This window comes from Narcine bancroftii, chromosome 1 (genome assembly GCF_036971445.1).
Source record: "Narcine bancroftii isolate sNarBan1 chromosome 1, sNarBan1.hap1, whole genome shotgun sequence".
Lineage (NCBI taxonomy): Eukaryota > Metazoa > Chordata > Chondrichthyes > Torpediniformes > Narcinidae > Narcine > Narcine bancroftii.
In genome coordinates, this window is record NC_091469.1 from 140690653 (window position 1) to 140762741 (window position 72089).

The following is a 72089-nucleotide window of genomic DNA, read 5'->3' on the forward strand; positions in this document are numbered from 1 at the left end:
GGACCCTGATGGGTGAGGGGAAGAAACTACCTTTAATCCTGTTGCAGCACACTATCACACTCTTCAGCCTCCTCCCTGATGTGAGATGGGGGAAGAGAGTGTTTTTGGGTCAGATAGGTCCTTCAGTACATTGGCTGCCGTTCTGAGGCAGTGGCCGATGTCTATGAAGTTCACGGAAGTTTACCTAATGTTCTGAGCAACAGTCTCACTTTGGTGGCACACCACCGGCCTACTGCAGGGGGAAACCTCTGTACCTGCAGGAGTGTACCGCTGGCCTACTGCAGGGGCAACCTCTGTACCTATAGGAGAATAAGGAGGACAGGACTACACCTGGTCGGCTGTCAGTCAGTCGATCTGAATGGATCAAGCCACACCTGGTCGAGTGTCAATCACCCTCCAGGATATAAGCCTCTCAAGTCTCTCTCAGAGTTACTGCAGCTACAGCCAGCCTGGCTCTGTGGAAGTCTTTGTGGATTAAAGCCTGTTGTACAATCTTTACCTTGTGTGTGTCTGATTCTGTCTAACAGTGCACTACACTCACCTTTTGCAGTTCCTTCCAATCTTGAGCAGATCAGGACCCATACATGTGAGAAAAGTGTGATGCATTCAGCAGGGAATGGTTTCAATGGGGCACCTGTGAAAGTTGTAAAGGGATATGGGGAACATGCTGAATTTCCTTGGTCTTCTAAGGAATTAGAGGCATTGGTGTAATCTTTTGCCCATCGCGTCAACATGTTTGGTTCAGGTATGGTCACTGGTGTCAGAAATAAAACTTCTCACACATGAGTCTCTTTAAAACTGATGACACGACAAGCTTTATTTACAAGTCTGCAGAGTTGGACTCAACTGGTTTCTCACCAGTTAAGCCCCGATACATACAGTGCATTGATTTTTATACCCTTATTGTTTGCCCTTCCCCTTCTTATTAATACTATTTTAATTGGTTAGTATTACAAAAGCATTCTAAGTATAACTGCATTTTTAATTATCACGTTCGTTACGTACGCTGTGAACTCTACATACACTAAATTCTGTTTCTCACCCTTCTTATCAATCCTTTGTCTCCTGCATGTCTCTCACTATGACCATGAAAAGATAGGTTTAAAAAAACATATTCAGCAGATCCTTTTGTCCTTGACTGCTAGTAAACTCCCTGTCCGTTCTGGCTTCCCTGTTTATGATTAATCATCACATTTTAACTTAAGTCATTTTAACCTAAATTCTCTATATAACAATCCACCCCTTTCTCTCTTTAAAATGTGTTGAATATATATATAGATATGAATGGGGATTTTAACCTAGGGAAGAGAAACGTTTTATGATACATTAATCTCACGCTGAAATAAAAGTCTTACAGGGTCTCCCATTCCCCCTGGTTGCATAGCTTGTTGGACCATGGAAATCACCAGGCTGCGTAGACAGGGAATAATACAGGGCAAAATAAGTAGGAGGAATAAAATACCTCCGATGACCCACAAGAAGGTACGCCACCAGGTTCCTCCAAACCATTTGTCCATCCAATTTAATTGTGGGAAAGGATGCCAGGTTTGAACCGGTACATGGGACAATGTACGAATATTATCAGCGATTTTTCGAATGGCTTTGCCATTATCATCAATCTGTAAGCAGCAGTTTGTCAAATTAAGCTTTCCACATACACCTCCTTCCGTGGCTAGGAGATAGTCTAGGGCCAGACGGTTCTGATATATAGCAGAGCGCATTTGACCTTGCTGGGATGCAAGTAATTGCAGGGCTAGAGCTGTTTGATTTGTAACAATTTCAAGGACTGCTTGTAAGCGAATTATGCGATTTAACATATATATAGGAGTACGATAATCCCAGGATCCATCTTGAGCCCATGTAGCGGGACCATAATATTGAATTATGCGTTCTGGAGGCCAATCATCTCCCCATTGTCCCAAATGTATCGTGGTAGAGCGGGGTTGACGGTGTAATGTATCAAAAACCTTCACGCCTAATTTATGACCGTGATCGTGGGGTAGGAGGAAAAATTCTGGGCGGATTATTCCTAGGAAACAAGTTCCACTCCACTGTGAGGGAAGATGAGTATAAGCTTTATTACCACATACCCAGAATAATCCATTTGGGGAAACTCCATACCCCCTTTCCCAAACTCTTTTAAGAACGGGATTTGATTGGTATGGTCCTGTGATGGTGGAAGTGGTACAATTCCAAAACTGAATACTGCTATTAGACAGGGGTAGGCAATTAGTTTTAAAAACAGTGGATAAGAACCAAGTCTGGGGTTTAGGAAACCAAGTGAAAATACCAGGCGAAATGCGAATCCATACAGCCTTGCAGGGACTTTCTCCTACTGGGTATTTGCCGGCTCGTGAGAGACAATAAAAACCAGAGGGGACGTTAGAGAGAGACCAAGTTTCTCTTGATCTCGTTCGGTTAGTTGTCCAAATTCGGGAAATCATGGTCAATGAATTGAGGGGCTCCCCCCACCAAGGCCATTGCTCTGACATCCATGGACCCCCGCAGACCCAACAATTGGTTACATTAAAAGTTCCTGCAATTTTAGTTGCCAGATCTACAAAAAGGTTATCTCCCCCAACTGCATTACCGAAACTTACATGATTATTTGGATGGACTCGAACTAAGTCCGGCTGTCTTAAAGGGACAGGCATTTTCGAGTGTGGAGTGTAACTTTTCATTGGAACAGTACGCTGGTGTATGCAAAACCAGAGTCCATCAGGGCATGGTGGGCTTGAGTCACCCTTCCAACCGTTAAGAGGGAAAGGAGTGGTATTAGGAATCTGTATATAATGACCCATATTATTTCCTTCTTTTTCCACACAAGGGGTATATGGATGTTGGGTGGTATTTTCTGCCCAGCATTTCTCAGGAACTGAGGTATGGGAAATGAAATTACCTTCCTTTCTTCCCCAAATGTGGTCCTGAAACAGGACCACTGTGTCTCTGCATTTCTTACATTTCACACCTGATAAAGACATAGGCAAACTAAGAAAAATCAAAGAACATAACAATAACATTGTGAATTAAGTCTTTTTTCGAAATCGTAAGGTAAGAGGTTTTTCTCCAGGAACACAAGTCCAATCTGAGTTCGTATCAGGGTCCTGAGGCGCCTCTACAGGTCCCTTAAATCTGAATGCGTGTGTCCACCCCTTCTCTCTTGTTCGTGCTGCAGCCTCTGTAGTTAAGAGAACTTGGTATGGACCTTCCCACTGGGGCTGGAGTTTTTCAGTCTTCCAGGTCTTGATGAGAATCCAGTCTCCTGGTTCCACTTTGTGTAAAGAAAAGTATAAAGGTGGTGTTTGTGCTAATAGTCCTCTCTTTCGTAAATCTGCAAGAGAGCGTGACAGTGCCTGTAAATAGTTCCTAACAAATATATCCCCTTCCCCCAAGGTGGGACACCCTTCAACTGTACTCCAGAAGGGAAGCCCAAACATCATTTCATAAGGGGACAGCCCTACATCTTTTCGTGGGGCAGTACGAATTCTCAATAAAGCCAGGACACTTTATCCAAGGCATTTTAGTTTCCACCATTAACTTTGTCAATTGCATTTTTAGTGTTCCATTCATACGTTCAACCCTCCCTGAGCTTTGTGGATGCCAAGGGGTATGTAATTTCCAAGAGACCTGTAATGCATTACAAATCAATTGCTGGATTTTTTGAAGAAAAATGTGGACCCCTGTCTGAGTCTATAGAATCCATTATACCATATCTGGGGATTATCTGCTCTAGGAGGAGGCGAGCTACTGTAGAGGCTGTAGTATTTATTGTTGGGAAGGCTTCCACCCATCGGGTAAAGTGATCTATTATCACCAACAGATATTTCCATCTTTGGACTTGAGGTAACTCTGTGAAGTCGATCTGGATATGTTGAAAAGGGCGTATGGCTAATGGTTGACCTCCCATGGTCCCTGTCCTCATTACCTTCTTATTAATTTTTGTGCATAGGTAACAATTTTGCACCTCCTGTTGGGCCAAGGTGTAGATTCCCTTACACACATATTCTCGAAGCACTGTGTCACATAAGGCTTGGGTGCCCCAGTGGCTCTGATGATGCAGGTGTTTTAAAATATTGCGAGTTATTTCTTTATTTAGAACCATTCTTCCATCTGGTGTCTTCCATGTTCCATCAGGCAACTGGCTTGCGCCCAGCTGATCCATGTCCTTTTCTTCCTTAGCAGTGAAAATGGGAGCTTTCTTTATGCCTTGCCTTATTGGGATTAAGGTCAGCAAACGGACTTCTTGTTGCATGGCTGCTCTTTTGGCTTCTTCATCAGCCAGTCTGTTTCCAATTGCTGTCGGGTTATCTCCCCTCTGATGGCTTGGTATGTAGACCACTGCTATTTCCTGGGGTAATGTCAAGGCTTCTAAAGTCAGAGTAATCATCTGTTCGTGTGCCAATTCCTTTCCTCTTGATGTAATTAGACCACGCTCCTTCCAGATCTTACCAAAGGTATGCACTACCCCGTATGCGTATTTGGAATCTGTGTAAATCGTTCCAATTTTCTTTGCCAGTATTCTGAGGGCTCTCTGCAAGGCATATAGTTCACAGGATTGTGCTGACCAGCTTCCGGGTAGTCTCGTGGATTCTACTACTTTCCAAGTATTTCCTTCTATTATAGCATACCCATTTTTTCTCATTCCGTCAACACATCTGGCAGAGCCGTCAATGTAGAATTCATATCCTTCTCCCAGCGGAGTATCGCAAAGGTCTTCTCGGGTCTTGGTCTGAAGATCTGTCAAGTCGACACAGTCGTGCTCCACCTCTCTCTCTGTTTCACTGCCGTATAAAAACTGAGCTGGGTTGCAGCTATTAATCTTTGCAAACTGTAAATCTTCTCCAACCATTAAAATGGTTTCATACTTTAATATGCGAGAATCAGTCAGCCATCGATGGGCAGTTTGTGTTAATAAAACACTCACAGAATGGGAGGTGTACACAGTCATCTTTCCTCCAAAAGTAAGTTTACGTGCTTCCTCTACCAACAGAGCAGCAGCCGCTACTCCCTGGATACACGTCGGCCATCCGCGAGACACTGGGTCCATCATTTTGGAAAGGAAAGCCACTGGGTGTCGCTGACCGCCTTTTTCCTGTGTTAAAACTCCCACAGCTGTTCCTTGGTTATGAGTGACAAATAGCTGGAAGGGCTGTTTTAAAGAGGGCAGAGTGAGTACTGGGGCTCGTGTCAGGCGATGCTTCAAGTCCTCGAACCATCCCTCCTCCTCCTGGGTCCATTTCAATGGATATTCATTTTCATTTGTCAGTTTTTCATACATAAACTTCACCAAAGCTGAGTAGTCCTCTATCCATAACCTACAGTAACCTAAGAGTCCCAGGAATTGTCTTATTTCTTTCTTATTACGGGGTAACGGCATTCTAGTGATTCCCGCAATCCGTTCAGGGGTAATCCGTTTCTGTCCTTTACTTATCTGGTGTCCCAGATATATCACAGTTCTCTCAACAAACTGTAACTTGTTCCTGGACACCCGTAGACCCTTTTTCCCCAGATAATTCAAGAGTCTAATGGTATCTCCCCTCATTTCTTGTTCCTTGGGTCCTGATAATAGTAAATCGTCCACATACTGCATTAGTTGGGAATCATCAGATTGTGGATAGTCCACCAGGATTTGTTCTAGCATTTGTCCAAACAGGTTTGGAGATTCAGTGAACCCTTGGGGCAATACAGTCCACCGAAACTGTCTCCGTCTACCTGTCCATGGATTTTCCCATTCAAACGCAAACATATCTCTACTTTCCTCTTCTAATGGACACGTCCAGAAGGCATCCTTCAAGTCGATAACACTAAACCACTCATGGTCTGGGGGAATCCGACTCATAATAGTATAGGGATTAGGCACCACTGGGTGGCGGGTCTGAACAATAGCATTCAAACTTCTTAGATCCTGAACTAGGCGATAGGATCCATCTGACTTTTTCACTGGGAGTATAGGGGTGTTATAAGGTGACATGCATTCTTCTAATAGTCCGTCTCGTATTAAAGTCTCAATTACCGGCTGTAGCCCTTTTCTCCCTTCCAAAGAAATAGGATACTGACGTTTCCTTACCAGCTGATGACCTGGTATTAATGTGACATGTAAAGGTGGGATGTCCAGACCTCCTCGATTTCCCTCCTTATACCAGACTCTCTCGTCAATCTGCCGTTCATCCTCTTCCTTTAAAGCGCAGAGGTGGACTCGCACTTCTCCGTCCACAGGGAGAGCACCCAAACCTAGGAGAGCCTGTAAGTCCCTTCCTAGGAGGTTAAATCCAGCCGATGGTAATAACAAGAGGTCTTGTACCCCTTCTCTTTCTTCCAGTTTCACTGTTACTTGGGGAATTATTGATACCATTCTGGGAGCCCCTTCTATCCTAGAAATTGTCAAATTACTTTTTACAGGCTCAGTTCCAATTGGCACAGTTATTACACTACTTCGTTCCGCTCCTGTGTCCACCATAAACACCACCTCTTCTCCCTTGGGACCAATTTTTAGTTTTACCAGGGGTTCCCTCTTATATTTGGTCCCTAACATTTGGAACCCCTGACACCCCTAATCTTCTTCCATAAGTTCGAGGGCACGCAATTCCCTCTTGTATCGGGGGCATTCCCTCTTAAAGTGTCCTTCCTCATTGCAGTAATAACACTTAACGAACCTCCGGGGTCTTCCCTCTCTTGGATATCTTGGATTGTTTAGAGGAAGGTTTTGTTTTCTTTCCCCTCTGGATTCAGCATTCATCTGTCGGATAGTCTGTACCATAACCTTTGTCGCCCTCTTTTGATCTTCTTCTTCTCTCTGCACATATACTTTTTGTGCCTTTTTTAACAGGTCACTTAGGGGTTTTTCGCTCCAGTCCTCCTCCTTTTCTAGTTTCTTTCTAATGTCCTGCCATGATTTGGAAACAAATTCAATTCGAATAAGCTGTTCACCCATTGGTGTACTAGGGTCCACGCCAGCATACTGTTGGACATTCTTTCTCACCCTCTCCAAAAAATCAGTAGGGGACTCGTCTTTTCCCTGGTGGTTCCCAAATGCCTTGGTAAAATTGTGACCCTTTGGCACAGCCTCCCGTATCCCTTTAATTGTCCACTCTCTATATTGTCTCATACTTGCCAATCCCTCGGGTGTTCGTTTGTCCCACCTGGGTTCATTTAAGGGATATTTTTGTTCATGGGGTCTAGGGTCCCCAGGTTGTTCATATTCCCACATGAGGAGGGCAGCCCGTCGAATCATCTGCCTCTCCTGGGGTGAGAATAATGTTCCCATTATTGCCTGCATCTCTTCCCACGTGTTTGGTCCCAGGAATTGGTCAAGCTGTTCAGCCAGTCCTATAGGATCTTCTAATAACTTTTTTATTTCTTTCTTAAATCCCCGCACCTCTGTACTAGTTAGGGGAACATTCACATATCCCGTTCCCCCTCCCGGTCCTCCCATAGGAACTTCTCTTAGGGGATTTAGGCTTATTGAAAACTTTGATGGTCCTGGACCAGTCTGGGATCTTGTCCAGGGTCGGTTTACCGGTGGAAGTTTAGGGTCCGACTCCCTTAATTCATCCTTTTTTTCCCGGCCCCCTTCGGGGCAATCAGTTTCATCACCTTTCCCCTCCGGTAATAAGCTTTCCTCGGGCGCAGTAGGCACCGGGGGAATATAAGGAGGGGGAAGGTTGTCCAGAGGTTCCCATTTCTTTTCTCCCGCTACCCTCAATTTAAAACATTCTGTTAAGGATCCTGGCCAGGGAACCCAACAAAATGCATATGCTGACTCTTCTTGATTCACCTTTTGTCTCGAATTTACATATATGTTTAATGCTTGTCTAACCCAATCCTCATCAGATCCAAATTTCGGCCACCAGACCGAGGAACCTTTAATAGGTTGTTTTGACCAAAGTAGACAATATTGGACCATCTTTTTCTTGTTTTTGTCCCGATATCTTTTACTATCCCAATTTTCAAACATTCTCCCCAAAGGGCTGTCAAGGGGTACTCCCAGGAATTGTCCTGAATTTTCAGACGAGCCCTTAGATTTTGATCCTCCCATTTTCCCACCTAGATCTGTTTATCGTTGCTGAGGACCCTCTCGTTCTGGACCCTACTCCCTTCTTCTCAGACGCCTCGTCGGAGGTACTGTCCCTCCTTCGGTTACCGCTGAGGTTTTCCTGGGGTTGACCCCTCTCTTCTCGGCACTTCGTCGGAGGTGCTGTCCCTCCTTCGGTTACCGCCGAGGTTTCCCTGGGGTCTATCCTAGAGTCCCGCGACAGGGTCCTCACGCTACGACAAAAGATCTATACCTGATCTATTACGTTAGGTTTTTATCCAAACAGGTGTATCCCGTTACACCTGTTACCCAATCCCCACACCACAATCGTAAGTCGTCACTTACCGGTGTCTTCCCGGGGATTGAACCGTCACCCTTCTCCTCTCCGTCTTGTCGTGTCACCTTGTCCGGATACCACTCGCTCAAGCCACCCGAAGCGACGAGCAAGGGACTAGGAGCCGCTGAACTCAGCGGGGTGCACCGCCTCCGATGTCCCTCTTCTCGCCTCCCCTCACGGCCGGAGTGTAGATCCCGGACGAGCCCCCATTTGTCAGAAATAAAACTTCTCACACATGAGTCTCTTTAAAACTGATGACACGACAAGCTTTATTTACAAGTCTGCAGAGTTGGACTCAACTGGTTTCTCACCAGTTAAGCCCCGATACATACAGTGCATTGATTTTTATACCCTTATTGTTTGCCCTTCCCCTTCTTATTAATACTATTTTAATTGGTTAGTATTACAAAAGCATTCTAAGTATAACTGCATTTTTAATTATCACGTTCGTTACGTACGCTGCGAACTCTACATACACTAAATTCTGTTTCTCACCCTTCTTATCAATCCTTTGTCTCCTGCATGTCTCTCACTATGACCATGAAAAGATAGGTTTAAAAAAACATATTCAGCAGATCCTTTTGTCCTTGACTGCTAGTAAACTCCCTGTCCGTTCTGGCTTCCCTGTTTATGATTAATCATCACATTTTAACTTAAGTCATTTTAACCTAAATTCTCTATATAACAACTGGTGATTGTTACAGAGTTCTGTGTTGTGTATTGGCCTATGCGTTGTGTGATTTTATGTTAAAAAGAGACAGTTTGCCTTAGAGAGCCAAGGTGAAGGTGGACTGCTGAGAGAGTGGGAGACGGACTGGGCATGTGCAGAAAATGATCTAAAAATTTCTGGACTTGGACGATAAAACACCACTGGGGGGTGCTGTGGAGTGGCAAGAGTCCCAGAGCATGAGTCATGGTCTGGAGGACAGTTTAGAATGTTGGGATTTCAAGAAGGATGAACATTCTGAAGGCAACCAGAAGGATCCAGACCAAGCCAGTGGTTCCTCTCTCTGTAAGCAACACAAGACAACTTCGAATTTTGTGCTCTCTCTCTCTCTCTCTCTCTCTCTCTCTCTCTCTCTCTCTCTCTCTCTCTCTCTCTCAAAGATCTTTTGGCTTCAGTTTACCAAACAAAGTGAATTTTGTTTCTGATATTTGCTTTGGTTGAGATTGAAGTTTTGTGAGTCTTGTGTGATTTGTGTTTGTTTTGTGTCTAAGTTTTTCTGTGGGCTGGTTGGAAGTGTAGCTTAGACTTTAATTACATATGTTCTATTTAGGCTGGGGAATTTATTAGTTTTACACTGTTATAGAAATTTGCATAGCAACCAGTGGACATTGTTATATAAGGGGGGATTTTGAATTAAAGTTTGAAGGTGAATTTTTTTGTTAATAAGGTAATTGTTTAACTTTACCCCTGTGTGATATGCCTTCTTTGTGGTTGTTTAGTCCTTAGAAATTGAAGCAATCTACCCTTTCCACTTCAGTACTATTGATATGGACATGGCTGTGCACTCTACCCCACTTGTGTACTCAGTGATCATACCCTTTGTGCTATTGACATTGAGAGAGAGGTTATTAAGTTATATATTAAAAAAAAAATAGATGTACGGCACAGTAATAGACCCTTCCGGCTCATCAGCCTGTGCCCCACAAATACATCTATTAACCTAAATTTTTGAAGGCACCTGGAGGAAACTCAGGCAGACATGGATAGAATGTACAAACTCCTTACATACAGTGCTGGATTCAAACCCTGGTAGCTGGTTAGAGCAATGTGCAAACCGCTATGTTAACCATGCTGCCCACGCCTCTAGACCTTCAATCACTTTCCAGTAATCTGTTTCATCATTTTTTGATACACTGCCCACTTCTGTGGCGTCATCAGCAAATTTGAAGATGGAGATGGAATAGTATTTAGCCATACAGTGGCAGATGTAGTGGGAGTAAAGTGATTGTGTGCACATCCTAGAGGAGCGCTAGTGTTGAGTATGAGCACAGGAGAGATGCTGTTAGCCATCTTCAATGACTGCAGCGTGTTAGACAGTAAATCAAGGGTTCAGGTGCAAAGCAGGTTGAAGAGGCCTAGATCTCAGAAATTAGGCCTGAGTTTGCTTGGGAGTGTTTCATTTTGGCTTTGAATGGTGGGAAAGGATAGGGTAAAATGACTGCTGTTCAGTTCCCTGCAGTGGCGAGGAAAAGTGAACGAGAAGAGGGATGGTTGGAGGAGATGAAAGAATGGATCAAAAAGTCACAAAGAGTGGTCCTTTTGAAATGCTTTGGATGGAGGGGAAGATGATGAGAGCCATTAAAGAAGTCATTGTTTTTACACAAAATGTAGCAAGGATAAAGTGGAAATGTAGACTAGGAAATAAAGTGAGTCAGTACTTTGCCAAGAGAAATCAGGGATACGCATGCATATTATTAAGTACAAATCTTAGCTCGTGATGTGAACCGTGACTTGATAAAAAAATGGATAAACTGAACCTATGTATGTCTGAAGGAAAACACAGAAATACTCGAGGTACTCAGCCAATCTCACAGAACCATAGGAGATAAAGATATATAACCGATGGTTCGGCTCTGAGCCCTTCTCAAGGTATGAGTGAAAAAGCAGGGATGGACCTGAATTAAAAGGCTAGAGAGAGTTGGAAAGTAAGGTTAGGGGTAGGAGCACAGACCAACAGACAAAAGGTGATCATTGGACATAAGAGAATAGGAGAGGGAAGGTGAGAATATATTGGGGAAGTGGGTGGCTTCTGTGAATGCAGAGATAGAGAAAAGGAAAGAGAGAGAGAGAGAGAGAGAGAGAGAGAGAGAGAGGGAGAGACAGAGCTAGAGGAAAGGAAAAATAAAGATAGGAAAATGGACTGGAGAAGACCAAGTTAATGGTATTTGGTTGGAGGGAGCTCAGTCAGACTGTGAGGTGTTGTTCCTCCAATTTGCAGGTGGACTCAGTCTGGCAGTGCATGAAACCATGGACAATCATGTCAGCATGGGAATGGAATAGGGAATTGAAATGGGTAGCCACTGGGAGATTCACGTTATAGCGGCAGACAGAGCCGAGGTGCTCAAGAAAGCGATCTCTCCGTCTGCGCCCAGTCTCTCGATGTAGAGGAGACCACATCGGGAGCACAGGATGTGGTAAATGATCCCTGCAGATTCAAAGCAAAATGCTGCTTTACTTGGAAGGACTGTAGAGGGCCCCCAAATTGCGGTGAGGGAGGGGATGTGGATGCAAGTGCAGCATTTCTTGTGATCACAGGGGGCGGTTTGAGTGAAGGGAGAATCGGACAAGGGAGTCACGGATAGAGCAGTCCCTGCACAAAAGGGGAGGAGTAGGGAAGATGTGACTGCTAGTGGGATCAGGTAGTACATTTTAAATTTTATTTACAGCACTGTAGAAGCTGATTCCAGTTATTTAAACCCATGCTGCCCAACTTCACCCAAATTAACCTATAACCCCATATGTTTTGGAGGGAGGGGGGAAACTGGAGTACCCAAGGAAAACCAATGCTGACATGGGGAGCATGTCCAGACTCTTTTCAGACAGCACCAGATTGAAACCCGGGTTGTTGGTGCTATAATAGCATTGAGCTAACCATGCCGTGCTCGAAATGACAAAGGATGAAATGTTGGATGAGAAAGCTATTGGGGTAGCAGGTGAGGCAATGGGAGTCCTGTCTTCGATGTGCCTGTGGGTGTAGGTGTGACTGAGTTTCAATCTGAATTGTGTAATTAGAGTTGGAAGCTGGTCATCTTGGCAAAAAGATCAATTAGAGTGAGTGATTAATGAAAATAAAACTTTTTGCTTAGATCTTAAGTAGAGTTGCATTAGTTTCCTGATATGCAGAGGGTTCCTATTTAAGATGATTCTACATGTGTGCACTATCCAAGACAAATCAAAATCCAGATGTAACTTTTGGCCATTCCATTAGTCAGATGGGTTTTATTTATTAGACTCTTAATGATTGGAAATGTTTATTTAAATATTTTCCTGCAACTCAACACTTGTATTTGTTTTGGTCAAAACAAATTCAGCGATTAAGACTTGATAAGATCATTTATGCATCCTTCTTGCCAGTTTTAATTAATACTCTTGTTTTCCAAAATTGTTTCTGGCATTGGGATGCAGCTGGCAAACACGAGTGACCCTTTAGCAACAAGGGCAAGTATCTCTATTCATGTACAAATCTCAGCAGCGAATGCTGACTGAAGCCGAAATCTTCCAAGATCACCAACTGTAGAGATTAACTACATCTCCGTTCTTCTCCCTCGGGCTCCATAATTTAATCGATAATGTCCTTGCGCACACAGGTCAATCCAAAAAGCCTGATTTATAAGTCTCAGAATAAAACTCCATGAAAAGTTGCGCAACCTCCAATCAACTCCCACTCATGCCCACACCAAAAGAAAATCTCGAAACAAATTAAAGCCAGGCAGGAGTACTTTCCCAGAATCCCAATATTTACTGTAAGGGAGATTGCCAACTCATTGCATGCTGACTTTGCCAATGTTGCTAAGCAATTTATTGAATTGTTATGCACAAGACAGCTAACTTACAGACAGACATGAGATATAGTTCAAGGTTTAAGATATTTTGACCTCAACCAACAATGCACCAAATCCAATTCCTTCAGTATCCCCTGACATGAAACTTTATTCCTCAACTTGCCTATTACTTTAATTATCTGATTATAATATCACAGGGTTATAATGTCATATTAGGAAATGCACCAAACTGAAGAGTAAAAGACTCACATGGGAAAGCTTCATGTGACATTGGTAATCAACCATGGTCATAAAATCATAGGTTAGCCCAGGTCATGATGGTGGCAAATGACCGGTCATTAACTGTTGTCATAGAGAGATTTAACATCTTGAAAATTTTCATTTGATCAGTAAAAGACATGCCTGATGAAACTGATTGAAATGTCTGCAATAACGGTTGCAGTAGTAGAGAGAGAAATGTTTTTACACAATGGTGTCCTCAGTGATACACATCATTTCTTTCTTGCCATATTCTAATCATATGTCTTTTTTTTGTTCTTAGCTTAACATTCCACTTGTAAATAAAGTCCTTTGCTATCTCCTCTTTTATTCAATTCAATCCCATTCGGATCCAAGAAGGGGATTGCCTTCTTCAGTGTATCTTCTATTATTATTGGTAAATTTTTATTCATTAAGATCACTAATCCTCTTGCTTTTGAACCAAATGAAGACGTTATTACTTGCTCCACCATTTAGCATGTTCTGATTTAGTAAGATGTGTTTCTTGTAGAAAGATTATATCTGCCTTTAAATTTTTAGGTGAGCCAAGACCCATTTCTTTTTCACCAGCCCATTTATCCCATTAATAAGTTTTAGCATTCTATCCATATTGATATTTAAACAAATATTGTTTAAAAATAAAACCTTACCTTTTGATTGCTTAAATAATACGGTGATCTTTTCCCCTTAAATAAACACATACAAAGTCCCTGCCCTGACCATGATGTAAACAGGAAACCCTGAAAACCCACTAAAAAGGCCCATGGAATCCTTCAAGGAAGAAGAACCCCCCTCCCTTTAGCACTCCTGGTACTCCTTTCTGGGCACCATTCTCCCCCTTAGACCAGAGTCTCCACCTTGCTACTACTTTCCCAAGTTTTCGCTCTTTTCTGAGCTCTCCGTGAACATTCCAATAAAATTGACTTTTCAACAATAAATTCCAGCTGGTTTAAAAAATAAACAACTTTTACTTAGTCCCATTGTAAACATTCTCCACAGTTTCCTTCTTTTGCAATCTTATTCTTTTTATAAACCTCACAGAAAGTCTTCCACCTTGTTCTTAGTCTTGAAAAATTCACCAATTCCCTTCTGCCATTTTGTCCCTCAGAGTCATGGGGTATATCATGGAATAGTTCATGTTTTTGGAACGCAGATGTCTTTTTCATCATCAAACTCCTTCCTTTGCTTAATAAAAGTAGGACCTAAATCGTGAAAAAATTTCATGGTCAATCTTAGGTGGGCCATTATTTTGCTGAGAGTATTCATATGCCACTCCCAGAATAGTCTCCTGTTCCTGGTAACTCAGAAGTCTTACCATGACAGGTCGTGGTTGCTGATCACTGACTCTTCTGGGTCCAAGGGTGCAGTGACTCCTTTCCATATGTAATTTTTCTCTGAATTTGTCTTCTCCCAGCATTCATGAGATCCATGTTTCAAAGGAACTCACTGGATCTCTTCCCTTGATTCATTCTTTCAGTCTGATAATTTGAACATTATTTTGTCTACTAAAATTCTCCATGTGGTTGATCTTTTCCAGCAGACCTTGTCTGTCTAACTCCCATTTCTTCACATCTTTTTCCAAAGCTTTTAGCTTATGTTGTGTTTTTACTAAGTCTACTTCTGCTTGGTTCATTTTTTCTATTAGGTCTTCAATTATTTCTTTAATTTCAGTCATGTCTCTCATTATATTTTTAATGCCTACAAATTGATTGTTCAAGATTTCCATTCTTTCCATGATAAGATTTAGTTTTTGTCCCGACTCCTCAGCTCTGCCAGGGTCCGCTAGTCCTGAGGGCACTCTTACACCACTCCCTTTCGGGCTTTCGCATGATGTTCCTGGCTGAGTAGAAACTTCCTTGGCTTTTGTTCTTGGCTGCCTTGGTTTCTTAATACCTATCTATTTTTTAGTGAAAATATTCTTAATTTTAAGATTTTAATGTCTTTTTGATACTCTTCATGGACAGCTTGATCAAAACACCTGTCTAAGTCTTTCACATGGGCCACGCTCCCATCTCTACCTCCCTGCCTTTGTCCCCTACTATGCAAAAATATATCCAGCCTTATCTGAAATATATTTAGTGAGGAAGCCTTCACTGTCTCAATGAGCAGCAAATTCCATTGATTCACCACCCTCTGGGAAAAGCAGTTCCACCTCATCTCTGTCTTGGATCTACTACCCTAGTTCTAGTCTCCCCCTCCAATGGGAAACAATTTATCTAACTCTATCTTATCTATGCATTTCATAATGTTATACATTTTTATAAGATCCCCTCTCATTCTTCTAAATCCCAACAAGTACAGACAAAGGTGACTCCATCCATCCTCATAGACTAACCCCCTCATCTCTAGAATCAACCTGGTGAACCTCCTCTGGACTGCCTCCAAAGCCAGTACACCCTTCCTCAAGTAAGGAGCCCAGAGCTGATCAAACTACTCCAGATGCAGCCTCACCAGTACCATGTACAGATGCAGCATAACTTCCCTGTTCCTAAATTTAATCCCTCTAGCAATGAATGCCACATTTGATTTGCCTTTCTTAATATCCTGCTACACCTGCAAACCAACCTTTTGCTATTCATGCACAAGCACTCCCAAGTTCTTCTGCCCATCAGCATGCTGCAATCACTTTCTATTTAAATAATAATCTGATCTTTCAGTTTTTCCTTCCAAAGTAGATAACCTCAGCAACTTCCACTGGCAGCTCATTCCACATGTCTATTACCCTCTGTGTGGAGAAGGTTCCCCTTCAGGTCCCCTCTCACCTTCAGTCATTCCCCTCCAGTTTTAGAGTATCTTACCCTGGGTGGAAAAATGACTAACCATTCATATCACCTTCTTCATTGTTCATTATACCACCAATTTTGGTGTTGTCTGCAAATTTACAAGCCATGCTATCTACATTGTCACCCAAGTCATTGATATAAATGCAAAGTGAAACACAAAAGTCTGCAGATGCTGTGGTTGCAGTAAAAAAAAACAATGAAATGCTGGAGGAACTCAGCTGGTCTTTTCAGTGCCCATAAGAGACAATGATATTTTGCTGACATTTCGGGCCTAAGCCCTTCTTCAAGGAATAAGTTGGAAACACCAGAAGCAGTAAGTCTCAAAATTTAGACAATGCTGGCTGAAGGAGGAATCCAGACCAACAAAAGGTGTTAATTGGATATGAAAAGCAATGAGGTAAGAATTTATCATGTTTGTGTGATAGGAGATGGAAGGGAGAGACAGAGCTAGGGGAAGGTGACGGGAAAAGAAGTGGGGGGGGGGGGGTGGTTAACGAAAGCCAGAGAAGTCGATATTAATACTTTCCTTATCATATCCAACTCATACTTTTTGTTGTTCTGTCTTCCTCCCACAGCCAGCATGGTGTAAATTTTGTGATTTCCTGCTTCTGGCTTATTCTACTTATTCCTTGAACAAGGGCTCAGGCCTGAAATGTCGACAATATATCTTTGTTTCCTCTGGACACTAAAAAGTCCAGCTGAGTTCCTCCAGCATTTTGGTGTGTTTGTAATATAAATGCATCAGTAGATCAAACCTGGATGCATGTGACTCTCTCTGGCTCCTTTGCAATCTGACCTTCCAGGGTGAGTCTACTATGTGGGACTTCTTGTGGTTTTTTGATGTCCAAAAATGAGTCAGGCAATGTGGAGAATCCTTCAGAAAAGTTTAAACTTTTATTTGCTCCAATTAAAATATTTTCATTAGCTTGATTCAAAGTCAAAGTCAAAAATGTTTCAGATACAAATCATTTGTCGTCTACATTAGGTGCGTAAACATTCAACAGTATCCACATTTCCACAAACATTTTACAATTCACCATCAAAACTCTGCTTGCTTTCACAGAGAATGATTCCAATTCAAACTGTATCTTTTTATGTACCAAAATTGTCACTCGTCTCACCTTAGAATTAAAAGAAGAAGCAATAACATGCCCAACCCAATCCCTTTTCAGCTTCATGTTCTCTTTCAGTTATATCTGTTTCCTGCAAAAAAGCAATATCAACCTTCAACATTTTAATATAAGCCAATAGACATTTACGTTTAATAGGATTATTAAGACCCTGAACATTAAAAGTTGCAAAATTCAAATTAGCCATATTTAACTAAGAAAATGAATCTCACACAGTAAACACAAGTATAAAAAAAGAAGCCCCCCTTGCGTAAATAAAATTTCCCTTCTAAAACTACACAAAAAAAATATATAAAAAAAAACAAAATAAAATATATATTAAAAAAAACTGCAAAACTACAACAAATGTGGTAAGTCCCCATTTAACTGGGTATGGACAACACCACTAGTGGCAGATGACTTTGGAAGTATCAGAGGGGCCCAGTTGAGCTTCTTTAGAAATTAATCATCCTGTTCAAATTCATCCCACTGACTCCAGTCCAGACAAAGATTGTTCCGGGTCTTCCATATCAAGCAAACTTTACATCATTTCCCCCTTCTTCCCGTTCTCATCCCCATTCCACTTATCAGATATTCTCCTCTTAGGTGATGTGGTCAATCAGATCGAACACATACATCTGGCAAAGAATTAGCAAAAAAATTAATGCATTGTGATCACTCTCAAAAGTTCAACCATTTTGGAAATTATTTAAAAATTTTGGAATAATTATTTAGGATTAAATTACCATCGGATCCATTATTTTTTTTTGTTGGGTTTTACTGTATCTTTAGCTACTGGTTTGGGGATGGACAAGTTTCAGATGACGTTTGTTTGTTTGGCATTACCAGAAGTGAGAAATGTATTGCGATTAAGTGGAAAGATAATGTGGAATTAAATATAGCTCGTTGACTTAATGAGTTGAGATCCTGTATTTATATGGAGAAAATAATGTATAATTTGCATGATAATTACTCTTTTTTTTGTTCTGATGTGGTCACCTTATTTGAAATATCTTATTTTTTTACTTTAAGTTTGACACATCACGCAATGTATGCAATTAACTATGTTCTTTCTTTTCTTTGGCTTGGCTTCGCGGACGAAGATTTATGGAGGGCTAATGTCCACGTCAGCTGCAGGCTCGTTTGTGGCTGACAAGTCCAATGCGGGACAGGCAGACACGGTTGCAGCAGTTGCAGGGGAAAATTGGTTGGTTGGGGTTGGGTGTTGGGTTTTTCCTCCTTTGTCTTTTGTCAGTGAGGTGGGTTCTTCAAAGGAGGTTGCTGCCCACCGAACTGTGAGGTGCCAAGAAGCACGGTTTGAGGCGATATCAGCCCACAGGCGGTGGTCAATGAAGCAGGCACCAAGAGATTAACTATGTAATTAATTAAAAAAACATATGATATATGTTTTTTGCTCTGCTTGAGGGGTCTGTTGTGGGTGGGGGGTAGTTTTGTTTATTTTTATTTGTCTTTAAATATATATATACATATATATATATATATATATCTATATCTATATATAGATATAGATATATATTCTAAAATTATAAACATAGTTTTCAAAAAAAATATTTTATTTGCAAACACAAGCTTGGGCAATCAAAAAGACCAGTCACTGACCACCCCCTGATCGCAGCATGCACCCTCTTTTTACATTAAATTCTAACCTTGCTTGTTCAATCAATCATGTCCATTATCTTAGCAGCATACCATTCCTTGGTTTGCCACCATTATTTCTCATTCCTTTATCTAATCATGCTTTAAAGCACATCTCCATGTTATTCTGCCACCATTAACTTTTATTCATCCTCCCTATCCTGTATTCTTACCACGTGATTCATCGTCTCTCGCCACCCTTATCTCATGTCCTTGCTTTGATTAGAATTGTTCAACAGTAAAAGTGAATAACTGAATTAATTGAATAATGAATATAAAGTAAATAATCATTGATTAATGGTTACATAATACAAGTATATTATTGAAAGTAATAAAAATAAATTGTTTCTATAGACTTTGTTAAAAGGCCTTGGTAATGTCCAGGTAGATAATTTCACTCTGGCGTTCCCCCATCAATCCTTTCCATCACCTCAACAAAAACCTTGGTATTTATCAGATTTTTATCAGAGAGGAGAAAAACTGGACTGGACTAAGATAGAATTAGACAAATAGGGAGAAAATATTCCGGAACACATACTTTATAATTGGGATGAAAAATTGGTACAATACAACAATTCACCAGTATTACATCATATACTTAAATTATGGAAAAGAATATACCTGGAAGAAAAAAAGATGAATGATCAAATACCAAAAATATTATTGACACAAAACCCATTAATCCCCTTTAAAATAGATAATTTATCTTTCAAGGAATGGGCGAGAAAAGGAATCAAGAAAATAGAAGATTGCTTTTTGGGAAATAATTTATTAACATTTGAGTAATTAAAAGATAAATATGGAATAACACAAGGTACAATGTTTGCATATTACCAGTTGAAAACTTCTTTAAAAGATAAATTGGGAAATAGCTTGAGATTACCAGAAAGTAGCAGCTATGAATATTTAATTACAGACACAATGATAATTAAAAATTTATAACCAACATGTACATCAAATTGCAATACAAGAGGATGAAACAAAATATAAACCGAAACAAAGTTGGAAAAATATTTAAACATAAATATAAAGAATGAAACATGGAAAGAGTTGTGTACAGGAACAACGAGGAACATGTTAAATACTAGATTACATATGATACAATATAACTGGCTATTCTTTTCTTTGGCTTGGCTTTTTGGATGAAGATTTATGGAGGGGTATGTCCATGTCTGCTGCAGGATCGTTGGTGACTGACAAGTCCGATGCGGGACAGGCAGACACGGTTGCAGAGGTTGCAAGGGAAAATTGGTTGGTTGGGGTTGGGTGTTGGGTTTTTCCTCCTTTGTCTTTTGTCAGTAAGGTGGGCTCTGCGGTCTTCTTCAAAGGATGTTGCTGCCCGCCGAACTGTGAGGCGCCAAGCTGCATGGTTGGAGGCATTATTAGTCCACTGGCGGTGGTCAAAGGGGCAGGCACCAAGAGATTTCTTTAAGCAGTCCTTGTACCTCTTCTTTGGTGCACCTCTGTCTCGGTGGCCAGTGGAGAGCTCGCCATATAACACAATCTTGGGAAGGCGATAGTCCTCCATTCTGGAGACGTGACCCACCCAGCGCAGTTGGGTTTTCAGCAGCGTGGCTATACAGATTATTTATTATTCCTCAGAAATTAAAAGAATGGGACCCAACAGCATCGGAGAGATGTTTTCTTTGCAAACAAGAGATTGGATCAATGTTACATGCAATTTGGACATGCTCAAAAATAAAATTTTTCTGGGAAGATTTAAACCTAATATTAAACAAAATCACAAAAAATAATATGCCAAAAGATTCAAAAAATTTTCTGTTAAATAATATAAGAGACAGAAAAAAGGACTAACATTAGACAGAGCCCAAAATAGAGTTATTATGACAGCGCTGTCAGTAGCAAAAAAGTGTGTTATGACAACTTGGAAAATAGAATCAAGCCTTAAAATGCAACAGTGGTATACAGAAATGAACAAGTGTATTCCATTAGAAAAAAAATTACATACATTATTCGATCAAATTTGGGAACCATACGTAAAATATGTTAGAGAATGATGACCACAGACCTCCATCTCTTAAAATGACATGATTATGAACACAATAAGATCTAAATATGCAAAAGTGTATGATATGACTTCTTAGCTTTTTGTTATTTCTTTGTTTTATGTGTTTTATTACTTATTGGTTTTTGAAGGGGAGTGGGGAAGGGGGGAGAGATGAAAAGGGGGAAAAAAGAAATGTCACTGTGCATATATTGACGATCATTTGTGAATGTTATTGATATGACTCATGGTGCAAGAAATAAAAAATATAAAAAAAACCTCAATCAAATTGACGAGCAACAAAACCCAAGCACAAAGCCACATGGACTATCTCTAATCTTTCCTTGCCTTTCCAAAGGCTGGTAGATTCTATCCATCAGAATCACGTCTGCTAATTTTTTTTTACCACTGATGTTTGGCTCACTGGCCTTGAGCCTCGGGCCTCTAGACAGAACAGATGTCCTCTTGTATTTTCCATTTTTACCCCAGGAAAAAGGTGTTGGCTGTCCACCCTTTCTAGGTCCCTCGTAATCTTGCACGCCTCTATTAATTCATCTTTCATCCCTCGTCGCTCTAACAAAGCAGTACCATAATTCAGGAAGGTGGATCAACTCTGCCTCCTCCCGAAGGGATAGGCTATATATGTTAGTCTTGCCAGCAATGGCCAGATTCTAAAGCAGAGTGAGATACTCAAGTGTAGAAGGGGCTTAGGTACTTTCAACATTTAGGTCCACTTACATCAACTAGCAACACTTCCATCTCACTCTGGCCACAGACAACTTTGTCTCTGTTGTTGTTCTGGTCCAGCTCAGGTAATTCAGCAGAGATGAGTGTTCAAACCTTGGGGCTTCCACATGGATCAGCAAATTCTTGACCAACCTTCCAGATTGGTCAGCAATCTGTGATCCTGAACTGTGATCCAAATAACAAATTTGAGTGGATCGTTATGATTATGTAAAACATGGCCAGATTTCCATCATGGCATGCAAAGGACAGAACAGATTTTCAATTTTATCTTGATTGCTCTGACCACATTCTCCTGTGGCCAGCAGTTAAGATGTAATTGACCATATTGTCCCTTGGTAGCATGACTACTGTATCTGTTTCCATTGATTTTACAGTTGATATATATAAAACAGATCCCCCTCTTTATTGAGGAACCATGATCCTGTGGAAAGCTGCACAACTCCAGGTGGCTGCTGCGATAGATTCTGGTCCTGTGCACGTGACCAGGAGTCCCTTTGCTCACCAATCAACTGGGCTTGTTCTGGTCATGAATGTGTTCACCTCTCTCTAACCTGAACATTCTTCAACTAGGTGTGCAGCGCAATGCAGTGAGTGAAATGGTGGGGTGAGTGCTGCCACAGCTAATTCTGGCTCAGGCTGCCTATAATCATGAATTGAAGTCATTCAACCTGTTTCCTCCTGACAAGTTCCACATCCATTCCTTTGACCATTATTAAGTATGATCTACATCCTCTGGTATCTGTGCAGCTCCTTATTTAAAAATATTGACTTGAGTTCTCCCACTTTTTCTGTGAGAATGGTTGATGCCAACAATAATAGGTGCAAAATTTTGAGTCTCTATCGTAGGCTCACTCTTTGCTATCTCCTCTCCTTTTCTCACCATCTTGAAACCGCATACCAGACTTAAACAACACAGCCCCCAGAGCTATGGTATCGCTTGCCCAATGACCCAGGTTCAATCCCAATCTCTGGAATTTCCAAATTCTCCTTTTGACTGAGTGCATTTCTTCCAGGTTTTCTGGTTTTCCTTTGGCACTCCAGAGGTGTGCAGGTTAATTGGCCATGTAAATTGCCCCCAGTGTGCAAGTAGGTAGTAGAATCTGCGAGGCATTGATGGAAAAGTACAAAGAACACAAGGTGGAACAACACTTGGAGTACCTTGTCCAGTTCCAGTCTCCCAGCTGAAGGAAGGATATCAATAGTTGAAAGGGGGTGAAGAAGAGATTCACCAGCATATTGCCAAGACTAGAGGGGTTGAGTTAGGGTTAGGAATTTTTGATGGTACTTGCCCTATACTCATTGGAATTTAGGAGAATGAGCAGGAATCTCATTGAAACATTTCAAATATTGAAAGGCATGAACAGAGTAGATGTAGAAAAGTTGTTTCCCATGGTAGGAGAGTCTCAAACAAGGGGGCACAACTTCAGGATTGAAGAATGGGCACTTAGAACAGAGGTGCCAAGGAATTTCTTTAGCCAGAGGGTAATGAATCTATGGAATTTGTTGCTAGGACATCAAAAGTTAAGTTGGAGAAGGCTGGATAATAGAGTTGAGTGGAGAAAATACATCAGCTCATGATTAAATGGCAGGAAGACAAGATGAGCAGAATAGCTTTTTTCTGCTCCTATGTTTTATGGTCATATATAGGTAGAATGATTGTTACCCTTCATGAAAAAGCAGAGAAGTGATGGGTGAAAGGGGTAAATGAATGGATAGGAAAGGGGACGAGGAGCTGGAGAAAAGGAGGCAGAGGGAATGGGAACAAGAGAGATGGGAGGGGTTCAACAGAATCTGGAGAAGTTTGATGGTAATTCTATCTGGTTAGAGAGTGCCCAGACAGAATACAATGTGTTGTTCCTCCAATTTTCAGTTAATCTCAGTTTGGCAGTGCATGAGGCCACTTTAAGTAATTGCTATGCCATCGGTGCTCTGTGATTAATAAGGTATTGTTTAAGATGGTATGTGAGTGGGAAGGGAAGGTTGAGAATTGCTTTAGTATTGCTTTAGATCCAATTGTTACTGAAATATTTTGCTTGAGAAAAATTGCCATTGGACCATTTCCTTGGGAGTTATGAAACTGTGCACATAACGAGACAATTAGGTACGATTAAAATGGTGGCTTTCAAACTTTTTCTTCCCACCCACACGGTGTGAAATTACATAACTAGGCAGGATGAGTAGATTTCAGCCAGGCTCTGATACATGGAGGGAGCAAGTGTCACAGCTCAGCTGAGTTAACTCACCAATTGCCTTCTTTCAGTGAAAAACGGCAACCATTCAACCAGGTATGATTATTACGGCATGTGTGCATCACGATAAATTTGTTAGTACATGCTCTAGTTTTAAATTGGGGTTCAAAAAATGTCAATGACTACATAAATCTGCCTGCCTATCTGCCTCCTCCTCCTCCTCCCTGATTCCCCTCATCTTCTTTGGTTACTCTACTGAAAAGACTTCCCTGGTTGAAAATACAACCATAGAGTTGCAGAGCCAACAATCAAAAATGAAATCTGTTCTCCATTACTAACTGTGCGATGAGACTTCTGTGCAACTTCTAATGAGTATGTACCGTGTCACTCATGGCGTCTTTGCTGGAGGCTGGAACGTCCCTTAAAATTCTGAGTTGCAGAATTACCTGCAAATAACGGTGCAGTGTGAAAGGCTCCCGGGATCAGCTTGCCCTGCAAATGTTCCCTTTTCCTAGGAGGGTTGGCAGTGAGAAAGGGGCTTATTGTTCAGGAGTCTGATAGTTGAGGGGGAGCAATGATTCCCAAACCTGGTGATACAAATCCTGTGGCATCTGTACCTCTTTCCTGATGGCAGCAGTGAGAATGTCCTGGGTGGTAGTGAATCCTTGAGAATTGCTGCTTCTCTCTGATGTCAAGGTCCCATGTAGATGTTCTCGATGTGATATACTAGGCTGTGTCGATGACCTTTTGCAGAATTTTTTACTGGGGTGTATTGGTGTCCCCATACCAGGCCATGATGTAGCCAGTCAGCACACTTTCCACTGTAGAAGTTTACCTTTAAAAGCTCCTGAGGAAGTAGAGGCACTGATGTACTTCCTTCACAATAGCAGCAATACGATGGGACCAGAACAGGTCCTCCGAAATAGTGACTCCTGGGAATTTAAAGTTGCTCACTCTCTCCACCTCTGATCCCCCAATGATCTCTGGATCGTACACATGTTCCTAAAGTCTACAATCATCTCCTTGGTTTTGGTGACTTTCGGTGTTTTTAGTATTGCCATTCAGCCAAGTTTTCAATCTTCCTTCTGTTTGCCTACTTTATCGCTCCCTTTTGTACATCCCACTGTGGTGGTATGATTGGTAACTTGTCAATGGTGTTTTCTACTGACCCATAGAATCATAGGTGTGTAAGTAAGCAGGGGGGCTACATATGCATCTCTGTGGTGCTCCGGTGCTGATGGAGATTATGGGGGGGATGTTCTTGCCAATCTGCGCTGACTGGATTGGAAATGAGGAAATCCAGGATCTGAATGCACAGTTAGCTATTGAGCCCCAGTTCTCAGAGTTTGCTCATTAGTTTTGAGGGGATGATGGTTTTGAATGCTGCACTCTAGTCGATAAGGAACATCCTGATGCATGCATCTTTGCTGTCCAAGTGTTCTAGGGCTCTGGCAAGAGCCAGTGAGATGGCATTTATTGTAATCTGTTGCTGTAGTAGGCAAATTGGAATGGATCCATGTCACTGCTCACACATATGTTTCAAAGCTAGCCTCTCAAAGCGCTTCATCACTCTAGATATGAGTGCCGCTGGTCGATTTAAGCAGGTTACCCCACCACTCTTCTTGGGCACTGGTACAATTGAAGCCTGCTTGAAACAGGTGGGTACCATGCTCGGCTGGATTGATAGGATATAGATATCTTGAATACACTAGTCATTTGGTTGACACAGGTTTCAGTACCCGGCCAGGTACTGTGCTTGGACTCTTGTGAAGGCAGCCCGCACGTCATCTTTGGTTACTGACAGTAGAGAATCACTGGGGGCATGGTTGTTCTGGTGGTCAAATCAGGCAAAGAAGGCATTGAGCTCCTCTAGGAATCCCCTATTAATCAGGAATTGGCTTTGTACATGTTACATCATGTAGGCTCTGCCACAGCTGTCAGAAATACTTTGCTGTTTCCATTTTTATCCGGAAATTCCACCTCACCGGGGAAATGGCTTTCTATAGGTCATACCTACTCCTTTTTGTTGAGTTCTTGATCTCCGGACTTAAATGCATGCGATCTGGCTCTCAGCAGGTTCTGGATTTCAATGTTCATCCAGGGCTTCTGGTTGAGGAAAACCCTGAATGATTTTCCGAGGGCACATTTGTCCACAGCTATTTTTATAAAGTCCACAACAGCCCTGGTGTAATCATTCAGGTCCTCAGCTGACTTCTTAAAAACTGCCCAATCCACTGCCGTGAGGTCCCATGACATTCATTGAACCCAGGGTAGGTAGACAGATGGCAAGCTCACACAATGGAAGTGATTCCGAATTTTCCAATGACATTCATTCCATACAAGTTAATTAAGCACTAACAAGAGGATAATGAGCAAGGCAGATCCAGAATTGTCCCAGTTGGCAACTCACACAACTTGGATGCAACTGAGCTAATCCAGTTTAAATAACACCATTACAAAAATGTTTTGCACCATCTCACATAGAAACTAAGGAATTTTTGGTTTCCTACTGGAAATTTCTTCAATTTTTTGTTATCTCACTGAGCATTGTAAACTCGTTGAATTCAAGCCTCAGCCTGCCCGATCATGTGCGTATATTAAATGTGTAGGAACATTCCAACATGCATTTCTGCATTGGACAGTGTGTGTTTTATGAGAACAATTTCTTCATGTAAAATTTGCTTTACTTTACAAATGCTTTCTCATGGATTTCTTATGCTAATCAGTGCAAAAAAATTAGCTCGACATGTTAGGAGGACGGGGAACTGGATAAAGAGAATGAGGATAATTGGAAAGGCAAAATAAACTGGAAACAACAATTTACAAAACAGAACATTGGAGGAAAGATTATATTGGCTGATTTACCGATGAAAAATCTGGGGCTAGAAATTCAATTATTACCTTTCAATGGCGTGAAACCGACTGTGGGTTACCCAGCACAATATGTGAAATTTATATATGGTTTGAGATCATTTTTTTGTGAGATGGATGCACCATTATCAGGTTTCACTCTGCAACATTCTGCTGAAACTGGGCGGTGTTCCTTGCAAGTTGTTGCAGCTGCCAGAATTTCGTCCAACAAGGGAGAAGCAGCCACATCTTAAAGGGACCTATCCCAAGAAGTGGAACACATTTCCAGTAACATGGGGTGTGTTTTGACATGACACATGTTGTAATGAAAAGAGGGAAGATTAGAAGTGCTTGTTGGTAAACTGATGAAGGTGAGAGGTGATTCCTTGTTCAAGAGAGGTTCTGAGATCCAGGAAGGTTTCTGTATGATTTTTGGCTCCCACATAGTTCTAAGCCTGAGAGGGGTGCCTATGTGGAATACAACCCTTCACAGGAGTCCATATTAAGAATATAGACCACTATGCAGAGTATAGGCCCTTTGGCCCTCAATATAATCCTACCAAAATAAACCTAAAGCCTTCCGACCTCTTTCATCCATGTGTCTGTCTAACTGTCTCTTAAATACCGCTAATGTTCTGGTATCCACCACCACCCCTAGCAAGGCATTCCAAGTTCACACAACTCTGTGTAAAAAAAACATACCCCTGATATCTCCCCTAAATTTTCCCTCCTTTCACTTTGTACAAATGTCCACTGGTGTTTGCTACTCCTGCCCTGGATAAAAGGTGCTGGCTGTCCACCTTATCTATATTTCTGTAGTTCGGATGATCTGTCCTGGAACCGGCAACTGTGAAGAAGACACACCAATGCCTCTACTTTTTAAGGAGTCTCAGGAGACTTGCGATGTCTTCGGCTACTCTATCGACCCTCTTCATGTGCACTATGTGTAGAGTGTGTCGAAAGAATCAAAGGCTTGTTGATCCAAACCAAGGCTTTTATTAACTAGAAGATTGGAGCATATCACATGAAGGTCGACCAGTCCAGAATGATCTGGTCTGGCTAGGTGTGACTACGCTCTCAGCCAATCACAATCATCCTATACTACAATATCTACATATACATATTGGTGATAGAATCTGTACTATCACACTCTGGAAAGCAAGCTGACTTCCCATCAATGCAGAAGGCTCAGAAGGTAGCAAACATAGCCAGGTCCATCTCAGGCTCCAACGTCCCATTCATTTCACCATCCTCAAGAAGGCAAGGAACATCATAAAGGCCCTCCGCCACCATGGTCACATCCTCTTCTCACTGAAGGTTCTAAAGCTTAAAACCAGCAACAACAATTGCTGTCTAAATCAGACTCTTGGTTCATTAATCACAGACTGCACTGACAATTCGAAAGGACAAGATGCTCATTATTTTTTTTTTTGGTACTAGGATTATTGAGGATATTTATTATCTATTTATCATAGGTATTTATCTTTTTTAAAATTTAGAGATCCAGCACAGTAACAAACCCTTTTGGTACACAAGCCTGTACTGCCCAAATACACCAATTCACCTATAAACTCTGCACCTCTTTGAAGGGTGGTTTTAGTCTCCTTTAAAGTTAATTCAGTTTACTATTATACATTTTTATTTATCTATTTGGTTGCAGAAAATACACATATGACAAAAAGAAATAATTGTCAATGTCAATCCTTCGATTTTCTTCTCTGTTCCTTTGTCACTGAGAACTTGAGTTTTAATCGCTCGAGATTGATTGAACGGCCTCTCCTCTCGGTGTCATCCTCTCCTACAAGGATAGTAGAAATCAGATCGAGGTCCAGAGCTTAGCCTATTCCCCTGAGAAAGAATGAGGATGCATGACATCTCATCACTTGTCAGAAAGGTGCAACGATGACTGAAGCGGGCAAGGCTACCGGCTGCCAGTCGGTCAATTGTCCTGTCAAACTGCATCCCAGTGTGGCACAGTTGCTGGAGAGAATTGAATTGGAGGTCAATCCATAGAGGAATAAGAGCAGCAGAGAGGATCACAGGAGTCTCCCTAGGTGTTTTCATGCGGAACTTCTGCTTCGAGGCCGGCTGCAGAGGCAGATAAAAAAATTTAAACTTGCCTGTTCATGGAGCAGCCCTGAAAGGCTGCTCCAGTGTTACTTTTAATGCAGAGCGGTGCCCCATGCATCATCGCCCATCATAAATACGCAGGAGAGTGATGGCCGTCTTCCCTACCCATAATCCCCCACGCAGCTGGAACTGTCCTGGGAAATACAAAGTGGTTCCAGCTGCGTGGGGGATTATGGGTAGGGAAACCACCCATTGCTCTGCCGTGTATTAAGCCGCTGGTGCTGACGAGCGGTCCCGAAGGCGGAAGCAGCCCGGTGAGGTGCCTGACAGACCCCGCTGGCCGCCACTGCCCTGACAACTTCCACTGCCCCCCTATCCCCGCCCATCCTGACATCTCCCGCCGACTCCCCTGCCATGGCAGCCCCTACTGGCCGGCCCTGCCCTTCACTACTGTGAGGCAGCACTTCTGAACTGCTGTACCATTAACGGGTTCCAGTATTCCAGTCCTTGTTCTGATTTTTGGCAATGCATAGCCAGTCTTGTTTTTGTTTATTTTTTCGATGGCAAAACTGATCGTTGAGAAAGATATATGCCTTCTTCTCCTCACTGTGCTGGCATGTTTAGGAATCCTTGGATTTATGTACATCATGGCACTACCTTTCCTAACTACTCCAAATCATTCATCCACTAATAGGTTTGTTAGAGAGGGCGTGGAAACAATTCCCAAGGATGATGCTTAGACTGGAGGACTTGAGTTATAAGGAGTGATTTGATAGGCTGAGATTTTTTTTTCCCCTGGAGTCAAGGAGCCCGAGGGGGTGACCTTAGAGAGGTTTAAGAAACCATGATGAGGAGAATTAGCGTAGTGCGTTGCACAATCATTTTCCAAGGGTAGGGGGAGTCTAATTCAAGATGGTATAGATTTGAGGTGAGAAGGGAAAGATTTAAGGGGGAGCTGAGAGGCACTTTTGTCACACAGAAGGTGGCAGGGAATGTAGAGTGAGCTGCCAGAGGAAGCAGTGAAGACAGGCATCATTGTGAGTATGTCATGACTGCCACAGATTTCATGAGCAAATGCCTGAAGGTTTGCCTACCAAAGAAACCACCCTCGTCTTTCCCTAATTTAAACCATATATGAATAGAGTGACCTGCTCCCGACTGAGGTGCAGATATTCAAGTCGGGTGACCCTGATCTACACATGAAAATCAGGTACAACCTTTGCAAGGCCATCAGGAATGCCAAGATAAAATGCCAAGCTGAATTATTGCTGGTTTATTAATTGATATTTGAAGAGGGCACGCCAAACCCTACCACTCCACACACAGCATCTTTCAGCAATTCCTGTCAGGTAAAAGATACAGGCATAGCAGAGCCAGCACCACCAAGCCAAGGAATCGTTTCTTCCCACGGGCAGTGAGACTGCTGAACGACCAAAAGAACTGCTCAAACTAATTTTAGCTCAGTAACAGACCATTTCAGCCCACGAGTCCGTGCCACCCATTTTACACCCCATTAACTTTCACCCTCGGTATGCTTTGAATGGTGGGGGGAAACCGAAGCCCCCGGAGAAAACTCAAGCAGACAATGTGGGATTCAAACCCTAATCCGGTCCTGATTGCTGGTGAGGTAAAGGCATTGAACTAACCACTATGCCAACCATACTGTCCACATCATCCGACTCATATTTACTAAACAAAATTGATTTATTTATTTTAATATCTGTATATTTGACCTGAGTATGTATTGTTTGTCTTTATGTGTGCCTGCATGTTTTGCATCGAGGAGCAGAGAATACTGTTTCGTCATGTTGTATTTGTGTATTCAGATGATAACAAACCTGAACTTGAACTTGAACTAGAGTCCCAGATTAACTATAGACATCTGCTAAATGTGGAAAGGCAAATTTGATATCTTGGGCTGCAAAATAATGATTGGGAAGAATTGCTAGCAACAACTTCCTGACATGCTCAATGCATTCTACACTTGTTCTGAACAGACTGCCTCGACTGCCGCACGTGCATCTATATCTGCACCCAAGGTCAGACCGACACAAACCTCAGATTGGCCTTCCTGACAATGAACCTGTGAAAAGCATCTGGTCCAGCCAGAATCCTTGACGATGTCCTGAGAATCTGTGCAAATCAGCTGGCAGCCATCTTCATGACATCTTCCTGCTCTCCCTGCTACAAGAAGATGTTCTCAGCCACTTTATGAAGTCTGATTATTAACCTGGTTCTGAAGAAAAACAAGACAACGTGGCTTTAAAGACTATAACACGGAGCCATTGATATCCATCATTATGAAGAGCTTCAAATGGTTAGTCATGGCCCACATTAATTCCAGTCATCCAGACATCCACAACAATTTGCCTACCATTATAACATGTCATCTCCCTGTCAGCACAATCTACTCTGGAACATCTGGACAACAAGGATATCCATGTGCCACTCTTATTTATTGATTGCACCTCTGCTCCAACACCCTAATCTTAAACAAACTTATCCCCAAACTCCAATATCTGGTTATCAGCTCTCCCACTCAGCACATGTATCCTCAACTTCCTGACAGTAGATCACAAGCAGAGAGAATTGTTTACAATCCCTCCTCCACGATAATCCTGAGCATCGGTACGTTGTAAGGATCTGCCATCACCCCCTTTCTTTATCCCTATACCATGACTGCATGGTCAAACACTGCTGTAACTCCTTCTGCTGGACTCAAACAATAATGAGATGGAGGTTAGGAAACTGATAGAGAGTCTGGTGGAATGACACCACTAATGTCCCTTAACGTCAGCAAAATGAAAGAGGCGGTCATTGATTTCAGGAAAAGGAAAGGAACACATGTCCTTGTGTACATCAACAGTGCTAAGGTGGAGATGGTGGAAAGCTTCAAGTAATTTGGAGTCCACAGTTTTAGGAGTATATGTCACCAACAATCTGTCCCGGTCTAACCATACAGACGTGGCCATCAAGAAAATGCACCAATTTCTTTATTCTACTTTCTTGGAATCCTGAGGAATTTTGCCATGTCTCCGAGGTCTCTTTCCAACTTTTACAGAAGCACCACAGGAAGTATCCTGTCTGGGTATACCACAACTTGTTAAAGGAACTTCGCTGGCCAAGACAGCAAGAAACTGCAGAGGTAGTAAATGCAACATAGGTTATCCTTGTAGCGCATCGAATGACTCAAAGACTTGTTGACTTAAAGCAAGGCTTTTATTAGCAGAAGACTGGAGCGTAGTACATCGAGGTCGACCAGTCCAGTCTGACCTGGGTCTGGTTCGGAGCAGCCCTCTATGACCTGCCAGTAGGGGTGGCTACGGCTCTCAGCCATTCACTACTGCTATATGTAAATAGATACCAATCTATACATTGGTGATAATATTCTGTACTTTCACAATTCTCCCCTCCATTGACTTGCCTATATGCCCCACTGTCTCAGGAGACCTACTAAAACATTAAAAGGCTCAACCAACCCCAAGCATGCACTCTTCCCCCTTTTCCATCAGAAGATACATGAAGTTGCAGATTCAAGGACATTTCTTTTCTTTGATGAGATCCTGAATGGATCTCACACTCGCCAAAGATGCAATTGGACTCCCTTTATTAACTGTTCCTTTCTCTATTCGTTGCACTATTTTTGCACTTTAGTCTACACCCTGCACTATTTTACTACTGTTTGCCACTCTCTACACTGCTGCTGTATTTATTGGTCGATTTATATGTGTTTTCGTTATTGTTGCATCACTTTATTCCATCCATCACATTGTTCCATCAGGAAGGAGATACAGAAGGATCAAAATCAGGCTGGGAAATAACTTCCTGCATGATGTAATTGTATAAATTATTCCAAAATATTTGTACATATTTATTTTATATTCTGTCTATATGCATATATGTGATTAATATGTGATGTGCATTGGGTTTGTATATGTGTGCACCAGGTTCTCATCTGGTTTTATATATACAGACAGATGATAATAAACTTGAACATGAACTTAGAATTGTGGATAATAAAGAAGGTTTTCAAAGATTGCAACATGACTGGGATTGAGAGATGGCAGATGGAGTTTAATGCTGAGAGGTGCTTCATTTTGGAAGGAATAACCAAAACAGGACAGATGTAGTAAATGGGAGGGCACTGAAGAATGCAGTGGAGCAAAAAGATCTAGGAATAAGGGTTTGTCGTTTCCTGAAGGTAGAATCTCATGTGGATAGAGTGGTGAAGAAGGCTTTTAGTATGCTGGCCTTTATAAATCAAAGCATAGCATACAAGAGTTTGGAGATGATGTTAAGACTGTTTAAAGCATTGGTGAGGCCAAGTTTGGAATACTTTGTGCAGTTCTGGTCGTTGAATTATAGGAAGGATTTCAACAAGGTAAAGAGATTTACAAAAGTGTTACCTGGGTTTCAGCATCTGAATTACAAATAAAGAAAGATTGAGCCGATTAGTTATTTATCTCTTAGAAATTAGAAGGTTGAAGGGGGGATTTGATAGAGGTATTTAAGATTATGAGAGGGATAGATAAAGTTGATGTGGAAAGGCTCTTTCCCTTGAGAGTAGGAGAGATTGAAACAAGAGGTAATGAGTTAAGAGTTAAGAGGCAAAAGTTTAGAAGTAACATGAGGGGGAACTTCCTCACTCAGAGAGTGGTGGCTGTGTGGAATGAGTTTCCAGGAGAAGTAGTAGCGGCAGGGTCCATTTTGTCATTTAAAGAAAAATTGGATAGGTATATGGATGGGAAGGAAATGGAGGGTTATGGACAAGGTGCAGGTAAGTGGGACTGGAGGAGAGGACTTGGTTCGGTGCAGACTAGAAGGGCCAAGATGGCCAGTTTCCGTACTGTAATTGTTATATAGTTATTTGGCTGAACTTGCTGTGTGAGTTAGATTGAGTAGTGTGTAAGACAAAGTAGGTAAGAACAATCACATTTGATCACCGGATTTAAAGGACATTTGGGCAGGTATGTGGATAAGAAAGGTTTGGAAGGATATAGGCCAAGTGCTGTAAAATGGGATTAGGTGATGGGCGCAGCTTTATTGGTATGGTTGAGGTGGGGTGAAGGGACTGTTTCCATCCTGTAGAACGTCATGACTCTGCGCATCAATGTATCACTGGACAACTAAGTTTGTGGCACAAATGAAAATATGCAGCACAAATGAACAGATCCATTGCAGATTTTATTTTACTCTGGCTCCGTAAGGAAAACATTTATGATCCAAGATTATTTTATTGTCATGTAATAAAACAGAAAATGTGATATTGCGCCAAATTTCCTTTAATCTCCCATAAGGCAGGCAAAGATTTGCAATCAGATGCAATTGCCCAGCACCCCTTACAATCAGAGAAAAAGAACCAAAAGAGTTTCTCCCCAGAATCATCAAGAGACCAAGGGCTTGCCTCCAGTGCTCCTGGACCCACACAGCTTCCAGCAACCCGAGCTCCAGATGCATATCTGGCATGATCAGGAAGCCTTGGCATCTTCTCATGACCTGGTTCCAATAATTGGCACCCTTTCCGTCCGCAGCCTGGTGTGAGTCTGTCGTGTAGGGATAAGTATCAGGTTCGGTGGGTTCACAGAGAGACAAGTCATGTTACAATCACACATAATTTTAATTAACACACAGGGAGAATGTTAAACAGTACTCGATTACTATTTCACTGAAGCAATGATATAGACATTTACCACAGACCTAGGTTGGTCTCCAACAATAGTCAACACACTCACACACTTGAGTACACACACTATGAACAGAACTCTTACACACACCTGGTTCCCTGTACCTATGGAGGCCTTTTTCTCAGCAAGTATTGATCTATTGCAATACAATGGCTCAGCTTCAGACCAGTGCACACTTTACCCTTGACACTTCTAGCGATGTCCACAGAAGTGACTTGGCATGGTGTAATGTTCAGGGCTTGGACAACGAGGCAGAGAGAAAGAATGCGCTGTGCAATTGGTGCTATGTACAGTGCTAATCTGTGCTTCTAGCCAATAATGACCCTAGGTGATTTAAATTAGCCAATGGCAAAGCGTGCACCAATAGGTGGCTGAAAACCAACCTTGATTGACAGATGATGTGACTTCTGAATGAGTTTCAGAAAGGGAGATCATGTGACCACCCACAATACACACATTCTAAACATGGAAGGGAGGCCACGTTTCCTCCACATAAAACATTACACCGTTGGAAGTCACATTACTATGTAATCAATACACAAATAGCAGTAATTATAAACAGTAAGCTTTGCATACATACATACATATATACACATACATACATACATGCATACATACATACATACACACACATACATATGTACTACATACATGCATACAAACATACATGATTTATATATATATTTGAAAAAAAACCCCAAAAAGATATTTAAAAAATTGATACAAATCAAGTGGATCAATATGTACACAAGTGCATTCTATATGTTGGGCAAGGCTCCTAGTAAAAATCAATGACAACACCTCACTAGCTCCCCCTAACCAACATCCTCGTTGTGTTCCCAATGGAGGAGCGTGCTGTGGGAGCTCATCCCCAGTGGCAGAGGGGAGGGGAAGTAAAGAAAATTGTCTGGTTACCGATGCCGGCCTGGTTTCTCTGGCTTGGCTGGCAAATGTGTGCACCTTTCCACCAACATCTGCAAGTGGGCATGCAAGGTCATCCATGAGGTGCCAGAGCCCTCTCCTGGCTCGCGCACCCTACACCTTGGCTTCATACGTGAGTGCTCCCTAAGCATCGAGCCCAGATGCCCGTGGCTGTGCTCTTCCATAGTGAGGTATGGGGTAGGCCGGCAGGCATACAGCCAGGTGGACCTGGAACGCGCATTTCTCCCGGCTATCATTTCACACCAGGATACCATTCCTGCTTGTATTCTCTTTAAACAGGTGCCACAAGTGCCTGTTTTGGCTCTCTATGATGATAGCCAGGAGGAATCAGGATTGAAAGCAGGCCAAATTAGTAGTTTTAAATAAAAGCTCCTGAAGACCCACCCCCATGAGTTATTTGTTTCCGTTAATGGAAAGGCTGGTGGTACACTGTCATTGGTGAATGGTAACAAAAAATACACAACATTTTTATCTTGTGTTTGATCTATGAGATTCAGCTTCTAAACCATAACCATAAACAATACCCCGAGTGTGCTTAAAGACACTAAGCATTTACAAACTGGGGATGCTGAGGACCAGTGTATCCTACCTGTGTAGCAGGCCCCTGCAGCCCCTTACACACTGGACCCTAAATTGCCTGGGCAATTTAAGGACGCTCCCATCCCTTTGGCGACACAGTGAGTGATATGTCACGCACTTACCATGTTGCCAGAGGCCCCGCAGGGAATCCCCATTTCCCTGTGTTGACCTCCAAAAGGTAAGTGGTCAGGGTGGGAGCAGGATTGGGGCAGGGGTGTTGCAGGGAGGGGATGCTGTTGGGGCTGGGGTGAGTACGGAGTGGGAACACTGTTGGGGCCAGGGGAGGAACGTGAAGTCAAGGTGGTGGGGGGGGGGAATGCTGTCAGGCTGGTGGGCGAATGCTGTCAGGCTGGCGGGGAACGGAGTGGGTCGTCAGTGGAGCGGAGTTGGGACAGGAGCAATTCCAGCATTGTGGTGGATTTTGGGTAAGGAAGATGGCAATTCCACACAGGTGCTGATGTCATTTTCTACGCATGCAGCTATCGATCGCTTACAAATTGATCAGCAAAAGCTACACGGTACATGTACATGAGTAGACGATCTACCTCCGAGGAAGTTTTGCCTACCCGTACAGTTTTTTTAAAAATTCTACCCACTAATTTGCCTGTACACAGGTGGATAACCTGACAAATTGGCAGGTTCAACTCATGTTCCAATCCAATTTTTAAACTCCTATTATTACTATAAATTAGTAAAACAAAATAAAAGGTCTATTACAAAATCTGCACCCAGAATGCATATAACAAAAGATGAAATCGAATGTCCAATGTTGAGGCTTATATTTCCATGGCAACAACTCTTTACTTTCTTCTTGAGAGTTTTATTTTGCATAATAAGTGACTACAGCTCCTTGCTGATTCTATGAGCTGGTGTAGTAGCTGAAACCAGCGTTGGGATCACAGCAGTCTTTTTTGAAGAGGATTTTATAGACCATCACATCAAGATGAGGAATAGATTGAAGGAGAGTCTTCTTCTGTTGGGGAAGGTGGCGGGGATGGGGGGTTGTTGGAGTTGGGAGAGCTCAAAAGATATATTAGTCAGGATTCACCACAAGTGACTGGTCCAGACCAGAGTGGGTGATGCATGGGAAACTCCAACCCCCCCCCACCCCCACCGAGGATTCTCCCCACAATGCTCGCTGCAGAGAGTCACTGGAAGGATGGCGTCACCAGTCGTCACCTCAGCCTTACAAATTTGAGTGGGTACTCCCCGTTCTGTGTACTTCGATCCCTCCCAGACTTTTTTTCCATTTGCCATTCCCATGAGGGACAAGACCACCCCTCTAAGGTCAGGGTATGTGGCAGTGACTAAATAGCATGCCAAGGCACCAGTCACCTTCATGCTCCCTGTGACATGGTACTCACAGTCTCCCCCATAGATACCCACAATCAGTGCCAACTCCCTAACAAGCTGTGTCCCCTTGTGCCATTGTGGCTGGTTGTGTAGTTCCCATTATAGGAGGGCAAGGAACCTGGCCTGGACTGCAGTCACGATGCATTCCCATAGGATGATACCATCATCAACCCCTTCTGACGGCACCTGCAAGGCATTACCAATCATCTTTTGTTCAGACACACTATCCAAGGCACTCGCTTTCCAATAAGAGGGGTGAAGGCAGCAAGATTATGTGTTTCCTGGCTGCTTGTGGTATTGGAACCCTAACCTGGTTATCTCCTTGGCAGAGTAGTCCCAGGTCTCCATTATCTCACAGTAACCACATACTCCTGCCATTATAGCTGCTCCAGCAGGGCTGCAATTTTTTTTTATATATAGGTGCTCTCTGTATCACCACATCTGGCATTATATTAGAATCCATTTCTTGGTGTGTCTCACCAATTGATGGAATCAGTCTTCAATTCTCAGTGTAGCACCATGTGTTTTTTGCTTCTATGAAGAAGAGGTAGTAACTTTCAGCTAGCATATACTGTTGAATATTATATTGCTTCCTATGCATTTGAGCCCAGCTGTGCAGAGAAAATGTTCCTACTTGTTTTGTGCTTGTTGACACCAAGCTAATGCCTAAGCTTGCAAAGAGTCTTCGCTAGATAAAGGCAGAAACAATATGCTTATACACTGAAGAATTTTCTGGCCATTCTTGATTGACAGATCCATGATTATATCTGCATTCTTAATCTTGATTGGAAGATTTGAGGAAATGCAAACAAAGGACTTCCTCTGTGGTGGAAATAACTATCAGCCAATTTTGCAAATTATCTTAAAACATCACCTTGTGTTTTGCAAACAAATCTCACATCCCTGACATGTTTGGTGATGCTTGTTAACTTACCTGAGGAAACACTCAGGCCGCTTGAATTCCTTGTCAGTTACAGCACTTACCCTTCTTTACATTTAGGTTGACCGCTTTGAAGCATTCTATCAGTTTGAATTGCCACTCACCTTGTGGAACATTAAAGCTTCACAGAAGCTGCAGTGGAAATGCATGCATTATCTTGTGCTTCCTTGGACCAGACTGTTCACATCCATTTCACCACTTTTAGCTTAGCAGAGCTAAGTTTGGCAGAATCAAAGACATAAAATATATATCAACAAGCTAGTCTTTGGAAGCAGCTTTGTTGAGCTTTTCTTTCGTCAACCCCACCCTCACTCTATGAAAGCCAGAAGAAATGTGTTCCAGTATTAGTTGGACTCATTTTATTTATCTTAATAGGTTTCTTCATTGGTTTTTTTTTAATCTAACGTCCTTCAGAGGAGGGCTATGTCTATTGTTTTTCTATTGCCGATCCAATTGTTTAGGACGTAGTGAAAGAGTATCTTCTTCTCCATGTACAGGGCATCTCAGTGAGTGACCTCAGGTGAATAAATCTTCCCAGAGGAATCTTTCAAATAAACAAAGACATATTAAATATTAAGTGCATCGTTCATATCAGTGCAACAATTTCAATGGCTAGATTTCACCCTTGGGGAGACGAATGGTCAAACTCCAAATATTAGTAAATTAGAAACTTTCTGTCTTTAATTATTCTATGCTTCAATGCGCACATATCCCTTTTCCCTGAAAACTTTTAAATTACGGTAACAGGCCCTTCCAGCTCATAAAGCTGTACCACCCAAATACCCCAATTAAATTACAACTCCTCCCCTCCATACTTTTTTGGAAGGTGGGAGGAAACCCACACAGATATGGGGAAACGTACAAATTCCTTATAGACAGTGCTGGATTAGCAAGCAGGTCATTGGCGCTGTAACAGTGTTGCCATCAAAAATTCTCAGCAGCTAATTCTGTCTGAATCAAGTTTTTTACTAAAATGATATATGAATAAAATAATATTTGCAAACTCCCTCTCATTAGTTTGGATTTTTTAAATAATCGCAAGAATTTGAACATTGATGCTTCACCATGAACATGGTTTAGGTGAAGAAAGTAGACCCTGTCAAAATTCAAGGTCAGTTTGTGGTAAACCACTATTGTGCCATGATCAGCTGGACACGCGTCCCAAGACTGATCCTACCCGTAGCCCCTTTCTCTTTGCCACGATCAGTCAATGAGGTTGTTGGTAGTTCCTGTCTTTAGTTTCACCATATCAGCCTTTTGGGATTATTCATGGTACATCATTGTGCAAACTACTTTCTTTCATCTTATGTTTTCTGTGGATCTTACAATGCCTGCCACAACCTTTTTGTTGACAAATCTGTTGATCAAGATTTGATCTTGACTTTCCACAAAATACAGGCTCAGTGCTCTGTCCCAATTTGATTTACACCTCCCCTTGTGATATTAAACTAAATGAACAGGTGGAAACATGGCAGATGTTTAGGTGATGTCATAGAGGTCTACAAGATTATTAAGATGGCTCAATAGTGGTCTACAAATTTGTGAAAGGTATACATAGCATAGACAGCCAGCACCTTTGTTTCCTGGGATAAGAGTAGCAAACATCGGTGAACATCTGGACAAAGTGAGGGGAGAAAAATTTAGGGGTATTTTTTTTTTACACAGAGGAGTGGATACATGGATGCCTGAAATGCAGTGCTAGGGGTAGTGATGGATGTTGGTATTATTGGGATTTTTAAAGATTATTACTTAGACAGTCACAATGGATGAAACAGAGGAATATAAGGTCAGGAAGGTTTTGTTTTTGAGTAAATTTATATAGGTCAGCAAAACATCATGGGCCAAAAGGGGCTGCACTGTGCTATCTTCTATGTCAAGATGGAACATGTGAGCTGCCACAGAGTATATAGAGGGGTCTGGGAGGTAAATTGGGGAAGGTTTGTTAGAGTAGGTCATATCTTTGGCTTGGCTTCACGGACGAAGATTTATGGAGGGGGTAAAAAGTCCACGTCAGCTGCAGGCTCGTTTGTGGCTGACAAGTCCGATGCGGGACAGGCAGACACGATTGCAGCGGCTGCAGGGGAAAATTGGTTGGTTGGGGTTGGGTGTTGGGTTTTTCCTCCTTTGCCTTTTGTCAGTGAGGTGGGCTCTGCGGTCTTCTTCAAAGGAGGTTGCTGCCCGCCAAACTGTGAGGCGCCAAGATGCACGGTTTGAGGCGTTATCAGCCCACTGGCGGTGGTCAATGTGGCAGGCACCAAGAGATTTCTTAAGGCAGTCCTTGTACCTTTTCTTTGGTGCACCTCTGTCACGGTGGCCAGTGGAGAGCTCGCCATATAACACGATCTTGGGAAGGCGATGGTCCTCCATTCTGGAGACGTGACCCATCCAGCGCAGCTGGATCTTCAGCAGCGTGGACTCAATGCTGTCGACCTCTGCCATCTCGAGTACTTCGACGTTAGGGATGTAAGCGCTCCAATGGATGTTGAGGATGGAGCGGAGACAACGCTGGTGGAAGCGTTCTAGGAGCCGTAGGTGGTGCCTGTAGAGGACCCATGATTCGGAGCCGAACAGGAGTGTGGGTATGACAACGGCTCTGTATACGCTTATCTTTGTGAGGTTTTTCAGTTGGTTGTTTTTCCAGACTCTTTTGTGTAGTCTTCCAAAGGCGCTATTTGCCTTGGCGAGTCTGTTGTCTATCTCATTGTAGAGAAATAGAAACACTTTAAAACACAGAATTTTTGCAGGAGCTTTTGCAAGACTTATGATGGACTTTTATTTGCAAAAGGGCAACAAATGTAACAACAGGCAGGGCAGCTTTGTCTGCAAAACAGAGCTTGCTGTCTGGAGGGTCATGTAATCTTTGCAGGCAGAGAGCAGAAAAAAAGAGGCTTTGTTCTCAGAGAGGAGTGAGGGAGAGAGAGAAGAGAAGAGAGAGAGAGAGAGAGTGAGAGAGAGAGAGAGAGAGGGGGGGTGTGGGGGGGGGGGGGCAGAGAGGAGAGACACAGACATCAGTTCCAAAAGGACAAGCTGGCAAGCTTTGGAAGATGGCCTGGTCAAAGGAGAGGACTGGCTGTCCGGTGATTTCCTTGGAATAGGGAAAACAGAAGGAAACTCTGTGGTGACCTGAAAGAAATAGGTTATCATCTGGAGAACCCTGAAGGGGCCAAGTGTTGTCAGCAAGACACTGGAGTGGCTGATTTAAAAGGAATCCGTTGTGGATGTCCTGGAACAAGAAAAATTCTCTCTCTGAAAACCAACAGGAAAACTTCTGAGTGGTAACCATTTACCTGTTAAGCACCAAAGCCTGGTGAACTTTATTAATGTTAACTTCTGTGCACAGGTCAAGAATTGCCTGGAACCAGTGAGATTGGACTGTGAACCAAAGAACTTTGCTGAACTTACACACACATTAAAGACACGTGTGCTTAGAATTAGACGGGGGTTAAGTAGGTTAAGTGAGTCAGATAAGTTAAAGTTTAATTCTATTTTCATGTTCAAAGATAATTAATAGCAACTTTTGCTTAAGTTACGCTTTGTCATGGTGTATATCTACTCCTGCTGGGCTTTGACTCATTACAGAGGTAATCCATTTTGATGTTCAAAATGTTAAAGTCAAATATTTTTTTAAAAAATTGATGTTGAAAGGGATGTCGGCGTACACACCATTGAAAGTTAACATGCTAGTAAGGCAGGCAGTCAGGATAGAAAATTATATGCTACTCCTTGTGAGGAATATATTGCAATTATGTAGGATTGCACTCGTAGGATTATATACAGTTTTGCTTTCTTTATTTAAAAAAGGGATGCACTTGCTGCAGAAGGCATGTAAATGATGCTTTGTCAGACTGCTTGGTGCAATGATAAATTTGTTATAAATGTGGAGTCTCCATGCACTATGTTGAAGAAATGTAACAATGATATCCCTGTTGGATCAGGGTTAACATTTATCCCTCAACAAAATAATCCAGCCCATAAATTAAATCTTTCCATTTATTCCTTATTCTTAGACAATCATTTGGGATCAAGCTGTCACACTGAACAAGTATTGAGGAGGCCGATAAGGGACTCGCAGACTCTGTTACAGGTTGGGCAGGATGGGGTGGGCATGTAGATAATGTGGGAGACAGGGTCTTCCTTCTAATCTTTATGCTGGATTTTTGTTTCCTCCCAATGAAGGGATTAAACTTTATCAGTGTCATCAAGCTCTCCTTAATTATATTGGTATTCATGGGACTGGGTTGTTCGTTAAATGAGCTGCCAAGTTTCCTTCATACAGCAATGGCTGCACTTGGAAATCTCTTCACTGTAAACCTCTGAACCATTAAGTCTAAGATGGCTTTGAATGGATTAATCCTGTTCATTCCATTATCTTGTTCTCTTCTATCCCCTTCAATTTACCCATTTAGTGCTTGGAAAGCAATAAATGGCTTAATTTTCTTAGTCTCAACAGATAGGAGTTTGTACATAAAAACTAGTCTCTGTACAAAGGAAATTATTTTTCCTCAGATCCCCATGTATTTTTTATCCAAAATTTTAAATGGTTTTCCCTTACTGAAGATACTGAAGGGCAGCACAGACCAACTAACAGGTCTTCACAGACATCTTCAACACCTCACTGCAACAGCCCATCATTCCTGGAGATTTCAAGACAGCCAACATCATGCAAGAGGGTGATAATAACAGGCCTCAATGACTGCTGTCCTGCAGCACTGACCTCCATCATTATGAAATGCTTTGCATGTCTGGTGATGGAATGCATCAAAGCACACCTACTAGAGATGCTGGACCCATTTCAATTCGCCTAGAAGATACTGTAGGTGGCCTCATCAGCAATGACGATAAGTCGTACTACAGAGAAGAGGTGGAAAATCTCATGAAATGGTGTGAGAGCAACAACCTGAGTCTCAACGTGGACAAGACGAAGGAGATGATCGTGGACTTCAGGAAGACTAGGAACATCCACATTCCAGTGCACAGCAATAACTCTGTAGTGGAGAGAGTGGAGAGCACCAAGTTCCTTGAAGTCCACTTAACTCGTGACCCATCACAGTCACAAATATCTCCTCACTTGTCATGGGGGCGCAACAGTGACTGCCTTTCCTGAGAAGACTGAAACGGGTAAGATTACCAGCCACCATCACTCTACTGGAGCTCTATCAAGAGCATCCTGGCCGGCTGCATCACAGTGTGATCTGGTTGCTGCAGAGAAATGGATCAGAGGTCAATCCACAGGATAATAAGAATGGCAGAGAGGATCATTGGAATCTCCCTCTTCCCCTCCCACCTCCCCCCCCCCCACCAATCGACATGATCTACCAGGATTGTTGTTGTAAGAGGGCATTCAAAATCATTAAGGGTATCTTTCAGTTCCTCCCATTGACAATGAGATACAAGAACATCAGAGCCGAAACCATCAGGCTGAGCTTCTTCCCAAGGGTATTTATTTTTATATCTGTATATTTGTCCTTAGAATGGATTTGTATGTGTGTTATGCCTGGTTGTGTGTCTCTATGTTTGCCACCCAGGATCTGAGAATGCTATTTTGCCAGGTTGCACTTGTACAATTAAATGTTAATAAGCTTGACTTGACCTTTTCCTTGAACAAAGCAACATTGGGAACATCTTTCCTCAAGCTAACTCATTTATGACAGTCATAATCTTCCCAGTGCCTTGGCAAAACAGTCAACAAAGTAAAGATCCTGCCGCCACCATCCGCACTCATGTCTCCTGTCTCTTATCGGATAGAAGATAATGTCCCAGCAGATTCAAGGACAGCTTCTTTCCTCCTGTGATCAGATTCTTGAACAAACACGCTCTTAACAGGGACTTTGCCCCACTTTTTCCCGTACTTTACTGTGCAACATTCTGGATTGCAACATCCCACACTTATTTTGCTCTGCTTCTCTTGCCTTAAGTATGAGTAGACCTGCCTGGATAACACCCTAAACATTTTTTTAACAGTATCTCAGTACACATAACAGTAATAAACAATTCAATTCAAAATATCTGTGCAAGTCTACCAAACTCTCCATCAAAACACTTTGTGGTTCTTGGGATCTGCAAATTCCTTGTTTTTCACCTTTTCAGTTCACTTCAGTGGACAAACATTAATCTTGTTCCTCTCTCCACTGCTTTGGCCTGACCTGCTGAACGCTTCAAGCATTCACTGGTTTTGTTTCAGATTCCCAGCATCTGCTGCTCCTTGCTCCACATATTCTTATCTGTTCTTTCCAACTTGGTTGGGTTGACCAGGCCATGCTTTGTGATCAAATTTATTTGCACCAGTTTCTCACTTCCACTGACATCTATCTCTCGTGATGGATTTGAAATCATATTTTCTGGATTATTACTCCAGGCCTCTGGATGTGCTGGTTTTGTAAGAAAACCATTCTGTTGCCATAGACTAAATGTAGAATCTTAGTGATTTACAGCTATAATGAGGTCAATTAGTCCATTGTGTGTCATGCTAGACATAAGATATGGACACATGACAGACAAGACTAAATGTCCTGAAGGAATACAGATATGTTTGGATAGGATTGAGGTGGCTGTGAGGCTCTCTGACAGAATTATTTGGATCTGCAGTTTGATGAATTTCTAATTGGTAGGAACTGATCTCACTTTGAATTAATAAATGACCAGAGATTCATGACAGATTAGATTACACTAGTAAACAGATTACTTGGTTACAATATTTTTTTTAAAAACTACTCCATTAGACCTATTCCCTGCTTTTATTTCCATCTAACTTTGAGAATTAAAACTGTGCCTAGCTGGGTCATTTTGTCTCTCAGAAAGCACTGGGGTTATGCAACATGCTGTGACCTGCAAGTTCAAGTTTATTGACCTCAGAAAGCCTGCCAAATTTCTACAAATGCATGTTGAAAATTGTGCTGTCTGGATGCGTCACTAATACCTCTGAGAGTAAAGCCCTCCAAAAGGTAGTGAACACAGCCCAGGACATCCCAGGTAAATCCCTCCCCACCGTCGACAACATCTACAGGGAATGCTGCCGTCAGAGAACAGCAACAATCATCAAGGATCCACACCACCCAGCACATGCTCTCTTCTTGCTGTTACCATCAAAAGGTATAAGTGCCATAAAACTTGCGCCACCAGGTTGAGGAAAACCTGGTACCCCTCCACCATCAGACTCCTCAAGAACAAACTTAATCAGGGACTTTTTTTAAGGACTCGCACTTTTGTATTTAATTGATTGATTTTTATTTTTATTATTTTGTTTCCTCTGCATTGCACAGTCATTTTGTTTACATTTCTTAATTGCTTACATGAGCACATTGTGTACAGTTCTTTTTACATTTGTAGCAGCCATGTAGTGGGCCAAGTGGGGTGCACACCGCGGTATCGCAAACTATTGCCAGTGGAGGGGTAGCAGGCGTGCGGAACCATAACATGGACAGCTAAATACTCACCTAATGGACCATATGCAAGCGGTGCTGCATGTCAAGGAATGCCACGTTGGTATGCTGAGTCTGCGGGACACTAACAAAGCGTAATTTAAACCTGCCGGTCTCATGGATCGGCAGAAAACTCAAAGTGATGTCCCACCTTGTCCTGTGGAGCCTAGGAAATACAGTATATAAAAGAAGCTTGTAAAGTCTGAATAGTCTCAGACTAACCTGCTGTGTGTGTGCATTGCTTTAGTAAGCTCTACAGAAGTAGCCGCTACACTCTATCAATAAGTGGAAATTCTGCCTCACCCATAGCAAAAGGAATCTCAGGGTTGAATGTGTTGCCATGTATGTATTCTGACAATTAAATTGAAATCTGAATCTGGCATCTATTATAAAGTGCACTGAGTTCAAGTGAGAAGGTTCATTTTGCATGTAGTCTAGCAAGTCAACCTACACATAATGCAGCAGTTAAATGCACAGCACAGCTTGCAGGCCCATAGAGAGCGATCAGTTAGAACAGAGACCAGTCAACATTATTTTACAGGTGTGAGGTTTGATAATAGCAGAAAAGAAATTTGTGATATCCCATGGTCTTCTTTAATACCTCTACAGATGCCTACCTGATATAAATTAATTTTAAAATTTTAAAGTAAAAAAAATTAGACACATAACACAATAACGGGCCTTTCCGGGCCCACGAACCCATGCCGTCCAAATACCCCAATTAATCAACAACCTCCATATGTCTTGAAGGGTAGGAAGAAACTTGAGTACCTGGAGGAAACCCACACAGAAATAGGGAAAATGTACAAACTCCTTAAAGACAGTGCCAGATTTGAACCCTGGTCAGTGGCGCTGTAATAATATTGCACCAACAACTATGCCAGCCATGCTGCCCTTTTAGCCAGACCGTGCACTATGCAGGAATGATTGACAAGGCAGTTCACAAGCCCCGAGTTTTAGAGTAGAAAGTTAAGTCTGTAGCTAGCTGCTACAAGCTATGGCTCTGCGGAGCCTATAACACAGGAGAGCTGTATGCAGGTTAGCTCAGAAAGAAAACGCTGTTCCCAGAAAGAAAGACACAAACCCCAGTTGGCTGCAGTTAACACACTCAGCTTTATTGGGCTCACAGCCCTGCTTTAATTCTCAAGCTGATGGGTGTGGTCAAAACCCTCTCAGCACTGATTGATGTCTTTGTGATCCGCTTTCCCTGATAGGCCAGTTAAGCTCTTTTGGTTGAGGCCAATCAGATGGCAGCATGGTGAGCCTTGTGCAGCCTGCTGGATCATCACGATCATCCTTAATTTTGTGAGGCCCCATGGGGAAGCTGCGAAGGGCCGTCACAAGTCCACATTTGAGCCGAGAGCGGGCTTATCAGGAATCACTTATCAGGTTACAACCATTAAGATGATTCCGACTCTAGGCTTGACACCAGTGTTTTAGCCTGGCCAGTTTTACATTTCCAAGGTGAGAATTTGCTTTTGTGGAAGTTTCTAATCATTCTCAGAATCAGAATCAGAATTTATTGTCATGAACAAGTTACAACATTCGGTGTTTTGTGGCAGCGTCACGGTGCATATGTTCGTATAAACTACTTTTACAACAATAAATTTTAAAAAAACGAAGTAGTGCACGAAAAGTTAGCTCAATTTTCCAAATGAAAGTTACTCATTTCCTGAATGTCATAATAGTAAATATCACAGTTTGCTTTAACTGTTTGTGTTTATTACTTCATAATTTTTAAAATAAATTTTATAAATGTATAAATTTTATTTGTAGCATGGTAGAAGCTGACTCCAAACATTTAAACTCATGACACCAAATTACACCAAAATTAAGGTGGGAGGAAACTAGAGCATCTGGGGTAAACTTACGCAGACATGGGGAGAACACACAAATTCTTTACAGGCAGCATTGGATTCGAACCCGGGTTGTTAGCGCTGCAATAGCTTTCTACTAATTGCTACACCAAAGCTGCCGCCCAAATAATACAATGAACACAGGACCATGAAGTCTCCATTCTTTTGATCATGAGCTGGAAAATCTGACAAAGGAATCTCGTTTTATTTGTGAGCAATCTGTGAAATTATTTAATGTAAAAAGAGCAGATCCTAGACTTTGCTGGGGAAACAGTTTAGATTGACCAAAATACACATAAACTTTTCCCTCTTGAATATACACAGTGTCATTTTCTCCCCTTTTCCCCCCCCTCTCTTCCCTTCCTCCTTCCCACCCCCTCCCCATCCACTAAACGTTCAACATCTGTTTGCTCATAGTTTTGCTATTATCTGATTCCACCTGCATAGAATTCGCTCATCGTAATTGAATGAAGATCTACCGGGACCAATGCCCGAAGAGGGCGCACAAAATCAGTGAACCGGTGCGGACTCGAAAGGCCAACATGGCCTGTTTCCGCTCCGAAAATGGTTATATGGTTATATGGTTATAGGATACTCAGCTGGTCAAACAGCAGCTGTGAAGAAAGAAATAGACACTGTTTGTATATTTATCTGTTTGGGCATACCCATTGGCTGATTGTATCTGTGCCCCCCCCTCCTCCCACAGACTCCTGAATTAAGGGTCACTGTTCCACTGCCCCCTCCCCAGTTCAGGACAGACATGACTCCATTCTTTTGTGAATAAAAGCCTATCAGTTTTACATAACTTCAGTCTTTTGCAGTTATTGATGGTGCATCAGGCAATATTTCAGATTAATAACACTTCATTAAGGCTCATTGAATTAAAAACATTAACTCTCCTTTTGCAGAGTATTTAGAGGTGGTTTGGGAGGAATTGTTAGAGCATCTTGCACACACATTTTAAAACAGAACATTTGCAGGACTTTTGCTGAATGCTTTTTGCAGGAGGCAACAAAGTATCGACTGCAGCTTGCCTGGGAGAGCATGTGATCTTTGCAGGCAGAAGAGAACAGTTTTGCTTTCGAGGGTGTGAAACAGAGAGAGAGGAGACAGAAATCAGTTCCAGAAGGACAAAGCTGGCAAACTTTGGAAGGCTGCCTGGTCAAATGAGAAGACTGGTGGTGTAAAAGGTGACCTGAAAGAAAGAGGATCATCTGGAGAACCCTGAAGGGGGAAAGTTTTGTCAGCAAGACTGATTGAGAAGGAATCAATTGCAGATGTCCTGGAGAAGGAATCTCTCTCTGAAAACCAGCAAGAACCCTCCTGAGTGGTAATCATTTGCCTGTTAAGTACCAAAGACTGGTGAACTTTGTTAATGTTAACTTCATGCACAGAACAAGAATTGCCTGCAACCAGTGAGATTGGACTGTGATCCAGAGAACTTTTCTAATCTTAAATATACATTACACACACCTGCACTTAGCATTAGAGGGGGGATTAAGTAGTTTGGTAGGTTAAATAATAAGTTAAAGTTTATTTCTGTTTTCTTGTTCATTTATAATTAAAAACTACTTTTGTTAAAGTAACCCTGTATTGTGGTGCATATCTATTACTGCTGGTTTTTGGGGTCCTCTGGACTCTGTAACACTCCATATTGCGATGTATCCCAAGCATTTTTTAATTTTATTTCAGATTTCTAGCATCGGAAGATCCTTTATTTTTCAAGAGATAAGCAGGAATTGCTTGATAATAATAGCCTGATGTCATGGAAAAACCTAAAAATCAATTTGAAAATTTAGAGCCACAGGAGCCCAGCCAGATCAAATTGGGTCTTCAAGGAGTCAGATTGGAAAATATATTTCTTTGTATTCTCTGTATTGTAATATCTGGGTAATAATCTTACCTCAGGATAACATTCTCAAGAAGACATTTGGATTTATTTGAAGAGAGTCCTCCTGACCCTCCATTTGCCAGTCCTAATGAACTCAAGGAGTAAGCCAACAGCCCTCTCAAACTCTCAATATGATCATGGTTGGCCTTGACTTCTCTTTCTCCCAATTCCCCATAACGCTTCACTCCCCAATCTTTCAAACATTTATTTATCCTGCTCTTAAATAAATCCAAAAATCTGGCCTCCACCACCCTTAGGGGCAGAAAATTCCAAAGATTAATTTGAGAGAAGAAATTTCTGTGTACCTCATTTTTATTGGCCCCTTATTTTGCAGTCATGTATTCTTGTTTGTGTCTTTCCCATTGGATGGAGGATGTTCAACCTGAGGCATCAACTGTGTCTCTTTCCACAAATCATGCTTGACTTGTTGACTGTTTCCAGCATTTTATATTTCAGATTTCTAATTTTTTTTTCCAATTTTAAATAGAAGTGGATTGTTAAAGGAAAAAAAAGATGCCTGGCCTTCTGATGCCTACCAGTTTACCCACATTCCTCACTGATCTGTGCATCTGCAGCATTTTGCTCCACAAATTATATTTTGTTCTTTCTGGCTTGGTTGGATTACCAGGCTATGCTTCATTGTCAAATTTAATTTTTAAATTTAAATTTAGACATAAAGCTCAGTAACAGTCCATTTAGGCCAATGAGTCTGTGTCGCCCAATTTACACCCCATTAACCTATATCTCCGGTATATTTTGAACAGTGGGCAGAAACTGGAGCCCCCAGAGAAAACCTATGCAGACACAGGGAGAAACAGTGTGGGTGTCGAACCCTGGTCCAATCCCAATCACTGGCGCTGTAAAGGCGTTGCGCTAACCACTACACCAACCATGGCTTGTTTCCACTAGTTTCTCACTTACACTGAAATCTATCTCACATGCAGTTATGATGGATTTGAAATTATATTTTCTGGATTATTACTCCAGGCCTCTGGATATACTGGCCTGGTAAGAAAACCATGCATGCCATTCAACAACAGAAGAACAGTGTCAGAGTTATTGGATTAGCCAACATTCCATAGATCCAGACACACGAGTTTGAATCCCACCATGCCAGTTAACTGAATTAAACAACTAGTATCTTGGTGGTGATGGTGAAATTACAAGATTACAACATAGAAAACTACAGCACGTACAGGCCCTTTGGCTCTCAATGTTGTGCTGACAGATATATTTCAACCAAACACAGTTGACATAGTGGATAGCACAATGGGTTTACAGTGCAAGCAATCCGGACTGGACTGTGGTTCGAATCCAGCGCTGTCTGTAAGGAGTTTGTACATTCTCCCCCGTTGGCTCATCTATTTTCTGAATCACGTTCAGGTTTTCCATCCTGTCCAACTCTGCTTTTAGTTGCTTTTGAAGCGCAAATAGAACTGTTCTGCATGTGGCACACATTTATCCAATCTGATCATGTGTTCTCCTGGAAAGCAGCCTAGACCCTGAAATAGGTTGTTTCTTCACTTCACCTCGAGGACTCTTTTTACCAGGTTCACTTTCTCACAGGCTGTCCCACCTAGTATGGCCTGTAGATCCTTTGGTACCACGATGAATGCTAGCGTGTGCTCTTTGTCCTTGTATTTCACTTTAACCATGCATTCTCCTTGTACTGGTATATCAATACCTGAATATCCTGTCACCTTCAATTTTGCTTCATACATCTTTGGTCTCGGTCTAATCTTCTTAAAATCAATCTCTGCTATTACATTAATTTAACTGAAATTGAATATGTCATTCACTTTTAATCTCTGTTTTCTTTCTTGTTTTCAGATAGAATTCCTCTATCTTCCTTTCATCACCTGCATGAACTTGATTCCTACAGCAACTGGGATAATGGTTGCTTTGTTGCACATATTGCATCTTTTACCATATGCTGGACACTTTTTTGGTAGGTGTGGTACACCACATCAACAACATGGCTTTCAATTATCCCTTTCATTTTTGTTCACTAGCCACGCCTCTCTTTCTACTTTGGTGCTCTTTTTCTTAAATGGTTTATGTCTGTTCTTGCTCAATGCATCCATATTGCCACTAGTTTCACTGAACACCTCTTTTGCCTGAAATTTTACAGTTTCTGCAGCTGTACAAAGTGCTAAGGCTTTTTCCAGGTCTTAGCAATCTTTCCCTTAGACTATTATCTGGAATACCACAAGAAGTCTGGGATGCACAGGTCTGTTACCGTGCTGTATATCTAAAATAAATTAAGAGAAAGAGAAGCAAAAGAGAGTCTATTTAGAGACACACTTCCAGCACTCCTGCATTCTCTGAGTGCTGGGGCTTTCGATGTGGCAGAATTTGTTAAGACCATGACCACAGAGTGCAGACACAAATAGAATAAATAAATCAATCAATTAGTATCAAACAGGACAGTGTGTTAACAATATTAGGGGTTTAGAACATAGAACATAGAATATTACAGCTCAGTACAGGCCCTTCGGCCTTTGGAGCTGTGCTGACCTATATATTCCTACCCCCAAAAACTTAACCCTTCCTACCTCATAACTGTTATTTTTCTTTCATCCACGTGGCTGTCTAAATTGATTTTTACACATAAATCCCATAAGGAAGATTCGGCATTAAGCCGCCTTTGGTCTCTTAGATGACCCCAATGTTTCAGACTTCACCACCACCTCTGGCAATGTATTGCAGGCATACAGAACTCTCTGTGTAAGAAAACTTACCCCTGATATCTCCCCTGAAATTTCCTCCCTTCACTTTGTGCAGATGTCCTCCAGAGTTTGCTAGTCCGGCACTGGGAAAATGGCACTGCCTTTGATGTGGGGGAAGAATGCCCATCCATTGTCAGCCCAGATATCTAACTCCAGCCATTATAAATATCATAGAGAAAGCACCATGAAAATATGTTCCCTTGGCTCTCCATCAAACACCCATAATTCTACCCATTGTAATCACTCTGCATTCCCATCAACTCATTCCAGCCTCTAGAACTCACCAATGGGCAATTTATTAACCTCCCAACCTAATATGGTTGATTTTTAATGGTCCATATAATTAGGAATTAACATTAAATGTTTGCTTTCTTAGCAATGTCCACATTTTATGATCAGATAATAAAGCATGCACACTCTCTACTGATTCATTGCCAGTCCCTAATAATTCATCATCAATGCATTTCAGCTCAGCCCAGTGGTCATTGATTCACTCCATTCCCGCCCCCCCACCCCCCTCCCCGCCACAAACTGGTCACGCCTCTGGATAAAGGCATAGTTATCCCAATCTGCTTTTAAAAATCCAGCTTAGGATCTCCCTTGCAGGGAGAAGCAGGCCTGTCACCCTTCCTACACGTTTCATGTACTGGGCTGTGTCCACTACCTTTTGCAGGGCTTTCCACATGGAGGTAATGGTGCCCCTTACCAGATCTGCAGGGTTTTCCGCTCAGAGGTATTGGTGCCCTCAAAGACTGAGGCAAAGAATGTATCAGCCCTGATCTCATTGAATGCTGGAGAAACATGTTCCCCATTTATCCTGCTTCTCTCAAGTACAAAGTAGGAGGCGGAATCAGATGAATTAATAACAACCATTTGTGTTACATAGCTTTTCACTTATGTTGTCTGATTCTTTTTAAATATTGATGCTGTTGGTTAGCCATATGGTTGACTTGATGCTTGACATGGTGATATCAATATAGATCATGTAAATATTATGAAAGCAAATTCAGGGCAGTGACTCAAACTCCATTTCCTGCCAGAATGACATCATATAGAGCAGGAAAATATCAACATAGACCAGTGCAGTGACCACACATCATTAAAGAATTCAGAGATATTATTGAGAAGGCAGGTTTGGAGGTTCATGATGTACTACTGATGCCTGGGTCATACAACCTGTACATCTAGGGATCTAAACTGTTAGCTGATCCTGAGTACGTCTATGAATTTAATACTATGGGGAAACAGAAACAGGCTCCTTGGGACTGCTCCACTGTTCATTGAGATCGTAACTTCTACATTCTTAGCCTCCATGGCAATTTGCAGTCAAGGCCAACATTCCATTAGCCCTGCTTCATCTGAATGTGAAGATATTGCATTTCATGTTTTCAGTCATAGGTCACGAGCTGGGACTTGGGGTTGCTCTATGAGTGGGCTTTCAAGCTCCAGTGGCTCAAAGTTTGCTGAGTCTCCACCTGAAGGTTGACAAATATTATAAATTACCAGCATTTTCAGGTCAACTTCCGAGCCTCCCAGGAAATTTCCAAACATAGGGAAATGAGCAATGAGGTCAATTCTAGGTCAACTTTCCCCCTGGAGAATATTCAGGCTGAATATTCATAGGGGTGGCATAGTTAGCATTGCAGTTAGCGCAACACTATTTCAGCGCTGGCATTCCTGGTTCAAATCCGATGCTGTCCATAAGGAGTTTTCACGTTCTCCTTGCAACCTGCATGGGTATTCTCTGGGTGCTGCGGTTTACTCCCACTCTCCAAAACGCTGTTAGGTTACTTGGCTGTAATTGGGCAGGATGGACCTCATGGGCCAGAAGGGCCTTCCTCTGGGTTGAATCATTTTTAAAAAGTCCTACAATCAATGCCACTAAAAATCCCTCCTGAACTCTGACCCAAAATGTTAAACATGTTTATCTTTCCACAAGTGCAGATGACCTGCTGAATATTATTTCACAGAAACATTACATTTGGTTCCGTATTGCTCCATGGATATAAATTCTAGTCAATGGTGTGCTGCCTGTCCCCGCCATTTTACCTGGAGAGATCCAGAACATTGGAAATTGGCCTGAACTGGCAAGGCAAGGACATGGAACAGCCGAAACAAGCCTTGTCCATCTGACACACATCTAAGCTCTAGCCCGAACACCATCCATTCACCCACCCATAGCTAGAAATGACAAAGACAGTCAATATTTGAAATACTCGGCATGTTTCCGAAAGTTGCTGGGACATTCCAAAGGACTCAAAAATTTCAAACAGTGCAAACAAAACTGAGAAACGCTGAAAGATGTCAAGGATAAGAGCTAAAACATGCCAAAACAAATAACAATGTATTTCTAAATTTTAAACATTGGAAAAATGCAGTATTTTAAAATGTTATTTATTTTTTGTTTTTACCAATACAACATGATAACGGGCCCTTCCTGCCCAAGAGCCCATGCCATACAAATACGCCAATTAACCTACAAATCCCATGTGTTTTTGGAGAGTGGGAGGAAACTGGAGCATCTGGAGGAAACCCACATGGACCCAGGGAGAATGTACAAATTCTTTACCAACAACTATAGAAACAACAGAAGGAGGTCATTGACACTGAAATAGCTTTTGTGCTAACCAATGCTTCAGGAACTTAACCAATTAATTAATCTTAGAATTGTACGCCTCATAGGTGATATTGCACTCGGAGAGTTGTGGCCAGTTTTAATCTCCTACCTCTGTGATGCCTCAAACTGGAAAGTAAGGGTCTGCACATTTAAGAAGCAAAAGGTGCTAAAAAGATTGACTACGGTGTGGCCATGACTGGAGGATCTGAGCTATAAGGAGAGAATAGAAACAGAAAGCCTACAGCAAAATACAGGTCCTTTGGCCCACAAACATGTCACAACCTTAGAAATTACTAGGTTTACCCACAGCCCTCTATTTTTCTAAGCTCCATGTACCTATCTAAAAACCTCTTAAAAAACCCTATCTTATCTGCCTCCACCACCGGTGGAGCCCTTACCCCTGACATCTCTGTGCCTACTTCCCAGCACCTTGAACTCGTGTACACTTGTGGCATCCATTTCAGCCTTTGGAAAAAGCCTCTGACTATCCACACGATCAATGCCTCTTGTCATCTTATTCACCTCTATCAGTCCACCTCTCATCCTCATTCATTTTGGTTTGGTTTGGTTGGTTTGGCAGTGCTTTTCCCCTGGAGTGTAATAGACTGAGGATGATCTGAAAGAGGTTTTTAAAACATTGAGGGTCTCAGATAAGATTAATAGTGGCATTGTTTTTCCAAGGGTGTTTACAGAACATAGAATGAAGGCAAGAGGGGGAAAAACTTTAAGGAGGACCTGAAGGCCAATTTTTCTCTCAGTGATTGTTCGGGAGTTAGGATTTTGCACAGGACAGAGATAGGTTCGACCTTGGCATGGTGGAATTGAGAAACGGTTTAGTGGGCAGAAGAAAGGCAGGGAGAGAGTCAAGAGAGTCAGTTTAAATTGTACTTGTTTTCATGCTGAAGCTTATCAGGTAAGGCAGGGTACAGGTGCTTCAAGAGTGGGAGGAGGGTAAAGACTAGGCGTGTTCAAGTTTGAGATCAAGGTTATTATCATCCGATTATATAAGTACAACCCGACGAAACAGTATTTGCCGGTCCTCGGTTGGATTATTGGTTAAGAAGGTTATAGCAGCGAGAGAGGACATTAGAAGTGGGTCTCGTCATGTGGCTGCCTATATGATATTCAAGATTCAATCTATTGTCATGTAATTAAAAAGTGTCATATTACATAAAAATGCTTTTGTCTGCTCTAAGGTAGACAGATTCACCATTGGCAAAAATTGCCTGAAGAGAAAAAGAAGCAAAAGTGATTTACCCCCCAGAGTCATCGAGTGCCCGTGGATTTATTTCCAGTGCTCCCACAGCCTCTGCGGCCACACCATCCCAATCATTGGCAACGGGAGCTCCAGATCTGAACCTCCGACATGATTAGAAACCCTTCGGCACCCTCTTGCATCCTGGTTCCAATACCCCTTCAGCCAGTTTCGAGCCAGTCTCCAGCAGTCCACAGACTGGTGTGAGTCCCTTGACTGCACCCTCCAGCAGCCCGCAGCCTCCGCGTGTTCCTCGCCTTGAATAATCAGCACCCTGCCGCCTGTGTGGTTCCTTCAGCTGCAGAACCCCTCGCTGGTCATCTCCTCTGTTCCTCCTTCTCAGATAGGGGTTGGTCTCCCCGTTTTCCGGTGCCCCGTGCCAGTCCTCCATTTCCCTGGAGCCTGGAAACCCCTTGTGGTTGCTACTAATAGGCACCACCATCTTGGGTCTAGACCCCGCGGTTGTGGGATTTTAAATAAAATTACCGTAGGCTCCTTTAACGGACCACGCTGTGTCTCCGCTGCCTGCTCCCTGTGGATCTGCACCAGCAGCGGTGCTGTCGATGTAGCATCTCCGGCAGTGAGTAGAGCTGAGGAACAAGAAAAGGATGATCATCTTGTTGGACAAGTATTACATGCCCCCAATAGTCAATGGGAATTAAAGGAGTTTATATATGAGGAGAAATAAGATTGTTGGAGTAGGGGATTTAAACTTTCCAAATATTGACTGGGAATGTTGTAATGACAAAGGTTTCAACATTTTCAGGAAAGTTATTCCGGATATATGTAGAGGATCTCACAAGAGAGTGGAAAACACTTGATCTGATCTTGGGAAATTGGTAAGGGATATGATGTTAGTGGATGTGCCTTTGGGTTATTGGGTACAAGTCAAGTCAAATCAATCTTAATGTCATGTGAATGTACAAGTTCTTTCTTTGGCTTGGCTTCGCGGACAAAGATTTATGGAGGGGGTAAAAAGTCCACGTCAGCTGCAGGCTCGTTTGTGGCTGACAAGTCCGATGCGGGACAGGCAGACACGGTTGCAGCGGCTGCAGGGGAAAATTGGTTGGTTGGGGTTGGGTGTTGGGTTTTTCCTCCTTTGCCTTTTGTCAGTGAGGTGGGCTCTGCGGTCTTCTTCAAAGGAGGTTGCTGCCCGCCGAACTGTGAGGCGCCAAGATGCACGGTTTGAGGCGATATCAGCCCACTGGCGGTGGTCAATGTGGCAGGCACCAAGACAAAACAGTGGTCTCCAGTCCTCAGTGCAAAACACACAGACACACATTCAGACACAACACACATACAGACAAACAACGTACATGCAGGACTAGTATACATGTATACAAAAATAAATAAATACGTATTAATTCATGAATATGAGAGACTCAGATAGTTAGTGTGAGCAGTTCCTTTGGTCATTTAGCATTCTCACTGTCTATGGGAAGAAGCCGGTCCTCAGGCTGATTGTGTTGGCTTTGATGGTCCTGATCTCTTTACCAACTGGAGCAACTTAAAGAAGGGATCCTGAATGATTTTGCTTGCCCTCTTCAGACCATGATCCTGGTAGATCACATTGGAGGGGGTGGGAGACTTGGTTATAATCTCTGCCACTCTAATGGTTCTGTGGATTGACCTCCCATCCATTTCTCTGCAGCAACCATAACACTCTGTGATGCAGTCAGCCAGGATGCTCTCGACAGAACTCCTATAGAAAGTTGACAAAATTGTGGTTGGTAGCCTTGTCTTCATCAGTCTTTTCAGGAAGGCAATTACTGTTGCGCCTTCCTGACTGACAAGTTAAGAGATGTGTATCCTGTGAGGAGATGTTGTCCCTAATAACTTTATAGGACCTAGAACATAGAACACTACAGCACAGTACATGGCCCTTCAGTCCTCAATGTTGTGGCAACCCATATGCTCCTTAAGAAAAACCCTGGAACCCTCTATTTTTCTTCCATCCATGTGCCTGTCTAAGAGTCTCTTAAATGCCCCCAATGTTTCTTCCTCCACCACCAACCCTGGCAAGGCATTCCAGGCACCACAACTCTCTGCATAAAATTGTACCCCTGATATCTCCCTTAAACTTTCCTCCCTTCACTTTGTACTCATGTCCTCCGGTGTTTGCTATTCCTGCCCTTGGAAACAGGCACTGGCTGTCCATCCAATCTATGCCTCACATAATCTTGTAGATCTCTATTAAGTCTCCTCTCATCCTTCTATGCTCCAAAGAGAAAGAGTCCCAGCTCTACTCTTCTTTCTTTTCTTCTTTGGCTTGGCTTCGCGGATGAAGATTTATGGAGGGGTATGTCCACGTCTGCTGCAGTCTCATTGGTGACTGACAAGTCCGATGCGTGACAGGCAGGCACGGTCGCAGCGATTGCAAGGGATAAATGGTGGGTTGGGGTTGGGTGTTGGGTTTTTCCTCCTTTGTCTTTTGTCAGTGTGGTGGGCTCCGCAATCTTCTTCAAAGGAGGTTGCAGCCCACCGAACTGTGAGGCGCCAAGATGCACGGTTGGAGGCGACATCAGCCCACTGGCGGTGGTCAATGTGGCAGGCACCAAGAGATTTCTTTAATCAGTCCTTGTACCTCTACTTACCTTGCCTCATAAGGCTTATTTTCCAATCCAGGTAACATCCTGGTAAACTTCCTCTGCACCCACTCCATAACTTCCACAGACTTCCTGTAATGAGGAGACCAGAAATGAACACAATACTCTAAGTGTGATCTCACCAGAGATCTATAGAGCTGCAACATGACTTCTCTACTCTTGAACTCAATCCCCCAATTAATGAAGCCCACCATCCCATTGCCCTTCTTAATTATCCTATTAACTTGTTTGGCAACCCTGAGGGATGTATGTATTTGGTCCCACACCCTTAAGTAACTGACCACTAACCCTCTACTCAGTCTTCTGGTTTATCTTTCCAAAATACATCACCTCACACTTATCTGGACTGAACTCCATCTGGCAATTTTCTGCCCAAAACTGCATCCTGATTATATCCTTTTGTAACCTTCAACAAACTTCGGCATTATCCACAACTCCTCCAACCTTTGTGTCATCCGAATACTTACTGACCCATCCGTTCGCCTCTTCATCCAGGTCATTTATAAAAATCACAAAGGGCAGGGGTCCCAGAACAGATCCTTGCGGTACTCCACTAGTCGCCGACCTCCAGGCAGAATGCTTTCTTTCCACTACTACTCTCTGCTTTCTACCTGCAAACAATTTTTTTAATCCACACAGCCAAGGTTCCGTGGATTCCGTGTCTCAAGATTTTCTGAATGAGTCTCTCATGGGGGACCTTGTCAAATGCTTTACTAAAATCCATGTAGACCACATCTACCATTTACCTTCATCAATTTCTTTTGGTACATTCTCAAAAGCACAATTAGGGTTGTGAGGCACGACCTCCCCTTCACAAAGGCCTGCTGACTATCCTTGAGTAGACTGTAGTTCTCTAAATCCTATCCTTAAGAGTCCACTCCAGTAAATTTCACAACATTGGCGCAAGACTCACCGTCTATAATTCCCAGGATTCTGCCTATTACCTTTTATAAACAAGGGGACTACATTTTCCATTCTCCATTCCTCTGCCACCTCTCCTGCGGCCAGTGGACTCAAAGATCATAGCTACTGCCTCAGCTATCTCCTCTCTCACTTCCCACAGCAACCTGGGGTAAATCATATCTGGCCCGGGGACCTATGAATGTTAATGTTTTAATAAGATCTAACACTTCCTCTTTCTTAATCTCAACACTGTCCATATCTGGACTTCAAAGGGCCTCTGCCTTCCACGAACCGAAACGTCTACTTCCTCACAGTAGTGGACGAGTACTCACGCTTCCCTTTTGCCATCCCTTGTCTGGACACCTCCACGGCCACTGTTATCAGGGCCTTGGGGCAGATTTTCACCATGTTTGGCTACTCCACCTTGATCCACAGCGAGCGGGGGTATAGTTTCATGAACGACGAGCTGCGCCAGTACATGACGGTGAGGGGCATCGTGACCAGTCGCACGACAAGCTATAACCCGAGAGGCAACGGGAAAATGGAACAAGCCTGTTCTATTCTGTCCTCACTTTTCTCTTGTGAATGCTGAAGCAAAGTATTCATTTATGACCTCCCCAGCCTCCTCTGCCTCCAGGCACATGTTGCGTCCTTTATCCTTCAGTGGCTCGTCATCCTTCTATTCTTCACATACGCATAGAACACCTTGAGATTCTCCTTATCCTACTTGCTAAGGCCTTCTCATGACCCATTCGACCTCTATTAAATCCTTTCTTAAGATCCTTCCTACTATATCTAATGCCTGCTTCCTTCTTCCTCTTAGCCAGCTGCCTCACCTGTCTCATCAACCATGGTTTCCTTTTCCTACCATCTTATCCTTGTCCCATTGGGACTAACCTATCTTGAACACAGCACAAGTGGTCCCTAAACTTCCTCCATGTTACTTCTGTGCTTTCTCCCTTGAACATCTGTTTCCAATTTACTGTCTCGTCCCGTCGTAATTATCCCTTCCCCAATTAAGTACTTTCCCATTTTGTCTGCTTTTATTCTTTTCCACGGCTATGCTAAAGCTCAGGGAGTTCTGGACACTCTCACCAAAATGCTCCCCCTCCGAGAGGTCTGCCACCTGACCAGGTTCATTACCCAGAGCGAGATCTAGTACAGCCTCTCCACTCGTAAGCAGGTCCACTACTCTGTCAGGAATCCTTCTTGGACACACCTGACAAATTAAATATCCCTCTTGCAGTAAAGAGGTGCCAGTCAATATTACAGAAGATGTAATTACCCATAATTATAATCCTGTATTTCCCACACCATTCCAAAATGTGCCTGCTTCTTTGCTCCTTCGTGTCCTGAGGATTATTTGGGGGGGCTTATAGACTACTTCCAGCACAGTGATTGCTCCCCTTCCTATTTCTGACTTTTGCCCACTCTGACTCAGTGGACACACCTTCTACAGCCTCCTCTCTTTCTATGGCCATGATACTATCCCTGACCACTAATGCTACACCCCACCCCCCACCCCCTCTTACCTCCCATCCTATTCCTTTTAAAACACCTAAACCCTGGTACCTGCATCAGCCAATCCTGCCCTTCCTCCAGCCAAGTCTCTGTAATGGCCACAACATCATACTGACCCATGTTCTAAGCTCATCCCTTTTATTCCTAATACATCTAGCATTGAAATAGACACATTTCTAACTGGCTACATTTATGTTTTGTCCCCTGCCTGACCTTTCTCAAACTCAGAACACATAACATCATGCTTTTGACTTTTTGCCCTCCCATTCTGGTTCCTAACCCCCTGCCAAACTAGTTTAAACCCTCCCCAACAGCTTTAGTAAACCTGCCTGCCAGGATATTGGTCCCCCTCTAGTTCAGGTGCAGCCCGTCCTTTTTGTACAGGTGAGACATTCACCAGAAGAGATCCCAATGATCCACAAATCCGAAACCCTGTCCCATGAACCAATTCTTCAGCCACACCTTCATCTGCCACATCTTCCTGCTCCTCCCCTCTCTGATGCTGGCAAAGGCAGCAATCCTGAGGTCCTGCTTTTTAACTTCTTACCTAGCTCCCTATATTCCTTCCTTAGGACCTAATCACTACTCCTATTCATTTCATTGGTCCTCATGAGGACCACGACATCGGCCTGCTCCCCCCCCCCCTTCAGAATGCTGTGAAATCGATCAGAGACATCCCTGACCCTGGCGCCTGGGAGGCAGGATGCCATCCGGGAGCCTCGATCTCGTTCTCAGAAACTACTATTCACTTGTCTAACCAATGAGTCTCCAATCACCGGAGCTCTCCTCTTCTCCACCCCCCCCCCCACCCCCACCTTCCCTTCTGAGCTGAGGGGCCAGCCTCTGAGCCAAAAATGAGACCTCCACAACTTGTCCCTGGTAGATCATCTTCCCTAACAGTATCCAAAACAGTATACTTAATGTTGATGGGAACAGGGTGCTCTGCCCTGTCTGCTTATTCCTCTTCCCTCTCTTAACAGTTACCTGTTGTGGTGCACTGTTGGCCAGAATCAGACACACACAAGGTAAAGACTGTACAACAGGCTTTAATCCACAAAGACTTGCACAGACCCAGGCTGGGTGTGGCTGGAGCAACTCTAAGTGAGGCCTCGGGAGGCGGGTGCAGGCTTATATCCCGGAGGGTGATTGACACCCAATGGGGTGGGGCTTGATCCCTTCAGACCGACTGATTGACAGCCGGCCAAGTGTTGCAGGTACAGAGACTTCCCCCTGCAGTAGGCCAGTGGTGTACCATCACATTCACCCCCTTCTTTAAAATTGTCACGGGCGGGGTGGGGGGAGCGGAGGGGGAGCAGTAACAAGGAATCACACCCACTATGTACATACAATATTTACAGGTTGAGGCGATTCGGAGGCCACCGGGGTCTCTGTGACCATTGTAGGACTGACTCCTGGTCACTGGTCAGAGGTGAAGTGGGGGGACTGGCAGCAGGGGTGTGTGTGGCTGGTGTGGTGTCGCGCGGAGGGGTGGCCAGGGGGGCCGGGGACGATGTATGTGGATCGTATTGGATGGGTGGGGGGGGGTTCATCTCCTAAGGCTGAAGCGGGTCCCTGGTGGTCAAGGAGGCCCTGCGTGCCCCATAGTTGTCTGGGGTCTGCATCGTCCTGGGTTGGAGGGTGGCATGCTGTGGTGGGTGCTCCTGCTGGTGCCAGGTCCCTGGTTGAGATGGTGTCCTCCCTGCCACTGCCAAACCTAACGTAAGCGTAGTTATGGTTTGCAAGAAGGAGGAAAACCTGCTCTACCAGGGCTTCGGCCTTGTGTGTCCGTACATGCTTACGCAGAAGCACTGGTCCCGGGCATGTCAGCCATGCTGGGAGTGATATTCCAGTCGCCAGCCTCCTGGGGAATGAGAACAGACATTCGTGAGGGGTCTCATTAGTAGCCGTGCACAGCAGTGACCGAATGGCATGGAGTGCCTCAGGCAGGGCGTCCTGCCAGTACTCAACAGCCCACCCTTTTGACCTGAGAGCCAGGAGGATTGCCTTCTAGACCACCCCATTCTCGCGTTCCACTTGCCCGTTGCCTCTCGGGTTATATCTTGTCGTGCGACTGGTCGCGTTGCCCCTCGCCGTCAGGTACTGGCACAGCTCGTCGCTCATGAAACTAGACCCCCGGTCGTTGTGGATGAAGGTGGGGCAGCCAAACATGGTGAAAATCTGCCCCAAGGTCCTGATGACGGTGGCCGTGGAGGTGTCCGGTCAAGGGATGGCAAATGGGAAGCATGAGTACTCATCCAGTACCGTGAGGAAGTAGACATTTCGGTTTGTGGAAGGCAGAGGCCCTTTGACATCCCTGCCGAGATGCTTGAAAGGCTGAGTAGCCTTTACAACGTGGGACTGGGCGAAGAAGCAGGGTTTACACTCTGCACAGACCCGACCTGCCTCGGTCATGTCCCTGACATCCCTGATGGTGTACGGCAGATTTTGGGACTTAGCAAAATGGTACAACCAGGTGACGACCGGATGTCAGAAGGACTCATGCAATGCCTGCAACCTGTTGTCATGCATAGACGCAAAAGTGTGAGAGAAGGCATTGGGGGAGTCATTAACCTTTCCTGGGCGGTACTGGATGTAATAGTTGTAAGTTGCCAGCTCGTCTCTCCAGCACAGGATCTTGTCGTTCTTGATCTTGCTTTTGTGGGTAGTGTTAAACATGAACGCCACGGCCCGCTTGTCTGTGAGGAGGACGAATCTCCTGTCGGCCAGGTAGTGGCGCCAGTGGCGAACCACTTCCACAATCGTCTGGGCTTCCTTTTCAAAGGTGGAGTGCCCTAGCATGGAGCCGTGGAGGGTCCTGGAGAAGAAGGTAATGGGGCACCCCCCTTGGTTGAGGGTAGCAGCAAGGGCCACCTCGGAGGCATCGCTCTCCACCTGGAAGGGGAAGTCCTCATCAACAGCCTGCATCATGGCGTCCACGATGTCTTGCCTGATGTGGGTGAAGGCTGCCTGCATCTCAGGTGGGAGGGGGAATTTGTGGCTTGGGCCAGAGAGCGGACCTTGTCCGAGAGGAGAGGGACCCACTGCGAGTAATAAGAGAACAGGCCCAGGCACCTGCAGACGGCCTTTAGCATGGGGGTGAGGGGTAGCTCCATTAATGGGCACATCCTTTCCGGTTCTGGGCCGACGACTTCATGGGCCATGATGTATCCCAGGATGGCGAGGCAGATGGTGCTGAACACACACTTCCCCTTGTTGTAAGTGAAGTTCAGCGTTTGGAGGAATTTTTCCAGGTTAGCATCGTGGTCCTGCTGGTCGCAGCCGCAGATAGTGACATTATCCAGATATGGGAACATCACCTTCAGCTTCTGCTGGTCTACCATGCGATCCATCTCCCACTGGAAGATGGAGACCCCGTTCGTGACCCCAAAAGGAACCCGTGGGAACTGGTACAGGTGCCCGTCTGCTTCAAAGGCGGTGTAGGGCTTGTTTTTCGGATGGATAGAGACTTGATGATACTCCGACTTCAGGTCAATCGTGGAGAAAACCCAGAAGTGGGCTATATCATTGACCATATCCGCGATCCTCGGCAGGGGGTAGACATCCAGCTGGGTGTACCGATTAATAGTCTGGCTTAAATCCACGACTATCCTCGGCTTACTTCCCCCTTTGACCACCAGGACTTGGGCTCTCCAAGGGCTGTTACTGGGCTCTATAATGACTTCCGCCAGGAGTTGCCGCACCTCCGCCTTGATGAAGTCCCTGTCTGCAGCACAATAGCACCTACTTCTGGTGGAGATCGGCTTGCATCCTAGCGCAAGATGTGGAAAGAGCGCCGGTGGGGTGGTGCGCAGTGTGGAGAGGCCACAGGTTGGCCGGGGCTGGTAGGTTGGCATACTGTGCAATGTGAGTGGAGGTTGAGGCCCCGCAAAGGCAAGGGTGATACTCTGCAGGTGGCACTGGAAATCCAGGCCCATAAGGAGTGGTGCGCAGAGTTTGGGCATGACCAGGAGCCTGAATCCTGTGAAAGTCTCCCATCCCACCATTATATCGACCGGGCAGTGCCCAAGGGCACCAACGGTCTTTTCCTTGTTGGCGAGGGCGATCAAGCAGAAGGTGGGGTGGACCTTTAACCTTAGGGAGTGGGCCACGCTTGGGTGAATAAAGCTCTCGATGCTGCACTTTGTTACCTGCCCATTGACTCGCACGTCCGTCATCGAGTGCCCGAGATCGTGGGGGATGTCCCTGGTCAGCGTGGTGGCGGCCAGGACCGTCTCAGAGTCGGAGTCGTCGCTATCTGGAGGGATGGTGAGCATCAATAGGGTGGCCTGGTCATCGTTCATGTTGACAATGTCGACATCAGTTGTGAGGTGCAGCGTGCAGTAGCCGATGGCCTCCGGATGCATGGGGAGTGTCAATAGGGCGGTATGGTCATCGCCCGTGTTGACCATGTCGATATCCGTTGTGAGGTGCAACGTGCAATAGCCAATGGCCTCCAGAGGCATGGGGAACATCGGTAGGACAGACTGGTCATCGTCTGTGTTGACCATATCGTTCTCAACGTCGTCAGGGGCCCTCCGTGTCGTGCGCTGCCTAGCCCAAGATGGCGGTGGCACATGGGGGGCCGCTGTGTGGCTGGTCTCCTTCCCCAGTTGTGTCCGCTGCACCAGGGGAATTGACGTTATCGTGGCCAGCGGCAGTGATGTCGTTATGTCAGCCGGAAGTGAGGTCACGCCGTGAGCTGGAAGTGACATCGCTGTAGTTCTCCGTGAGGGTGGGGCTGGTGCAAATGCTCGAGGCACACGTTGTGACGGTTACTGGCGGGGCCAGATGTTGCGCGATCGAAGTCAGGGAAAGGGGAAGTCATCGTGGGAACAATGGCACCGCCCAGCATGCACACGGGGGGGTGGTACGCAGGGGAGGTGGGGAGGCCATAGAGGGCCACTGAGCTCCTGGCAACTTTAGAGGGGCACACATTTGCAAAGTGGCCTTTCTTGCCGCATTGGGAACAATACTGGGTTCCTAGCTGGGCAATTTTGGCACGATCGTCGATCTGATCTACACCAGGACCCACAGTTCTTACAGGGGCGTCAGGTGCCTGCCACAGCGACGTTGCACAGAGCCAGGCTGACTGTAGCTGCAGTAACTCTGAGTGAGGCCTTGGGAGGCCAGCACAGGCCTATATCCCGGGGTTGATTGACACACGACCGGGTGGGGTTTGATCCATTCAGGCCAACTGATTGACAGCCGACCAGGTGTTGTCCTGTCCCCTTACACTCCTGCAGATACAGAGGTTTCCCCCTGCAGTAGACCGGTGGTGTACCACCACACCTGCCTCCTGACCTTTGGTGGGAGTGACTCTCTCCCTGAAGCTCCTCTCTATCACTGCTTCTGTCTCCCGAATGATTTGGAATTCATCCAGCTCCAGCTCCCGTTCCTTAATTTAGACTCCGAGGGTCTGCAGCTGGATGCACCTCTTGCAGGTGTAGTCATCAGGGACATTTGTGCTGTCCCAGATCTCCCACATCTTACAATCGGAGCTTTCCACTGGCCTAACTGTCTCTGTTAACTCTTCCTAATTTAGATGCAAATATCTTATCTGGCCTTACCTCACTAGAATCAAACTTGTCCTCAGCCTCAGCTCGCCAAAGCCTCGAGAGCCAAAGCTTCTAAGTCCCCCTCCTACACTGAACCATGGACACACTGGCCGCTCTTGAGCGACCCTTCTTTTTATTTGTCACTGTCCCTTATCTTTATTACTCCTCCCATCAATTTGCTTAATCCTTAGCTTGCCCTCTGCTCTCTTTTCACTGCACCCATCACTCACAGCTCTCCTGAGTCTCTCCCTCCTCCTCTTTCATGCCCTAAGTCCCTGCTCCGCCCCCTCTTAAATTCCACTCACTTCCAGCTGGTTCCCGACACTCACACTTCTCCTGACTCCCTTGCTCCTCTTTCAGCGATGGCCCTGAAATTACAAATAATGTGTTCAACAACATCAAGATAGTTGTGGAGAGAAACAGGGCAGGATGACGAATTAAAACTCGGAATTGTGACAAGACCAACTTTGAAGGTTTAAGACGAGATCTAGCTAAAATCAACTGGAGCTGGTTGTTTGAAGGAACAGGAAAATGGGATGTTTTTAAGTTTGTTGTCAAGATTCCAGGGCATGGATAGAGGAGTCATGTGATGGAGTAGTGGCCGGTAGGAGAATACCAGCCCTCTCCAGAAAAGAAGGAAAAAAGTGAAGAAAAAGCCAAGCCCCAGACACACAAATCACAACAAATAAAAAATAAAGGTGTGGAGAAAATGGCACCCAAGAAAGAAAGGCCAAAAACAATGGGAAGAAAAGAAGAAAGAAAGGCGCTGGAATAGAAAGGTGAAGGCCTTACCTGCACAAAAAAGCAGGGACCCACTGTGGAAATGGGAGCCCATTCCCCGAGGTTAGTGGAGACCCCACAGGGTCGCGACCCACCGACCGCAGGGGTGCGCAACTGCGCACGACAAGGAGAACACCGACGGAAGGGGCGACCAGCTGTGGAATGAAACTCCACAGCACGAACAGCTGAGAGAGGCCCAACAGCAAGGCTCCCAGCTGGAAGATAAAGAAAGCAATGGGAATGGGAGGAGTGAGAAAGTAAAAAGGAAACTAGAGACACAACAGATAACCAGCCCAGAAGAAGAGGACCAACATCAAGAAACCATGGAAAAAATATACTCAACAAACTGAGACAAGCAGCTCAACAAGAAAGTCAGAAGAGACACAGATACAAGGAAGTGACTTGTAACTGCAACTCAAATTTCTATCTAAAGGGCAGGACATTGGAAAGATTTTTATAGGGACGTCCAACAAAGAACTAAAAGGAGGCCAAAGCACATAAAATTAGATTTTAGGCCAGACAACTAAATAAATTAAAAAAAACAAAATAAAATAGTGTCAATATTGGAAATAAGGACAGGAATTGGTCTAGAGTAGCCATTCTCTATGTTTATTTTTGGCTATGACACCATTAGGACTAGCTGAAAGTTTATGGGCCCCCTTCCCTGTGAAGCAGTCAAGTTTAATTGTTTTCTTTCACGCACCTCTCCTATCAACTATGTAAAAAACATAAAAAATAATTTATGATTTCAGTCCATGCACCTCCCCCCCCCCCACAAAATGTGTTGTGACCCTCGGGGGGACCGTATGGCACTTGTTGGCTGGTCTTGATACACAGATGGATGGGCAGCATCTATGGAGAGACAGACATATTGATGTCTGATGATGTTTCAAGTTGACGTTTATTGTCGCCTGTACCAAGGTGCAGTAATATTTTGTGCAATGAAAGGAAAACAATTTGTTTTGTGAGCAGATCAGTGAGACATCCCCAGTTTTACCTGTTGATCACTCCCTCCACGACTCCTTCATCCACTCAACTCTTCCCACCAATCACCTCCTCATAGCTTTGCACTTGTACCTCTACCCTCACTACCATTTGGGGTCCCAAACAGTCTTTCAAAGTGAAGCACTATTTCACCTGTGAATCTGAAGTGGCTATATTCTGGATGTGATGCTCTTGTTGTGGCCTTCTTTACACCAAAGAGACTGGATGTAGATCGGAGGGATCTATTTGTTGAGCACCTTTGCTCTGTTCCTTCCATCACCAAGGATTTTGCTGTGGCTGAGCACTTCAATTCCACACCCCATTGCTACACTGAAATGTCTGTTCATAGTCTCATGCACTGCCAAGTTGAGGCCACTTGAAAATTTGAGGAACTGCACCTTATGTTCTATCTCAGTAACCTTCAACCAGATGGCATCAATGTCGATCTCCAATTTCTGTTAACGTCAACCCCAGAATTCATCTCCCTCTGACTCCCTTATTTTATCCCCCATCCCCTAATCTTTCTTCTCCTATCAGAAAGCTATCTTTCTTAGCACTCAGGCCTCTTCCCCAAATCCTCTTAACTCCTTCCCCTTCCTACCTGTATCCACCTATCACCTGTATGCCTGTGGTCCTTCGCCTTCCCCTCTTCACCCCCCAACCTTCTTATTCACTTGTTAGCCTGATTTTTGACATTCCTGAAGAATGCTTAGGCATAAATTATTGACTTCCTTTCACTTTCAATGGATTCTGCCCAGCTTGCTGAGTTTCTCCAGCACTTTTGTATCCTGCAGGCCATACTTCCTCGCTGGATCAGTGCAACGCGAGAGAGCTGTGTCTGGATTCATCATTGCACATCCAACTCTGCTCCACTTCTCAATTCACCCTTGAATCCAAGAGTAAACTCTCAGTTGATGAACTGAAAGCTCAGATGCACATGGTGTCTGTTTCTTGAGGGATCTGAAGTCTGAAATGGCAATGACTTCTCTTTCCGCGGACACTGACTGACATGCTGAATGTTTCCTGCCTATTTTACTTTTTTTTAAATTTCATGGAATCATACACATTGAGGATGAAATAATCTTTGATGAGAATGCTTATAAATGATAAAGTTAAATACATTGCTACAAACAGTTAATTTTAAAAAAAAAATGGCTTAAAAAACGTCAAAACATTGAGGCCTTCCATTTGTCCCATTTCACACATCGAATGCTCCATTTGAAGAACTCAGCATGGTTGGCCAGTGACACTAGTTGTTAGGCAGTGGGTGGTCTGTGTTCAGAAACAACAACTTCTGCATTTGCCAGCCTACAGCCAGATATAAACAAGAACAAATAGACTGTGATCTTTGAGATGAATCACAACTTTAATTTGACTGTGTTCTCCTTTAACTTTGGAATACACTAATTTATTCCTCCAATTGCTTGTTTACCTGCTTTGGAAATTCTCTTGCGTTACCTTCCCCACCAGAGCCAGCAAATAAGAAAGGTCTGAATTTAGATTTCCGTAGTTAATTTTCAATCTTAATTTGGCTCTGTTACTTTGTGGGAAGGATCTGTGATGTGGTGTTAGACACATCTGTCAAAATTACATCCTTGCTAATTTAATGCAGTTTCCTTTCCTTTAGATGCAGAATTCAAGATTCCAGATTCAATTTATTGTCATTGTTAGAATATAGTATCTTATTACATGAAAATGCCTGATGTGTCTTTTACAGTCAGAGAAAGAAAAGTAAAAGAGAGGCCCCCAGAGTCGCCGAGTGTCCATAGATTCACTTCCAGTGCTTCCGTAGTCTCCGTAGCCACACAGAATCCAGTCTAAACCATTTGCAACACGAGCTCCAGATCCAAACCTCTGACATGGTCAAGAACCCTTCAGTGCCTTTGGCACCCCCTCGCATCCTGATAGCTGGTACCCCTTCAGCCGGTTTTGACCCGGTCTCCAGCAGTCCACAGCCCGGCATGAGTCTCCTGACAGCAGTCTCCAGCAGCCCACAGCCTCTGTGGGTTCTTTGCCTCGAGTCGCCATGCGTGGGTCTTTGATCCGCAGAGCACTCCCTCATTGGTCCGCCACTGTGGTCACCATCCTGTGATTGGCTCCACTGCTTCTCCTTCTCAGATGGGTGGGGGGGGTGGTCTCCCTCTTTTCTGGTCCGCTGCGCCAGTCCTCTGCTCCCCTGGAGTCCGCAATCCCTCGAAGTTGCTGGTGATCATTCCAGATTAACGACATCCTTTCCCGAGCTGGATAATCAGAAATGCAAACACTGCTTCAAGACTATCTGACCAATATTTTATACAGCTGTAACATGATATTTAATTCCTGTACTTGACGTCCTTGTCCAAACGAGGCAAGTGTATTAAATGTCCTCCTTTCCAATAAGCCTACTTGGGTGTAGCGTGGATTGTGAAGGGTCATTTAGCCACTATGACTGGAACCTGGTGGGAGTGAGGATAATGTGACCTCTCTGTCTGGAATGTAGTGGGAATATGGATTCCGAAGAGTCATGTGACTTCTCTGGCTGGAGTCTAGTCGGAATTCACCTCACCTGCCAATTAAGGGTTAGATCCGCCCACAGGTGAGACTGATGCCCGATTGGTCCTCACAGGTCACGTGGATGGGTCTTGCAATGAAAAAGGCAAGCATGTGCAGTTTCTTCTCATTCTCTTTGTTCGCTGCTGTTGCATGGAAACCATGGGCAGCTCCAGAGGCCTGAATGCAATGGGCTCATTCCAGATCCTGAACTGTGGGCAATGCTGGAGACCAAGTTCAGAAGTCTTCGACTTCTGACCTATGCGCGTTACATCCACCCACACATTTGACCAAATTGTTTTAAAAATCAAGTGCATTTTGGTTTTAAATGTACTGTACACAGTGGTCCTCACTTACGGTGGCAGCCCGACATTTCCTTTTCACAGTGGCAACCCCAGGTCCCAGTTCCCCATGGCATCCCTTCTCGCTCTTGGCTGCAGCCTGAGGTCTCCATTCCCTGTGGCATCCCTCCCTGCTCCTGGTGGCAGCCCGAGGTCCCCATTCCCTGCGGCATCCCTCCCCTCTCCTGATGGTAGCCTGAGATCCCCGTTCCCCATGGCAGCACTGGGTCTCCATTAAAGGTTAATTTGTTCAATGTTGCATCATCTCGGGCATGTGCGATGGAGCGAATCTGACTTAGAACAAACTCGAGTTATAAACAATCCTTCGGTCCCCCTTACGGTTGTAAGTCGGGGATTACAATTTAGTTGTAATTAATTTACTGTTTGTTAGTGTGCTGTGTCTACTAGAGATAAAGAGGGTTGATGGCATTATGTATATAACCCTTGCGTTCCCAATCGGGAGTTGAGAATGTTTAGATGTGATTTATTTGCATCTGATGTGTTGTTATTTGTTTGTTATTGCTGTATATGTGTTTGTTAGCTGTGATCATTGCTGAACTCCAGGCTGAGAGCCATGGACAGCTCCAGAGGGCCTACTCAATAGGCTCATCCCAGATCCCAAGCAGTGACACTGAAGATCAGATTAATGGATTTTACTCATTAGTTACGCAGAATACCATGCCTTTGGGTAGTGGGTGGTGAAGAAGTTAAACCCTCATTTCTGGGTATTTCATGTCCATGGGTGGTGGCTGGTGAAGAAATTAAACCCTTATTTCTGGATATTTTGTGCCTATAGGTGGTCAGTGGTGAAGAAGTTAAACTCTCATTTCTGGGTATGCCATGCCTGTGGGTAGTGGGTGCTAAAGAAGTTAAACCCTCATTTCTTGGTGCACTGTTCCTGTGGGTGGTGGATGCTGAAGAAGTTAAACTCTTGTTTCTCCGTATACCGTGCTTTTGTATGCTGTCGAGTGTGTGCCCTTTTGTGAATTCCCATGTGTGTAAATAAAGCCCACTGTTTGTCGACAAAACAGCCTTGATTCTCTTTGAACCAATTGAACTTG

General features: G+C 43.6%; 1 protein-coding gene and 1 long non-coding RNA gene across 2 annotated transcripts; both read right to left on the reverse strand.

Annotated features, from left to right (window-relative positions):
• Nucleotides 1-786: 786 nt before the first annotated feature.
• LOC138764621 (endogenous retrovirus group 3 member 1 Env polyprotein-like) lies at nucleotides 787-9049 on the reverse strand. Its single transcript, XM_069940773.1, has 2 exons — nucleotides 8378-9049; nucleotides 787-3331 (listed from the first exon to the last, which is right to left on the reverse strand). The coding sequence occupies exon 2, from the start codon at nucleotides 3018-3020 to the stop codon at nucleotides 1317-1319; it is 1704 nt and encodes a 567-aa protein (XP_069796874.1). The 5' UTR covers nucleotides 3021-3331; nucleotides 8378-9049; the 3' UTR covers nucleotides 787-1316.
• A 29338-nt stretch (nucleotides 9050-38387) lies between these two features.
• Nucleotides 38388-58490, reverse strand: LOC138744893 (uncharacterized). The gene is made up of 3 exons (XR_011345862.1): nucleotides 58404-58490; nucleotides 56296-56399; nucleotides 38388-38587 (listed from the first exon to the last, which is right to left on the reverse strand). It is a non-coding gene; the product is annotated as an uncharacterized lncRNA (long non-coding RNA).
• Nucleotides 58491-72089: the final 13599 nt, after the last annotated feature.

Coding starts and splice junctions, on each gene's coding strand:
- LOC138764621 (XM_069940773.1), bottom strand. CDS start 3,020: ATGTTATTGTTATGTTCTTTGATTTTTCTTAGTTTGCCTATGTCTTTA.